Source organism: Cydia fagiglandana, chromosome 10 (assembly GCF_963556715.1).
Source record: "Cydia fagiglandana chromosome 10, ilCydFagi1.1, whole genome shotgun sequence".
NCBI classification, from domain to species: Eukaryota; Metazoa; Arthropoda; class Insecta; order Lepidoptera; family Tortricidae; genus Cydia; species Cydia fagiglandana.
In genome coordinates this window covers 19,645,575-19,700,509 of record NC_085941.1, presented here as the reverse complement: position 1 = coordinate 19,700,509, position 54,935 = coordinate 19,645,575, and the positions used below count along the sequence as shown (strand labels likewise).

Here is a 54,935-nt window from a genome sequence, read left to right as displayed (position 1 = left end):
AGCTTGTGGAGCGGGCTTTAGACTGGCCAGCAAATACCCGGCAGTAAAATTATGTGACAGCTTAAAACTGACACCTTACCTACTCGTATTTAATAGAGAAAATTGACAAATATGTATGGATACTAGATACTATTTTATAAGAAAAACTTAAAATCAAATAATCCATTGAATTGGAATAAATAAGTAAGAACATATTTTGTACCTACATAATATAAAATGTGCATAAGCGACGACTTTTTTGATATGATCATCCAGAGGCAAAACAAAAATAAATTATTAAGAACATGTATGAACATAAACAAACCGAACTGTGTATATTTATACGAACATCGACATCGATAACTTTTTTGATATGGTCCTCGCACTGTGGCCGAATAGCGCACCCGTACATGACTTTTACGCTAAGTAGATATCAACCTTATCTCATTTACATAAATCTGATTTTTGTACTAAACAATCCAAAAATCCTTGCGGAAACCGAAAATGTAAAAAATATTGAAATATTACATAAAATAATACTTACCGAAGATATGAAATGCCTCCATATCTAATATTTTTTGTCCCGCTAGTGTTTTTACACTCCAAAATGGAGCAGCACGGCATATTCGTAATTATTTCTAATTTTTCCTGGAATCGTTTTCACATCTGACATGTCAAAAGCGCCATGCTGAACTGTCACACGACTGACAATAGTCTGTGCTGAAAGTGTATGCAGCTAACCATAATCTTGCCACACGCTATAGACATACGTTTCACTTCTATTACTTCTTTGTTTTGTGGATATGTCAGTGTCAAATGTGACGTTTCTTCAAAGAAAAATGTCACTTTTGATACTGACACATCTAATCCATATCGTTTCAAGATCTATTAGCTGACGTACCTATCTTAAAGTTCGAATAGGGCAGGTAGTCTACCGGTCTGCGGCGTATATGGCCATACCATCGGAGGCGACTTTCCAGCAGGTTATCCGCTACGTCACGTATTCTGAGGCTGCCACGGATGTGTTCGTTACGTATGCGATCTAGTCGCGCAACGCCACACATCCATCGCAACATCTTCATCTCCGTGACGTGAAGCTGCTGGACATGCCTTCCGAGGACAGGCCAGGTCTCGCTACCATATAGTAGGACCGGTCGGATGATGCTCTTGTACACAAGGCCCTTTAGCTTCACCGGTATCCTGGGGTCGCAGAGGACACCCGATTCGTGCAGCACGGACCCAAGGTATTTGAATTTATTCGTTTTCACGACAAAACGATGGGACAAACGATGGGACTTAATGGCGTAAATTTTACGCCAAGTTTTTAATTTACGTACGACGTTTTGAGGACGGCGTTGTCCCCGTGGTCTCGGAGAAGACTGGCTAAAGTTGACATCTACATCAGGCGTTGCGAACTACCCGCACTTGGTCCTGTTAAATTTATTAAAAGCTTACAATTAAAACTTAATTTAACGCAATTACGAGTAAGTCCCGTCGTTGTGAATAATAATAAAGTGGGTAAGGGGCTGTCCATAAATTACGTCATCGATCTTTGACGATTTTTGACCTCCTCCCCCCCTATATAATCATCCAAAAATCATGCTTCAAATGACCCCATTTCCTCCTACTTCATGCTACCGTCATCCGACGTCCAGACCCCCCCCCCTAATTTGAAATGACGTAATTTATGAATAGCCCCTAACATTGAGGCGGGTCGTTAACTTTAGATGTTTAGTCCACTAAAGTGACCTTGACCTTAATTAAGCCCAATTAAATTGTACCTATAGTCTAATACAGTATAAGAATGACGTGTAAAAATGTCATATCGCCATCTACTTGGCTGCACCCTTATCGTTATTTGTGAAGATGGAGCCTTAATGGTCCGCCTCAGTGAGCTATTAAAAACCGTGCCAAGCATTCCCCTTGTTCACTTCATTTTGCCTAATCTACTGCTAAACATAGACATTTATAAAGTAAAGATAAAGATAAGATTAATGATAAAAAATAGTTTTAGGTTAGGTTTATATCTTTGACGTCAATGTCTGCTTGTGACATCGTAGCTCTCAAACGGATGGACCGATTTCGATGCGGTTTACTAACGTTAAAGCGACCTTCTTAGCTATGTTTCCTCAAATCATAGCGATTTGATTTGAATATACATTTGCCGCGTAACTTGGACAAAAGATTCCTTTGTGAGTTTAACCCTTATATTTAAATTTGTTATGAGCGCTTTGTTTGTGTAGATATTTATATGCAGTTGCAGCAAGACGCATTGCGGCCTCATTTGCATTTGTGCACTGATTGCAGCGTCAAGCTTTTTCCCGGTAATTACAGTGGCGCGTACGCACTCACTGATAAACGCAGCGATTTTTACAAGCTTTTATTTTAATGGTAATATGCACATGCAAGTAATAGAGTTTGACCAAGCTAACTGCCACTTGGCAATGTGTGGAAGCGCCATCAATTATTTCTCGACAGGGCAGTTGGATACTTAGCTTACGAGTATAGTAATGCATTATCAGCAGGCGTGACTCACTCCACGATTTCGTCGCTTAGCTACAGGTAGCTAAAAGTATATCCGTTCCACCCCAATTTTGGGGAAAGCCATAAGCCGCGCGTGGCGCTGTCGCCACCTAGCGGCCATATCTGTGCTGATTGTAACAGACGCGTTTTGTTAGAGAGTGTGTCTTCTGTACCTAGTACTATTATTTATTCTGTGCTATCAGTAATAACTTCCGCAGTAACTCTAATGTATCCATCCCATCCCAAGTAATATCCTAACTTTTCCTATACAGAAATTAAGCAAATTTCTTCTGGATTCTTTCTATAATATATATATTATATATGTCGACGCGCAGGTCGCTTATATGACATACTTACGATTTATCATAAAAGCTTGTAAGCGACGTGTATAATAACTAAAGATCGATTTAGTACTAATAGCTCAAGTGCCCTGTAAACGGGACATCTGCGAGTCCGAGCTTATATTATGTTTTGATGCAAAAACTAGACGGCGCCAGGGGCGTCCTGCCACGCGGGTCACCATTAAGATTTCTAACAAATAGAGTGTGAATTTGACACCACTTGAATTGGCGACAGTCGGTGCACTTAAAATGCCGTCTGGATGTGTTCCCACGGGTCGTGTTTGGTAATTAATTATGTTAGTGATTTTTTGTGGCGAAGATAAGATTCTAGGCGCCAGGCCAAGCAAGGGCCGGGGTGGAGCCGATGAGGTTAACACATTCTTCCTTGCGACTTACCGCATGAAACACGCACCCGTGGGACTACGTCTCGCCTAATAGTCCTAACTTACTATTAAACTCCTTTCGTATTCCGTATGTCAGTTGCATGTGCCTCGCGTACTAGTTATCGTGTTATACAGGGTGATTCATGAGACGTGAGCAGGACTAATCCTGCACACTCAGTAACTGATAATCGATCGATCACCTTCGTATTTAGGTAAAACAACCACACTTATTCCTATTTTTTAACTTTTTGGCGAGGGCACATTTAATTCTCTACAATCATGGTCACCCTACAAGACCTAATTAAAAAACATAAAACCTCTTTAACCGTAATGACAGCATTATGATTACGAAGAAAATAAACTGTCAAACTTGAGTGAGATACGAGTTTTCAAAAGTAACCAGACCGTGATGACATTCAATTTGACACAGAATATCGGTAGTTTAGTATTCTAATTGTAGGGTGACCATGCATGTCGTAAATAAATTAATAACTTTTTTTTTCAACACGACTAGAAAATTAACGTTAACCTCACTAATACTGATACGAAACAGTTGCTTATAATTTACGAAATGCGCAGTGCTAGTCCTGCTCACGTCTCCTGAATCAACCTGTATACCTACGCCTTACGGTCAGGTGCACAACTGTTGAGATCGAAACTGATCTAAAGATGGAAGCAAAAGGTTCTCATGGAAACTCTCTGATAAGACATACCTAGCTCAAATCAGATTTATCTGACGTTTATGACTAACGCCATAAAATAAACGCTCGTGTTGCGGCTAAGGTCGTACATGTGTAGCCTATTGTGCTACCTAGCAAGACCTAGGCAAGTAGGAAGCTAGCCGGACGCTGTAATTGCCCGTCTACACGCAGCACGAGCTAGTTAACAATAAATAATGAAGCTGATTTTTTTTTTAATTGACGTTTAAAACGTTTTATTAAGCTCAGTGGTGAAACCGGGGCCTAGCCAAGATTGTTAGCAGAAAACAAAACGATAGCTATCTGTCTCTTTATCGGAAGAGTGAACCTTCGCTTTTGCTGAGCCCAGGCCGCCAAGCCAAGGTCACGATCGCTTGCGCTTCGTCATCGAATCGCTGTGTGTCTCTTTATCACTCTTCCACATTAGTGTGACAGTGACAGTTGCGTTTCGTTCGCTACAGAGCGCTAGCGATCGGCATGTTGTCTATTGGACTGCGTCTAGTGCGTCTTGGCCGCCAATTTCACACGAAATGTTTTTGGTGGGTTGTGGATTTTCGCAAAGTAACGCCTGATTCCATTATATATTATTTATACTTTAAGCCGACCACTGACTAACAGGCCACCGGGCGATATTGGCCTGTCAGTTAGAACAAAAATTTGAGAGCTCCGAACAACTGACAGGCCAATATCGTCTGGCGGACTGGTAATCAGTGGACCCCTTTAGGTTGTTTACCTTAACACCTACCTACGGTAATTTAAATTGTATTTATTGTTATTTACTCGTAATGCATGTTAATTATAAGATATAATGTTTTGAAAAGATGTGCCCCACCGTGTTTGTTGCCAGTCACATATTGGGATACCCTCCTCAAGTTGAGGGGGGATTTAAATTTTCTCGAGGCAGAGGTGTAGGGTTGGAGCCGGTGTAGCTTTATTTGAAGTTCATTAACGCATTGTAATATGCCTACTTGTGGCAGAATACCGGGTACAACACTTCGGCTCACCGGGGTCTCTCCCAGAAGTCGTCGGTACCGTCAAGGGTCTGCTAGGCTTCTTGGTAGAGTTGGGTTGGCAATAGTGACGCCACCCCACCACGCAAAATACGTCCGGGGAAGAAATTTTGAGTTGTTCGACAACATCACATAAAATAGGCGCAATAATATGACGTCGAGTTGCGGAAACCAAGCCCGCGAGAACCTATAATTATTATGCCTAATAATAATTTAATTTTATGCCTAATAATAATTGAATAATAATTTATCTTATCTTAATCTTTACCTACTAAAAAGTATCAAGCTAAGTCCATTTGTAAATCAATGCCCTAGTCACTAAATAAAAAACAATTAGAAGTTCCAGAAGCTAACACCAGTCCATCTTTCGTCAACTATGCTAATGAGGTCCCATAATTACGGGCTCCATGCGGAGGCCCCGCGGTGCGGGGTGCGGGGCGCGGGCCCACGCGCCCTGAATATTGAATGCATTTTCACATCTAATTTCACCAGATAAGGACCTAGTTTTCAGTTAAAAGGGTGTACACGGTTTTTAGGGTTCCGCAACTAAAAAAAAAAAAAACGAAACTCACAGGCCATATTAATTATATTTAGGTATGTATACTCGTACATTTGTTATAAAATATGTAGTAAAGAAGGTATTTAAGAAAATAGTCGAGAATTAGGGAGAAGCCTACAATTCATAATTCTTTATTGCAACTATGGTACAGTATAGGTGTCTAATATAATATGTATATGTACAATGTCTCAAATGAACCCAGTAAGGGCACAGCATAGCTTACTTATAACATACCGATTTACAATACAATACAATACAATACAATACAAATACTCTTTATTGCACACCTCATTACAGAAAACAATACAAATAATACAGGAAGAAGAGGTTAAACAACAGGATGTCTTATCGCTAAAAAGCGATCTCTTCCAGACAACCTTAACAGACAAATTTAAAACAAAATACAGAAATTAGTTAATTATCTTGGATTAGATTATAGGAAAGCCTATTCCATCAAAAACATTAGAAAGATACATGCAAAAAATTTAAGTCTCACAACGCACTCCTAATACGATAAAAAATTTTGAGATATATTTTGAAAAATTGTGTTATGTACGGAACTCTCAGAGCGCGAGTCTGATTCGCACTTGGCCGGTTTTTAAGAATATTAAGCTTGTTAAACGAGTAGCCGCTAAATTGCTTTTTATCGCGCGCCATATTTGGACGCGTTTAATTTAGTGAATAAATTTGGTTTCGCGAAACTTGCGGGGAATATTTATTAGTCTGTGAAATTTACATAGTTTCGCCATGTATTATGGTAATTATTTCATTTAGTATCAATGCTTGCCTCTTAATTTATACATATACTGCTGTCCTTAAAGTTTATTTAGAGTAGGTAGGTACGTAGGTACCTTTTAAGTTTTAATCTATGTATAATATTTTAAACTTTCGCGTTTTAAATACATATTAACTCACATTATAGACGGGTCTAACGCGAATTATATTCAATTACCTTTATAGATGCACAAATCTCTGTTTTGACATTTTGCTGGGACAATCAGTCAGCCGCGACCACGACCAGTGAAACCTTAATCTATGTACCTTGGTTTGTATAAATAAGTAATTATGTTCAAATAAAAATCTAATTTTTACTTAATAAACAGTGTTTTTTAAGTAAGTATTTACTTATTTTAACGTGTCCGTAAAACGACTTTCTAAGACGACTTTAGAAGTTATGACTGAACAGATGAACAAACATAAAATTCTCCGTTTGATTTGCTTCGTTTGACCCGCTGCTTTATAGATGCTGACTGTACATAATATTACTTTATATTGAAACAATAATAAAGATACTAACAGCCGTATTCGAACAATGAGATACGTCAAATACTAGATATTGAAACGATATGGAATAGATATGTCCGTGTCAAACAAGTGTCAAAAGTGATGTTTTTGTTTGAAGAAATGTCAATTTTGACACTTGTTTGACACTGACATATCTAATCCATATCGTCTCAATATCTATTAAGTATTTGATGTATCTCATTGTTCGAATACGGCTGTAAAACGATTGAACATCGCGAAGGATGATCTAAAAATGTGCATTATTTTGATCGAACTCATCGATTACTTTTTGTTTGTACCTACTTACTTTAATACTTTTGTCTACCGATTTTCCCGGGGGAGGGTCAACCATACACGTCATACACGTCAGTCCATACAAAAGTATGTATGTACAATTGTGTATGGTTTTCAACAGAGGGGTAAGCTCTTAAAGGCGACTCTGGTTATTAAATGCTCGACTCCTAATGTCGTAGCACTTCGTAGAGTTCGTAGACCCCGCTACGACGTAGCGAGAATTAACACTCAGATGCTCTTTCCATTTTTCCTCTTCGATAAATCTTACGCAAGTTGTTTTATGAAATAAATTTAATTTAGCTTATAGTTGTTAACTTGTTAGTTTAGGTATAAGATTTTTGTGATTTTAAGTTAGTTATCAATTTAGTTGGGATTTATTATATATTGTATCATTGTTCTGCATTTATTAATAATATTGTAGTGTATCTAATTTAATTGAGTCAATAAATTCTTAGGATTTAGCTTTAGTTTAGTTTCTAGATAACTCCTTAGGGTTTCTAAAAAATGTTATGTACAATGAATAATACTAGGCTGGCCCAAAAGTACGCTGAGATTTTTTTTTACTACGGCGGATGCTAATAACTTTAACAAACATTTGTGTTAGTGTATCCAAGCTAAGGCTGGAATCACATCTGTCAGCATCGAGCCGCATTTTACATATGAGAAATTGCTCGTTAGTATGAAGATGCGTGCGCATGCTTTCAGCTTTCCGATGCGTACGCATCTTCATACTAAAGAGCGATTTCTCATATATAAAATGCGACTCGATGCTGACAGATGTGATTCCAGCCTAAAGTAGAACATATTTAAGATAATATGTTTTGTGGCAGTAATCATACGAGTATGATTGTAGTTTTAATTTTTAATGTTTTTTAGGGTTCCGTACCCAAAGGGTAAAACGGGACCCTATTACTAAGACTTCGCTGTCCGTCCGTCCGTCTGTCACCAGGCTGTATCTCACGAACCGTGATAGCTAGACAGTTGAAATTTTCACAGATGATGTATTTCTGTTGCCGCTATAACAACAAATACTAAAAACAGAATAAAATAAAGATTTAAATGGGGCTCCCATACAACAAACGTGATTTTTGACCAAAGTTAAGAAACGTCGGGAGTGGTCAGTACTTGGATGGGTGACCGTTTTTTTTTGCTTTTTTTTGTTTTTTTTTTTTGCATTATGGTACGGAACCCTTTGTGCGCGAGTCCGACTCGCACTTGCCCGGTTTTTTAAAGACGTGAAAGAAAAAATAGTACCTAAAATTTTTGGCAACTTATTTTTAGGCCATCTGTATAATTTTATACAATTTACTGAACGTAGTTTGTAGCGTTAGAATGCACGTAAAGATATTATCGAGCAGATTTATTTGATAGCGAATATTCTTGCTAAAGATGGGCCAATCGCTAAATCTTCAGTAAACCGGGCGTCCGTAAAAATCCGATATTTAACGTGGGCCGGAATAATCCGGCTCTGCTAGATGAGCTAAGCCTGCCTGCGGGGCTTAGCCAAGAATTTCCGGGTTACTATTCAACAAGCACTAAAGGCGTTACACTGATTTGAACCTTCTCGATCGAATATTATTATGTCAATAATAAAAAATAAACGTTTTTGTTAGGGTTCCGTACCCAAAGGGTAAAACGGGACCCTATTACTAAGACTTCGCTGTCCGTCCGTCCGTCCGTCTGTCACCAGGCTGTATCTCACGAACCGTGATAGCTAGACAGTTGAAATTTTCACAGATGATGTATTTCTGTTGCCGCTATAACAACAAATACTAAAAACCTTCGAGCAACACCGGCTTCCGACACGTCGGAAGGGAGGGGCCCAAGCGATATCTCACCGTACAAATCTTTCTGCCATTTTTCGCGGGGGGAAGGTGCACACAGTGGCACTTCTCACACACTTACATACAAAATCCAATCAGAGGCCCTACCGCGAACCACGTTCGACGTGTTGCCTCTCTATGGCACTTGTAAATTCATACGTAAGTGTGACAGGGAGGCAACACGTCGAACGTGGTTCGCGGTAGGCCCTCTGTAATGACGACACAAATACATACAAAATGACACACGTCAAAGACAAATCTTGCAAACCTCGATCTCTTTTTGTGTACGGACGAGTGACTAGTGTCACAACACGCACACTAACACATTTCCGTTGAAGTATGTCATTGTATTCTGAGAGATGAGAAGTCGGATTTGTCGCTCGACCGATCCGCAATTTGTACTGAGCGAGCAAAATCGATAAATCCAACAATTACTTGAGACTAAAATATAATAATTGTATTTAAATGTAATTAAACGTATGATATGTTAAAAAAAATATTACATGTGAAATGTAACACTTTCTTTTTGTAAATTTGACGTCCCCGACCTCTTTTTATAACAAAAAACCGAGCAAACAGGCATTTTTGTGCAGCAGTGCTCACGCGCGCGTCTTGACTCGGTCTAGTCAAAAATCCAAGTGCAATTAGTTTTATTACCCGCGCTAGATTAGATTGACGCGTTAATCTTGTACCTCGGCAGAGGGGAAATAGTGCGAATGCCGCCTCCCTTCCGTGTTGCTCGAAGCTAAAAACAGAATAAAATAAAGATTTAAATGGGGCTCCCATACAACAAACGTGATTTTTGACCAAAGTTAAGCAACGTCGGGAGTGGTCAGTACTTGGATGGGTGACCGTTTTTTTTTTTGCTTTTTTTTTTGTTTTTTTTTTTAATTATGGTACGGAACCCTTCGTGCGCGAGTCCGACTCGCACTTGCCCGGTTTTTTTGGAAGAAATGTGACTTTTGACACTGACACTGGTTTTTTTAATTTGAGTTATTTAAACTCAAAATCACGAATAGGTACTATTGGATGAGAGAAAGAAAAAAAGTGTCCCCAATTTTCATACAAATTTTGTCTGTCAGTTTTGTTACGGTCTGTACAAAATGTGTGTGAATAGTTACTAAACTGACTTTTTTTTTAAAATCGATATATAGTCCTCGTAATGCTGAGTTTCAATAACCGGAAAGTTGTGAATTTTGGGAAAAAAAGTAAATGGTACACTTTTAAGTGAAAATGCCCATAATGACGGCAGTGCCGATGTGTGATGACTGTATCCTCCATCCACAAGTTAAATTATCTGGGACAAAAACAAATGTTGTAATTTAAAAGCAATGTCGCCGGGCGGGGCAGCCTAGCCAGAACTAAATTAAATGCAGATTGGATGGATCACCGGCCGCGCCTGCACATACATGCTGTAACGAACCTATCTCAACCTCGGAATATGTATTGTCTGATGTTTCATTGTGGCTGTTCGAAATGTGGCTGTACAGGCGTATGCTGAGAGTATCATGGACCGCAAGAATAACGAATATAGAGATCTTAAAAAGAATGAAGAAGAAGAAGGAAGTACTAGCCACAGTTAAGCGGAGAAAGATTGCATATTTTGGACATCTAGATAGAAATGAAAAGTATAATCTGCTGAAAGTTATAATAGAAGGAAAAATAGAGGGAAAACGGGGAAGGGGAAGAAGGAGGATGAACTGGCTCGATAACATCAAAAAATGGACAAACATCAAAGACGCGGCCACGCTAACAAGACTGGCCAAGAATAGAGAAGACTTTGCAAAGGTGGCCGCCGACGCCCGCTAGGGCATGGCAGTAGAAGAAGAAGATGTTTCATTAGCCAAATTTTCCAATGACTACGCGTCTATCATGCGAAACGAGAAGTATGAACTTCAACTCCTCATCCAAAGAAAGATCTCCGGTAGATGGCACTAGAAGAAGAAACGCGTCTTAGTTCACTTGGTCAAATTAAATTAACAGTATTAACACCTAACAAAATATTTTTTGAAGTTGCGATTACATTATACCCACCATATACCCACACTGAGAGAAAAGTACAACAAAAATACACTTAGAATTACAAAAATAAACTTAATCCGGGGACAAGGAGAGTTAACTAATAGGAACAAATTGACTTTTGCAATTTCTATTAGTTCTTGCAATTTCTATTATCTGTTTGTTGAAATTATATTTGGGATTACTGAGCTGTTTGTAGAAATAAATAAACTTTACAGAAATAGTGAAACGTCCATAATTATTACTAAAACTTCATTTTTTCCCCCAGTACAGAACTGTTTTTTAATTCCTGGTGATGATTTTTCTCTCAGTGCACTAGTCTCCCAGGTCTTCCTGTCTGCGGAAAGATCAAACTCAATGTCAAAATTATTTATTTGTGCTCTTATGGCTACATTCCCGTGCTAAATGGCGTTGCCTATTCTTTGGTCTAGGAATGAACCAGTTTTAGGGCCACTCGTCGTCTCAAGGAGTCATTTTTAAGTCCCGGATTTAAAACATAATATTCATTGTATTCTTACTAAAAGAAATACGCCGTACATTGCAATTAGAAATTTATGAAATTTATAGAAATCTATTAATTCCATCAAAATAAATTGCTTTTTACAGAACCTTGGTAAATAGTAGACCAAATCTCAACAAAGTTATTGTTAAATCAATACCGTTGATGACCCCTGGCTGTAGGCCTACTGGTCGTGCCAATAATCAGAGGTTGCCAACAATTCGGCTGTTAACCTACATACCTTAACGTTTACTTACCTAACCCTTACGGCTCTTGCCTAGGCGTGGGTATATAGGGGCTTTTCAACCGTTTGCCAAATTTTGTAAGTTGAATATACACGGTGGCTAAAAAATAACTGCATTATTCCCGTTGCCAGGGAGGTTTTGGGATTATACTGAGCAACTTTTGCAATTGGACCTACCCCGAAATCGCGAAAAATTAACCTGCCAAAGAAAATGGACCAGCCAAAATGTCTGAAACAGCCAAATTTTTGCCAAGTTTTTACGCTGACTATACCTGTCACTGCCAACGTCGTGCCATAATAGTCTAACAGATGGCGTTAGGGAGCTAGAACGCAATTAGTATGAGACCTACATCGCGCTTACGGAGTTTTTAACTTCCGACCAACTCTCAGTGGACTTCGGTCTCCAGGCATAACACCCGCCTGGAGAGAGTACTCTATATTGCCTCTCTACCTTCTACACCCTTTTCGTTGGGCGTTTGTCGATGTACAGTCACCAACAGATATATTGCAACGGCTAAGGCGCTCACAAATATCTGAGCACGCCGTATTGTCAGGGCGTTAGACTGATGCGTGTTCAGATATTGTGAACACCTTAGCCGCTCCGATATATTTGTTGGTGGTTACGATTGTCAGCTTGGCTAGGTCCTTTGATGTGGAAAAATGTGTGAAAAAGATATTTTTTTCACAATTGTTCGGTTGGTCCCACGTTTTACAAATATAACGTAATATACAAATACGGCAACGCTTATTTCCCAGGAGAGAGCATTCAAATATAAATTTGTTGATTAAAATTAGATTTTTGAAAAGATCATAAATTACATTGCGATGTTAATAATTCCATTGGGATGGTAATGGAAAGTCATTGCTATCCATTCTGTAGTAATTTTCACAGGTGTAATCTCCATATAATTTATAACTCAAAAGGCTAAACCTAGCAAAATTGTATTGAGATGATCTGTCAGCGTACTAACGCATTGGGTGCAAAATAAATATGGGCCCCGTGCATGAACTATGGCATAGGGGCTGTCAGATTTTTGGCGCGAGGCGTAAATGTGTCGTGTATGCTTCAACTGTAGCCCACAAGATGGCAGTACCACAAGATGCACAAGGATACGTACCGACGGTGTAGCTTTGTTTGACGTTCATAAGCGCATTGTGATATGCCTACTTGGATAATCAATCTTTATTTTTAGGTATCTTTCAGCATCTTGGCCGCTCCGATGTATCTGATGGCGACTGTACTAGAGTTAAGTCACGAAAAGTCTGCAGCGATTTTGATGCCCTCGCAGTGCCAGTGTTATTTAAACGTCATAATTTCATAGAAGTTTGACGTTTAAAATTATACATCGACTGCGTGGGCTATCAAATACGCTGCAGACTTTTATTGGTCTGACTCTAGTTAATTTCGACTACATACTCATACTTACCACTCAGAGTACACATGTATGTCTGCGGAGCGCGCCTCGCCGTCGCCGCGCCGCCGTTGGCCGCGAGCCCGCTTTGTGCTGGAGGCCGATTCTGATCTGACATTCTGTTAAAGTTTTCATCTGGTTTTGAGACGATCTTTAGTCACGCATGACATACATTTGGTCGAGCGCAACGTATGAAGATTATATTAGACATAGAAAAAGACACAGTATTTTACACAAAAGGATAAAACAAAGGCTTTCATTAAAAGATCGTCAACTTTACATTAACATTAAAAACAGAAAATTAAAAGATAAAAGAATAAAAGAATGGGGGTCGCTTTGTTTTACATAAAGTTTTAAGTCATAAATTCATAATGTATTGTTTGTCATATTATCATTAGTCCTAATTAACGTTAACTTTTCAGAATTTTCGTAAGGTACCTATAGATAATATAGGTATAGATAGGTTAGGTTTATTTTATGGCAATCCTGAAAAGTTACGCGTTTCGGAAAAAAACAAATTATCACTAAACGAAAATGCGGACAAACAATACATTATGACTTAAAACTTTAAGGTAAATAATAGCCTTCAGGAACAGAAAGTTGAATTCCTAAAATGTTGAAAAAGACCCCGTATGAATTGTCTTGATTTGGCGCTTGCGTCCATTGCAGTCTGCGGCCTCATACGTATCAATAAGTGGTAGCAAGATATCTATAGTTCGTTTTTTTAGCATTAGAAAGAACTCCGCAGAAGCAAGCGTGCAGTTTTTATCAGGCTCGTTAACTGTTAATAATTATTGAATTATCTAATGTAGCATGGTCAATACATATAATTTACTTCAAATTATTACCGCTAATAGTGCCAAATTTAGAATCACAAGCGAACTTCTGCGAAGTTCTTTCTAATGCTATAAAAACGGACTATAGTGAGACGACTCTTTGCATTTCGAGAGCTTCAATAGGCGTGAACTAGAGTAGAGTCACACCAAGAAAAGTCTGCTGCAGATTTGATAGCCCACGCAGTGTAAGTGTTATTATACGTCATAATTGCATAGAAGTTTGACGTTTAAAATGACACTTGCACTGCGTGGGCTATCAAATCTGCTGCAGACTTTTCACGGTCTGACTCTACCACTCGCATATCAGGTACTCAAGGTTGTATGTATAAAAAAAACCGGACAAGTGCGAATCGGACTCGCCCACCGAGGGTTCCGTACAGCTTAGTATTTGTTGTTATAGCGCAGCAGAAATACATCATCTGTGAAAATTTAAACTTTCTAGCTATTACGGTTCATGAGATACAACCTGGTGATAGACAGACGGAAGGAAAGATGGACAGACGCACAGCGGAGTCTTAATAAGCCGACCACTGACTAACAGGCCACCGGGCGATATCGGCCTGTCAGTTAGAACAAACATTTGAGAGCTCCGAACAACTGACAGGCCAATATCGTCTGGCGGACTGGTAATCAGTGGACCCCTTTAGTAATAGGGTCCCGTTTTTATCCATTGGGTATGTACGAAACCCTAAAAAAATGGAAACTATTGTAACAAAATGTTGAACCAGAATCGAGCTGGCACTTTGGCACGTTGGCACCACGCGACTGCGGGGGGCTGGCGACGAGTTTATAATTATACTAGTAAGAGCCTATATGGTTGGTTTTTGAGGCAGATTCTAAAACAATGACATCGTGGGTTTAAAATAACACTTCCACTGCGTTGGCTATCAAAATCGCTGCAGTCTATTCTTGGTCTAACTCTATTACCAACTATCACAAGGTTCATACATAGTGAAACCTCGATAACTCCATTCTTAATTAAAAAATCTGAATATAAAGTAAGGGCTATAAGCAAGAAGAATTTCGTACATTAAATCTCATTTCCCCCTTTCATATAAGGTAGGTAAACGTACTGGTACTCAACGCGGTCCCAGTACATGTCATCTTGAAACTTAAGTCATTGTCAATAGAGGTAACCGCAAGGCGTCGTGTATTGCGCCTTAGCATGTTGAGCACTAGTACGTTTACTTACCGTCTTTCTGAGATTATAATCTGCAAATATAACATGATTGCCGCAACTTGTACTTTCTGTAAAACGGAACGCCCTTCGCCGTCCGTAATAAATAACAATCAAACCGCAGACCGGCGCCTAATAGAGATATATGGCGGACACCTTATTCTGAACAAAAACCTAGCATTTACACTTGGGCGCGTAGCCAACGTGCCAATCGTTAACGCTCGATAGCGTATCGTAGTTATCTCTCTCAATAATTCTTCCACACGACTGTGACTGCGTTTCGTTTGCTACGGAACGTTAACGAGGCACATTATTGGCTATCGGTCGTTCTTGTCTACGTGACAGCGTGATAAAACGGCGTCCGTCACTATCAATCACCCGGTGTTAAAAAGTGATGGTTATTTTATCACGTGGATAAATCCATATATAAGCCATACGCCTGCTGGTGTAAATGCTAGGTTTGGATAAAAGTCAGTAAAAATTTAAACGACTTCTACGCAGACCAACTCGCGAGCGTATAATTGAATATAGTTCCATCGCGTATAATTACTCGTGTCGTACCCGAGCCTCGCCTACGCCGCGCCCAACGCAGTCATACTTATTACCAAAAAGAATAGATAGTATAGAGGGGTCCTGTCAAAGTAAATTTTGTAGTCACGGTACATTTACTGCCATCTATCGACACACGATTAAAACTTAAAATAAAATTGAAAATGTATAAATGAATTAAAATATGTTTACGGATATATGATTATTAATTTTTATTGTTCCACAATGACCCATGTTCTTTCACTGATACGTGTTAAAATTGTTAAATATCAAACGATGTCGCCAACGCCATCTAAACGACAATAGACCAAAGGTATATGGCGCCATCTATTCGACAGTGACTTTTGCTTGACATCCGAGGCACGTTTTTTTCTTAGACTTTATTTATCTTATACGGAGTTATATATATCTCTGTTATTACTGACACTCCACTTACCGGCAGTGGACCTTATGTCCTTGTAATATGGTTGACGAATAGTCTATTATGTTGATGATACACTCGGCTATGTCATTTGCATGTATTGTATCTACATTTCTGGGTATTCAATTGTATACTTTGTTATTATATCTCTCCATGGACATAAAGTTATAATATTGTATGTGTAATTTGGACGCCGACTGTACTGAAAAAATTTTACTACTCGTTATGTAAGAAGTTCTGTTAAAGAAGGCGCAAAAGGAACGAATGATGAATAAACAGAATTACACACATAGAGTCCTTCTAAGCATATTATTTGCATCGACTTTGAATGAATTTGAAGCGGCAAAGTGTAGGAGTACCATTGCAAAAGCCATATTTCCATAGGGATTTATCTATAGATATTTTCTCACTCTGTCACTGCAAAGTCTATGTATTTGCAGAGTTTGCTTGTCCCGACTCTTGGTAAAAAAGTATGAAATATCTTAAGTTTTATTCTTTTGTACAGAAATCTGGTCATACATTCAGGGACAATTTTAAAAAAATACTTGCGGTCTAATTGCCGCGACCCGTACAAAATGTACGAGTGAAAAGAGTTGTCGCTATTATACGCAACCGCAGACATTCTTAGAGAATGACGCTGAGAAGCATAACACGGATGATGATTAAATTATTAAATATACAGATTGATTATTCAATTTATTAGGAAAATTAATTTATTTCAAGAATTGAAAACAGGCTGAATTGGGAACTGCAATACAGGACGTAACAATTTACAGTCGCAGTGCACTCAATGAACAAAAATCCTGGTCACGCCACCTATTGCAGACATCGTCTCCCCCTCTCACCGTACGTGAAAGACAGAGATAGGACGATGTATTATATACACAGCACTGCACTGCAGTAGCGGATTCGCTTTCGCCACTTTCGATACTACTGCGTAGTGCCGCATTCACTATTCGCCGTATATTAAGGGATTTTATGACGATAAACTAAACTAGGTAAACTTAAAGTTTATTAATGTTTTTATTACATAGCTTTTACATACAGTTTATATACCTTATTTTGTCTCGCGTAGTGTAACCATAAAGTATAAAACAAGACAAAAATTTCCTTTTTCCCTTCAAGTTTTCCTTGTAAAGGTCAGCGTTGTACCAAACCTTGTACCTATTAAGGGTAAAATGTTCCCATTTACCGACAGTTTACTTCCAGAAATTGTAATAAAGACAGAAATTTGGCTGGAACAACAAATTTCTTGGCCATTATGCTATCTCAAGAGACTCATTTAACCCCTAAAAGGGTAGCTTTGCCTTGACTATGAACACGCCTTGCGTACGCATTACTCTGTAAATGTCTTAATTGTCTCTGTTTATAGAGTTTTTCCATCAGCGTAATTGTCCAGAAAAAGTGACATAGAACACTCGTTCATTAAGCAAACTTGATTAATTTGATTGAAATGAAAGATGGCGGCGATACGCAGCAGGGGTAATTCGGCGGTCGTCGATAAGGACATCATTCCGCAGTCCGCATTGTTATTCATCCGGCGACCTCCTTTGTGACGTTTTAGGAGCATGCGATGCCGCATCTCCCTGCCTTTTCCCGCTTACAGGAAAACTTACACGAGTGGTGGAATAAGCGGTAGTGTTGCGTGAGTTTTGCGCAATGAGCTTGTAGCGATGTCCTTCGCTCTCTCTCATGTTTTGACTAGTTCTTCTGTGTGTGCGAGTGGGTGAGGTGATGCGAAGCAACAGTTGTTGTATGTAGCTATCGATCGTGCCTCCCAGCCACGTGCGGTGCCCTCTAGATATCACTGGTAATAACGCGTCACTTTATCATGTTTCATGCCTAACGCTGGTTTCTATAGACTATTACTGTTATATTGCATACAGATGCGTCGATGGACGGTGTAGGAGCGGTCCTATCGTAGCAGGGGCTTCGTGCCGTATAGTAGCAATTTATTTTCTTTTCCTTTAGTCGTAAAATAAAACGGAATGGAGTGGTAATTCAAGGCTCGGCGCGGCGCAGTACGCATGCCGTAAACTCTAAACACAATATGGTACACAATGCCCTATTTTCCGTCTAGTCACCGACTGTATAAATTTACTTTAGTTATTAAATTAATGCGACATAGTACCGTTTTAGGGCGTGTTTTAGGTACGTTTGCAGGGACTAAATAAATGAGACTGCGAGATAAACATGAAGATAATATGGATGTTTGTGTAAATAAGCGAGAGATGGGTTCTTCGAAGTTTACGATGTATGGTACGTGAGATGAATAATTAATCGCAGTATGAAAGTCTGAGGAAATACTCGTCCTTATTTAGTCTCTTTTACTTAACCGCGGAAGGATTATCCTAATATAAGCTTCAATCAGTTGAAGTCCGTGATCTATTAATTATGTTGTTAAGTAAATAATTTCTCGCATATATAATGTATTTTATAATGTACAGGTACTATTGCTTCTAACCCCCTTATTCATAAACGTTTACTAAAGTTGACAAGCCGATAATAATCATTTGTCCCTTTCCATGACATACCAATACGTCGGAAAGGGACAAACGATTATTATCGGCCTGTCAACTTTAGTAAACGTTTATGAATAAGGGGGTAAGTCACTGATAAGATAAGGTGTGCTTCAGCTCTTCATTTTGTGTAATGATATCCAATAATTTGTATGGAGGTCGCGGGTTCAAATCCTGGCTCGTACTAACAGTGGGGAGACACTCCTGACTTCGGTCGAACTCGGCTCCATTCGGCTCAGCATTGCTCCGAGCAATTATTAGGGTTGGCACCACTTGACTTCCGTGCACGACCACAGATAAGATAATCACTTGAATTTCGATAACCCTATATAGCCGAAAGGGATAGTGCTATATATTAGAAACGGACAGCATGATTCGACCCTGAATCGCTGTCAAACTTCGGGTTTGTAGGAAGTGTCCTTTCTGTACGGTAGTACTATTATTTCTTCTGTGGCACTAATGAGTTTTTCTGGAACTTATATACGAAATATCATTTGATATTTACCACTATAACTTTTCGGTGAAAGAAATCATCGTGAGGAAACCTGCATACATCTGCGAAGAAATTCAAATTCAAATTCTAAGTTCAATGAACAAGGAGGAATGAAAATGGATTATGATTAAAACTTGGCACCGTTAATAAATTATGTTCGTTACTCGTTAAAAAAAAAGGTGTATGTGAAGACCCCAATCCGCATTGGGCCAGCGTGGAAACTATAGCCCAAACCGCGCATGAGAGGAGGCTTGTGCCTAGCAGTGGGACGTATACCGGGTGTGGTCTGTAATATGAGCAAAAATTTAAACTGTAGGCTGTACTCCTCATACTGACCAACATTTGTTCAGCGACTTTTAAAAATAACTTGTGGTTTGATTTTAAATACACTTTAAAGTTTATTCTAAGACGCAATGTATTGCGAATTTTGTTATGTTTAAGGTGTGACAAGCAACGTCAATCACAATGAAATGGCGTGGCGATGTCGTCCATTGAAGATAATATTTATTTTGTATGAAAAATAGGGAGTCTAAATACTTTATAATTTTTTAAAGTTGTTGAACCAAAGTGTCACCGTTTGAGGAGTGCAATCTATGTTTTAATTATTTGCTCATGTTACAGGCCACACCCGGTATAAATAGGCTGAATTATTTTTATAATATCATTAATGTGGCGCCATTCACTTTGTTCTTAAGTCGCGGGCAATGGTCGCGGGTGACATACCATGATACCATGAATACCGTAAGGTATATATACCATCGCCCACACTGTTAACTGACAGTGACAGTTCGTAAAACTTATTACAAAAGGCATAAGGTCCACCGATGGACAGTTAAGAGTGCTGCTGTTTTTATGGTTATTTTAGGCATGGAAAGTAACTTGGCAATCAGGAATATTTCGGTGCATTTAGATGGCATTTTGTCAAGTTTTTGATACGACCTTTCTATATGTGGTACTACTCATTAAGTGTTATTCATTAATCTTTAAGCCAGGTACGATGCAGAGGGGCGGAGGGGGGGGGGGGTATTTTAGGTTAAGTGTAGAATTAATATTTTTTTAAGGTTTGTTTTTGTAATTACCTTAAATTAATTAATTTGATTATATTTTATTTTGTAACTTTAATGTAATGAAATAAACAACTTTATTTTTATTAATCTCATCTCAGTTTTCAAAATAACTTGTCCAATTTTTCAGGAGGTTTTTACAAAAAATAGACGAATATAGTTTTGCAAATGTTTTGCTAGTTCTATTTGACCCCGGTAAACATATCCTTAATTACAATACAATACATACAAAATAGTATTTTATACAATCGTGATATAATAGAGAGCTTTTCAGTCGAGTACCGTGTTTAGGCAATGAAGCTTGCTGAGTTGCCTAAGTAAGGTACGAGATTGAAAAGCTTGATTATATCACTATTGTATACAATACTTTTTCTACGAGTCAACAAAAATAATACTTTAAACTAGTAGAATCATACAAACAAACCAAACCAAAAGTATACTCGTACAGCTAAGATACGCGAGCAGCCGCGATACCTTCACACTGGTACGGTACGCGTCCCCGTCGCCGCGCTCGGCGCGTTGGTCAACGACACTTTCTCGTAACTCATGAGGCCCTGCGTCTTTCGAGCGTCGGCGTCTACAACTGTATGGCCGCGCTCGACGCAACTGCGCAGCGACGTCATTTTCGATAGCGCTGACCCAATTGAAGTTTGGTATAAGAAATATTAATTCATGAATTATAGTCGACGAGTAGAAAAACTCTTTATTCCACACCTCAATAGAAGAAAAATACAGAAAGAAAATAGCAAAACAGGTAGAGGTAAACAAAAGAAATACGAGTACTCAATGTACTATTATTAGACTATTACATTTATTACGCACAAAGTAAAAGTTGTCCGAACCAGGTATGATCGATTAGCCCTACCGACTGCGCCATTAGGAAAATTAGAGCCGTTATCGAATTAACACGGGGAAGGGCGCGCCCTTTTCATAAATAATAAAATAAGCACTTTACATGTTAATATAATATCATGTATGTACTTATATCCTATCAGGAAGGCACAGCGTGGGTAGACCCCCCTGTTCGCAAGAAAGCTGAATCCGCAGAGACTGGCAGCTTAGACATTTACTATAAAAAAGTTAGCGTATCGTCTTTTGTTTTTTTTCCTGGTAAAATTGTATTATTCATTTTGCCACAATAGAAGATTAAACATCATATTTTATAAACTGGAGTTTTAACTAATATTAAACCCGTTAGACCCTTGAACATGGTCCACACGAACCGGATAAAGGAACCAGAATTTATCAAAGGACCGAAGGGATCTATAAATTGCCAATTTGTCACTGAGGATGTTATAACTGCCGAGGCTGTGATGAACATTTTCACCAGGACGTCGGAATCCGCCAGTGTTGAGTGTGTTAGGATTTATTATTAGGACCAGCACTCGTTATTACGGTAGTATAAGGTTTTAAGGTACTCGTTATTAACTCCAGGTTAGTGAATATTTTATTGTAAAGTGTACCTATTTGGTAGTTAAATGAGTCAGATTCATTTGTAATTTAGATCGTTGTAATTATTTAAAATGTGATATTGTCAACGCAACTTCTGACCGTTAATTTGCCGTTATTCGTGTACTCTTATTCTATTCACTCGATACTATTGTCATTTATATTTAATTTCATGTGTATTTGCGGACTAATTTTATCTGTATTATTTTTAAACAGGTATTATTTTATTAGGGATTATTTTTTAATAATTGCATTGTAAATTGTTTACATTCAAGGTCTACGTACACCAGCTTCCCAAAAATGGTTGACGAAAAAGATTTAGTTCGCAAAAGAGGCAGTTATAAAGGTCAACTCACCTTATTTACTACATACCTAGACAAAGTGAAGGAGTCGTCATTAACTCAAGCTGAAGCTAGTCAATTGCAGTTGCGTATAGGTAAGATTGAGGCATTGTATGCACTTTATGATGATGTACAGACACAGTTAGAATGCAACACTGAAAGTTTAGATGCACACATGACAGAGCGAGACGAGTTCCAAAATAACTACTTTTCTGTACTCTCGCGGGCCCAGGATATACTCAACAATTTCAATAAAAAACGTGACGAATTTGAGTCATGTAGTAATCGTGGGTCGCGAAGTGGTTCAAATCGTAAACTGGTTAAGCTGCCAACTATTCAGTTACCGAAATTTCAGGGCTCATACGAGAATTGGCTAGGTTTCAGAGATACTTTCACAAGTCTGATTCATTCTAACGATGATATAGATAACATCAATAAATTCCATTATTTAAGAGCATCGTTGGAAGGATCTGCGGCCTTGGTTATTAACTCTATTGAGTTTTCTGACACCAACTACGAGGTAGCATGGACACTCCTCTGTGAGCGGTACGATAACAAAAGATTACTACTGCAAAATCATGTATCAGCGCTGTTTAACGTTGAGCCGATCACAAAGGAGTCGTCCGTGCAGTTAAAACGACTTATGGATCAAGTAAACAAAAACCTACGATGCTTAGAATCTTTAGGCGAGCCTGTCAAGCATTGGGACACGCTTCTTATTTACATCGTTAGCAAAAAATTAGACGCTACAACATTTCGTGAATGGGAGGAACACAAAGGAAGCTTAGATAAAACTGTGCCTATTTCCTTTGATAATTTCATCACTTTTATGCGTAATCGTGCAGACTTAATTGAAACTTTGGAGTTATCGAGCGCCTCAGGCGCCGGTCAATCGAGTCAGCCGGCTAAAATTGCGTCGAAACATAGGACTTTGCTTTCTACACAACCTGCCAACCACTGTGTCACCTCGTCGCCGTCATCTAAACCGTGTCCAAAGTGTAATGCTGAACACAATTTAAATAATTGCGCTCAGTTTCTTGCCTTAAGTAATGCCGAGCGGCTTAACTTATTGCCGACTTATAAAATATGTTACAACTGTTTCCGGGGCGGTCACTATGCAAACCAGTGCAAGAAGGCAGGGTGTAAGCTATGTAAGCGCAAACATAACTCGCTTGTTCATACCGATACCGCAGAGCATCATAACATTCATAACCTCAAAACAGGATCAAATTCGTGCGAGCGACCCGGAACGCAGGCAAGTACTAGTACTGCACCGGCACAGGTGGCGCCACCGGCGCCAGTGGCGGGGAGCGTAACCGTTCCTTCGCTATCAGCTAGCATGAGCACGGCAACATCTCAATCGTGCGCATCTGAGCAAAAGGTTGTGCTACTAGCAACTGCACTAATTAAAGTCTATGGGCATGATAATCGCGAATTTATAGTAAAAGCAGTGTTAGATAATTGCAGCGCAACATCTATTATGACTGAAAAGATGTGTCGTCAATTAAATTTACACACTGATCAAGTAGATAGATCGATTGTAGGGGTAAATAAGTTGAAGACGCCCGTAGGTAAAATATGTCGAGTGCCAATTAAGTCGTTGGATGATACCTATTCCACTCGTCTGGTATGCTCTGTGCTACCATCTATAACTGACCCCACACCTTATCATCAGATCGACTCTCATGATATATCGCGGTTAAATATCCCGTCTGATTTGTGCTTGGCTGATCCTAACTTTCACACCCCATCTGAAATTGATATTTTGATTGGTGGTGATCTATTTTGGGAGTTGTTGGGGTCACACAAAATTGAGTTAGGGGATGAGCGAACGGTGCTATGCGAGACTAAATTGGGATACATAGTTGCAGGGCCGATAATCAGCGGTCACGCATTGATTTCGTCGCATGCCATTCAATGTAATTTTACGAATGTCATTTCTAACACGAGTGCTGAATTAATTAATGATGAGGTTCAAACTCAACTTACACGGTTTTGGAAGCTTGAAGAGGTCTGTCCTAAAGACTCCCATTATTCTCCTGAGGAGAAGTTGTGTGAGAAACACTTCACCGAAACTGTCAGTAGGCTGGCAAATGGGCAATTCTGCGTAAGGTTGCCGTTGAAGGAGGATCCTAGTATTCTAGGGAATTCGTTTAATCGCGCTAAGCAGTGTTTATTATCATTAGAGCGTAAAATCGATTTACGTCCAAATTTCAGAGACATGTATAAGGAGTTTATGGCAGAATACGAGTCACTGAATCACATGACTGAGCGCAAAGAGTCTAGATTAGAGCAGAAGGCATACCACATACCTCATCATGGTATTTTAAGGGAGAGTAGTACGACTACACGGTTGAGAGTAGTTTTCAATGCTAGCGCTCCCACTAGCTCTGGGGTATCTCTGAATAATATTCAGATGGTAGGGCCCACTGTACAGGACGATCTTTTGTCTATACTGCTTCGATTCAGACAACACAAGTACATTATCTCAGGGGATGTAGAGAAAATGTATAGGCAAATAGTAATTCATCCTGATGACAGGTATTTGCAGCGGATTCTGTGGCGGGATGATCCATCTAAACCTTTGAAGATCTTTGAGTTGAACACGGTTACATACGGGACTGCCAGTGCACCTTTTTTGGCAACACGGTGTATAAAACAGCTCGGTCTTGAGTGTGAGGATGAGGTCGTTCGCGAGGTCATTATTCACGACTTTTACGTCGATGATCTGCTCACTGGCGGGGATGATTTGCAACAGGTGCTTTCCATTAAAAGTAAGGTTACTTCTACCCTAGCTGACGCTGGTATGAATTTGAGAAAGTGGAAATCAAATGAACCCCAACTTATGCTTGACTCCGATTCGTCTCAATTAGATTTAAATATTGGCACTGAACCCAGTAAAACCTTGGGACTCAGCTGGCAGCCAGGGTCTGACGAATTGTGTTTCCCGGTTGGTCAATGCTCGCTTATCGGCGACACTAAACGGGATTTGCTATCAATAGTGGCGCAAATATTCGACCCCACTGGTGTGCTAGCTCCTTGTGTCATTCTCATGAAGATGTTGTTACAAACTTTATGGCGACAGAAACTTTCATGGGATCAGAAGTTAACTCCTGAGATCAGCAAGCTTTGGGAGGATATTGCCCACGACTTACCGTGTCTCAATGATATTCGCATTCCACGGTTAGTGTTATGTGAGTCATACGAGGAAGTCGAATGTCATATTTTCACTGATGCATCCGAGCGGGCGTATGGTGCTTGCTTATATTTGCGGAGCATCAATGGAAAAGGAGACGTGTTGGTTAGGCTACTATTAGCCAAGAGCCGCGTGGCTCCCATTAAACCTACGACGATTCCGAGGCTTGAACTTTCCGGTGCATTAGCTGGAGTTAGATTGTATGAAAAGGTAGTAGACTCGCTAAGACTTAGTTTCAAGAGTATTACATTTTGGACAGATTCCACAATAGTGCTAGGATGGTTGCGGATGTTACCTAGCAAGTTACAACCTTTTGTTCGCAACCGTGTAGCGGAGATATTAGAAAAGACGGGAAACTGTACATGGCGACATGTCCCGACACATGAAAACCCTGCTGACCACATTTCTCGTGGGGTACCTGCCAGTCTTCTTAGATCTCTAGATATTTGGTGGTCTGGTCCTACCTTTTTGAAACAGGATAAGGCGCAATGGCCGGTAAGTCCGGTTACTACCGTGGAGGTACTACCTGAAACTCGGTCTGAAGTTGTACTTCACGTGAACGTTACGAACAATCGTGGAGAAGAAAACGGTGACGATTTCATTGATTTTTCCCGATTCTCTAATCTATCACGGCTTATTCGAACAGTCGCTTATATTGTGCGCTTTGCGAGTCTGTGTAGAAAGCAAATTGTTTCAACAATGTATCTAACTGACAACGAGCTGAGAACCGCATTAAACATAGTCATTAGGGTCTCTCAAGTGGAATCATTCTCAGAATATAATCTGTTGTTGAGCAATCACTCTATTCCAAAAAAAAGCCCTTTGCTTAAACTTAACGTATTCTTGGATGAGAATAAAATAATGCGCGTGGGAGGTCGAATTGATAACTCTAATTTTTCATTTGAGAAAAAGCATCCGATTGTGATTCATGCTAAACACCGATTCACGAAATTATTGTTTGAATCTGAGCACAAGAGGTTAATGCACGCAGGTCCGCAATTATTATTATCCTCCGTTAAAGACGAATACTGGCCCATCGGTGGGACTAACTTAGCGAAAGCATGTTTCCAAAAATGCCTTAAATGTGTTCGTATGAAAGGCCAGATTGTAGCGCCATTAATGGGAAACTTACCAGCGTCACGTCTTATCCCAAATATGCCATTTGAGAGTGTTGGTGTCGATTATGCGGGCCCTCTGACTTCTGCCAGTCGTCAGGGTCGTGGGTGTAGACTTGTGAAAGTGTATATAGCCATTTTTGTATGTTTCACCACCAAAGCAGTGCATCTAGAGTTAGTTGGTGACTTAACCAGTGACAGTTACTTGTCAGCGTTGCGACGTTTTGTGTCTCGTAGGGGTTTGCCAACCGACATTTATTCTGATAATGGTACATCATTTGTAGGTGCATACAATGAGCTATCAAAATTCTTAAAAAGTAACTGCAATTCACTGGCTGAGGCTGCAGCTCACGAAAAAATTAACTTTCATTTCATTCCGGCATATTCTCCACATTCAGGGGGGCTTTGGGAAGCTGGACTGACGACCGTAAAGGTCGCGGGAGTCCGCTGGATGCGGGTGGCGCAAGAACAGTCATTGTGGCACTCTTTGGGGGAGGCCTAATATGTCCAGCAGTAGACGTGCTCTGGCTGATATGATGATGATGATGATGATGATGACCTATATCCTCCCTACTAATATTACTATAACTCTGTAACTATTTATAGGTAGGGAAATACTGCGGTCTCGGTGCCGAATACAGGTGTTCCTTTCGGCGTTGAGACCCTGGGTCCGTGGGGTCCCGGCGCTCTGAATCCTTTGGAGACCTTTCAAAGAGACTAAGGGACGTAACTGGTGACCCGAGAGCCGGCAGTTACCTCGCTCAACGCATCAGTCTGGCAGTTCAGCGGGGTAACGCAGCCAGCATCTTTGGGACCTTGCCGCAGGGGCCTTTTTTAGATTTAGTTTAGTTTAGTGTCGTTTTATTTTATAATTGTTTGTATTTAGATAACTTATATATATATGAATAAATTTTCTCTGTCTATCTGTATGTCTATTACCTCTTCGCGCTTAAACCGCTGAACCGTTTTAAATGAAATTTGGTATGGAGATAATTTAAGGCGCGGTTAAGGATATAGAATTATCATCATCATCCCACGCAGAAGAAGTCACGGGCGGAAGCTAGTCCTTTATATATTTGTAGTTTAATCTTAAGCCTCAAGTTTAATCTTGACGACCAGTATGGCCTAGTGCGTAGTGACCCTGCCTATGAAGCCGATGGTCCCGGGTTCGAATCCCGGTAAGGGCATTTATTTATGTGATGAACATATATATTTGTTCCTGAGTTATGACTGTTTTCTATCTATATGTATAGGTATGTATTTATCTATATACGTATGTATATCGTCCTCTAGTAGCCATAGCTTTAATTGCAAAAATGTTGTTAGATCTGTGGAATGTGTACGTAAGTTGTGCTACACGGCTGGAATAATTGGTCTGCAGGAAACATGGTTGATATAATAATAATAATAATAATAAGCCCGCAGGGCAGCTTGTGGCGAGCTGTTGGGGAGTAACGACCCCACGGACCCGAGTACTCCCGAGAGTCGGTCAGGGTCTCCGTCTCCGGCGTGTCTTCGTCGGTCGGAGTGGATCCCAAGGATTGGCCTTAATTGGCCGTCCAGAGAGGAGTCGTTAGAGCTATATGCTCCAGGGGTGGAAGTGAAAGATGCATAAGACGCGAGTTGGCACAGTGGCTGTTAACAGCCACTGGGTAGAAAGCGGCGCACACCTCTCGACACCCCTGAGCCGCTCACACCGATGTTGCTCCTGGTCGTCTTCGCGACGGCAGTTTCAGGGGCCCATCTAGTCAGCGGCAAGTCACCACCTGCCTCGATAACGTGTTTTAGCATTGTTATGGCAGGTGTCCGGACTTCTCTACAATAGCCCAGTCTCATTGTCCATCCAAACATCAATCCATAGACCGGTATACTATTCACTTTTTCTGCAATAGTCCCAATGCCTGCTGCGACCGGTTCATGGGTGTTTATTGTTGCGCCTGTGAACGGGTTCCAGCAGGCGTTCTACATGACATTAAAGCTCTCCAAGGGGCCTCTACGTGTTGGATCTATATCCCCACGCAAGCCTATCAAAAGACCGGGATTTGTAGGCCCGTGAATTCCAAAATGGAGAAACAAATAATAATAATAATAATAACCCCGCGGGGGCAGCTTGTGGCGAGCTGACGGTGAGTGGCGACACCGCGGACCCCTATTCCAGAGGGCCCTGTCATCTGGCCCTCACCTCTGTGCTTGCCTTCACCGGCCGGCCAGAGTGGAGTCGCAAGAGCGGGACCTATGCTCCAGGTTGGAAGTGTAAAATGTCATAACGCCGGCGGCCCTTGAACGGATTACCGGGATCTGGCTACCGCAGACTCACCTCTCGACAACCTCACAGCCGCTCCAAAGTGTTGCCCTGTTGTCGCACTGTGCGTGCGGCCATTGCGGGGCCCACTCAATGAGTTGGCGAGTCACCACCTGTCTTATACAATTTTGAGACTGATTGTCACGGCAGGTGTCCGCTAGTCTCTCCCATAGCCCATTATCCAGTCCATCCAACTTTCAAATCTATAGCCCATGACCTTAGTTCCCATCGCAGCACAAAAGTGCTGCACTGCAATAGTCTTTGCACCTGGCGGGGACCATCTCTTGATGTATCACATTGTGCGTTCGGGGATGGTATCCGCCGCGTGTATCCCTTGCTTTTAGATTAAAGTGTCTTAAAGGGCCTCTGCGCTGTTGGCTTCGGCCCCACGTACGCCTCCCAAAGGTCCGGGACCCCATGGTCCCGAGATATGGAAAAGACATACAAATAATAATAAAATTGTTTATTCATTATAAGTGTTAGGTTACATTGTACAGGGTTGGTACCTCTTTTTAAGTAAACAGATACTTGTATTAAGAGGCACCGCTCTTCCTTAGTTGCTAAGTGAACAACAATAAATTATTACATGAATAAAATTAAAAGAAATAATATTAACATTTCAGTGAATAACAAAAGTAGTTAGAGATAATTTAAATTTTGCCTAAAATTAATGAGAGAATGAGTGATGTGTGTGTGTGTGTGTGTGTGTGTGTGTGTGTGTCTGTGTGCGTGTGTGTGCGAATGTGTGTCTGTGTATTTAGATATCAAAATCATTATGGATTAAGTTTTCTATATCATGATAGCTTTTAAATTTTAGCCAATTTGTTATGATGTTTTTGCATTCGTAATATGATAATGGATAAGGACTGTTCAGTTTACTAAGCGGACACTCTTACACCTCTTTTAATCGGCGAATTTAAAATCAATTGACGTACAGCTCATAACAATATAATTAACAATCCCTTATTTATCAATTGCTACATATTTGTTCCCATAATAGTCAAATATTTTTCCCGAAGGACCGAACAAATTTGGAACATAGCAAGTTAGTTCTGCAATTAGGATGCACAGGCTAGTATTCACTGCGAAAAATCGTAAATATGTACAAATTTTCCAAGTTAAACGTGCATAAAATAATTAAAACATTTGGAGAGCATCATATGCTTGAAGATTTTACAAAATCCCGGCACAGAAGCGGCCCGGCCAATCCAGAAACAAAAGTATTGTCATGCGGCTGTTAAAATCAATAAATTACTTATCGGTTCGCGAAATTCCTAAGACAGCAGGCGTTAGAGTAGGCACAGATTAAAATATAAGAAGTATGTGCAATAAATGGACCCATAAAAAGAAAAAAATGGACAAAAGAATTACAGAGCAGCGAAAGCAATCGAAAAAAAGAAGCGTCAAACTGTACAACATTTTACATTAAGATAAATTTCGTAGCATTTTAATGGACAACGGAAAATGCGTAAAATGTTGCTGTAGTACGTTACCAATGGCCCTGATGCTAGCATGCCGTTGTAGAAGATCATATATTTGACGAGGAGAGTAACATCAAAATTGACCAATTCATGAACAAAGTCCTTGTCTGGCAGGCAATTGGTTCCTGTGGCCTTAAAAAGTTTGTTCTATTTTGCGACATGAACTTTGGTTGCGACATTTACAGAAAATAATGCATCTAATAACGAGTAGTTTCCGTCTATCAGACGCATAATGTCACCTCTTCATTTCGGCCTGATTTGGCAAGTGCCCACTATGCTGGTCAGAAAGTGAAGCTACTGAATTTGAAAAACATTGATTTCGTTCAAAAACAAGTCAACTCATCTAATTGCCCGGAGCTCCACTCCAACGAGTGGCACTAGACCAATGTGAAGATGCACTTAAAAAAGGGTAGATGAGAAGCTAAAACATTGAAAGAATTCAAACGAATGTTGTTTACAACTTGTCAAAAAGTGTGAAAAATTGATGTGCAGGCACTTGAACGGCGCAACCGTGTAAAAGTACGAAAATCTTACCGATGTTATTATATTATACTATATTTACATTAAAATGTTTTGCGTTGGTTTCCGTTTTTATTATATTTATCTAAATAAAGCGATTCCAGGATTAGAAAAATGTAATTTATACTTTTTTGTGTGTCCGCTTAATAAAATGAACAGTCCTTATATATTTAAATCTTTATTAATATAATTATATAATCTAACGGATTTACAAACGAATTGTCTACTAGCATACGTTGTGTTTATTTGAACTGTTGGAATTAAATTGTTTCTTCTCCTTCTATTATGTGTGTTTGGTGTATATGGTACGGACTTGTGTAATTTTAAGGTCGTAAATAATATGTACAGTTTTCTGACAGATAATACATTAGAAAGATTATATAACTCTATGGTAGGAAATCTAAACGGCTTGAAATACATAACTTTAAGCAGTGATCTCTGGGCTCTTTCGAGTTCTAAAAATTTAGTTTTTGTAGCACCCCCCCAGACCGGTATACAGTAACTTATGACTGATTGGACAAGGGTTACATATATTTGTTTGAGAAGTTGTGAGGTACAAATGTGTCTTAGGTTTTTAAAGACCCATACAAGTTTCCTGATACGGCTCATGAGCAGCTCTATGTGCAAATGCCATGTTAGGCGTTGGTCCACTAGTATCCCTGGTTGATGGAGCATGATATCCCTTTCCTTGGCACCATTGATAAGGAGTTTGCTTTTACGGGAAAATCAGCAATTGATTCTTCAGCGCAAGTGCTTCGAGGGCGACCACACGGTGGCGTTGCGCTACTGTGGCGGAAGTCGTTGTTTCCGTGTGTTTCGGTTATTCAGTGTAATAGTGTGCGGCTAGTGGCTATCAAGATAGCACTCAATGATCGGTCGGTGATTGTTATGTCGGTATATATGCCGACTGACTGCGCGGATAACGTAAGTGAATTTACGGAATGTTTGGGTGAAATTCAGTCGATTGTGGAAAGTAACGATGTGGAATCCGTCTTCGTGCTTGGGGACTTCAACGCGCACCCGGGTGAGTTATTCTCACGTGAACTTTTAAGCTTTTGCTCCGAACAGTACCTGTCATGTGTAGATATGGATATGTTACCGAGTGATACCTACACTTTTGTCAGTGATGCCCACGGATCTAGACGATGGCTTGACCACTGTGTGGTGACAAGCGCCGCGCGAACCACGGTTGTTAGTGCGGCAGTGCTATACAATGTTTATTGGTCCGACCACTACCCTTTGTTATTGGAATGTGATTTTAAGCTGATTAAGGCAAAAGTTCAAATTAATCTTTCGTGTCCCTTTGATAAGGTGCAATGGGGTGAACGGGACTCGGAACAAGTGGAAAAATATACGAATTGTTGTACGAATAAACTTAAGGATATTAACTTTCCTACCGAATTCTCGGTCTGCGCAGATAGGATGTGTTCAAATACCGATCATAAAAATAAGTTAAGAGATTTGTATAATAATATAATATCTATACTAAAATTATCCGCGAAACAGTCCTATAAGTGTGTTAAGCGTGGAAAGAATAGGTACATAACGGGCTGGAATTTACACGTTGGTGAAGCTCACCGGGAGGCTCGGTTTTGGTTTCAGTGGTGGGTAACGTATGGTAAACCGGCTGCTGGCTATGTCTACAATAAGATGCGCGAAACTAAAAGAGTTTTTAAAAACAAGTTAAAGTACTGTCAGAAACATGAGCATGATATAAAGATGGATATTATTGCTAAAAATTATTCTAATCGGAACTTTGGAAAATTCTGGAAAAACACTGCTAAATTAAATTCTAGGGCTAGCCTTCCTGTAAGTGTCGCCAACTATTCAGAACCCTCTGCTATCGCTAATGCTTTCCAGCAACACTTCACAGCCGGACTCACCCGCCAAGCGCTTGGGGTGCTCGATGCTGAGGCTGAAGTCGGTACCCAGCCCGTTAGATTTTCTGCCAAGCAGGTTGCTGGTAAAATTAGTAAGATGCATAGGGGAAAATCGCCAGGACATGACGGCCTCAGTATTGAGCATCTCAAGCATGCGGGTGTGCACTTACCAGTAGTCTTGTCAATGTTCTATAACTTATGTATTAGTCATAGTTACTTACCCGAGGAACTTGTGAAAACAATTGTTGTGCCTGTCATAAAAAATAAAACAGGGGACGCTTCTGACATATCCAATTACTGGCCGATATCGCTTGCCACGGTTGTGGCCAAGGTGCTGGACGGTTTGCTTGATGACATTTTAGGACAAAATATTAAACTACATGATGCTCAATTCAGATTTAGGCCGGGTTTATCGACTGAAAGCGCAATCCTATGTCTTAAGCAGACCGTCCATTACTATACGTCACGTGAGACGCCGGTATTTGCCTGTTTTTTGGATTTGTCAAAAGCATTTGACATGGTGTCTTACGACCTATTATGGAGGAAACTACTCAAGGACACGACGGTCCCCCGTAACGTCATCTCACTGCTTCAGCATTGGTATGGTAACCAAAAAAACAGTGTTAAGTGGGCGGGCGCCTTGTCCAAGGAGTACGTGATGCAATGCGGGGTCAGACAGGGTGGATTGAGCTCTCCTACATTGTTCAATTTGTATATGAATGGCCTCATCGAGGAGCTCAGCAGCGCTTGTGTTGGATGTCACATAGAACACGTATGTGTCAATAACCTAAGCTATGCTGATGACATGGTGCTGCTGAGCCCCTCGATGGGTGGTCTCATAAAAATGTTAGGTATTTGCGAAAGGTATGCTGAGGCCCATGGGCTCAGGTACAATGCGTCTAAAAGCGAGCTCTTGCAATTTAAATCAGGCAATAAAAGTTACCGAATGCAGGAGGTTAAGCTTTGCGGAACTCCGTTAAAGAGAGTGGACAAATTTAAGTACCTGGGCCACTGGGTCACGGACACACTGTCTGACAACGAGGACATCGAGCGGGAGCGCCGAGCGCTGTGTGTCCGCTGTAACATGTTATCCCGCAGGTTCGCACGTGGCAGTAAAGAAGTAAAGCTAATTTTGTTCAAAGCTTTTGTCAAACTTTCTACACGTGCGGTCTGTGGGCTAATTTTACGCAGCGGGCGTATAGCGCTCTGAGAGTCCAGTACAATGATGCATTTAGGATGCTGTTTAGGTTGCCGCGGTACTGTAGCGCCTCAGCAATGTTTGCTGAGGCTAGAACAGACTGTTTTTTCGCCATCATGAGGAAGCGATGCGCGTCACTCCTCAATCGCAGCCGAAGCAGCACGAACAGCATCCTAAGTACGCTGGCGCAGCGTTGGGACTCGCCCCTGGTCAAGCGGTGTGTACAGCTACACTCACCTGTTGCTGCTCCGCCGCGAAAGCTATGAATGTTTTGTTTTGTTTGTTTGTTTGTTTCGTCTTAATTATAATACTAACTATAGATATAAGTTACTGTAATGACTAACCCTATATATGGACCATATGTTCGAAATAAAAATATTTCATTTCATTTCATTTCATTTCATAGTACCAGCTTTGCTTAGTTTGGGGCTAGGTCGATTTGTGTAAATATAAAAAAAAAAACACATTTGTAATTAGACCTTATATTTAAAAAAAATTGCAATGTGTCTGTTTATCTTGCTTGTGCTCAATTACTATACATTTTATGTGAGCCTGTTTTTGTACAATAAACTGAATAAGGTGATTACTATATGATTTTTTACCTTACCTAGTATTTTCAATAAACCTTACCTTACCTTAATAAAATATCCGTGAACACAATAACCTTCCATTCTCATAAAATAAGGGCCTAACAAAAGGCAATATTGAACACAATAGAAAAACATGAATGCCCGAATGGTAAAGGAAGTATCGTAACTAAGATAGCGTTATCGCGTATAATGAAATGTAACAAGTTATCGGTTATTATCGTCCATTATAGTTAATAATTAAATCCTTTGTTATTGTAAATGGCATATGTAACTGTACGAAGAGAAATGGACGAGATAATGTTTTTGCATTGGCTCGTTAATTCAAACAAAGATTTATTTAAGATTTGTAAAGTTTTAAAAACCTGCCTTGACAGTTGAATAATAATGGTGCTTTAACCCTTCAGCTGTCGAGATAAAAAACGATGAATTTTTTTTGCATAAGAATCAAATATAAAAAGATGATGTAAGGCAATCATTTTTGCCACATTACGAGTATATCTGAAGGTGCCCTATACAAGGCAGGCTATATATAGGGTTAAAGCGATATTGGCTATCAAATCCAAATCACGACTCTACACATCTTATACTTAGTGGATAAAGCACCAAACTCTCTATCTCAGGGTCGTAAGTTCGGGTCCCACGTTGGGCGCCAATGTTTATAAATGATTGGTTTTAATTTAAATCATAATTCATAATTCTAAATATGATTTAATGAAATGAAAGCTTGGTAAGACTCAAATTTCAGTTATCATTGTAGAAACTTTAGTCGCATTAATAAAATGTAAATGAGTTGCGATGACGCGGCGATAAGGTCTGTCTGCGAATAATACCATCGCACGCTATGTCTGCCGCGTATAACTAACATTTTGTATGAACATAGAACTTACTAGAATCCGTCTAAGCTAACTCTGCAGCGACAAAGTGTGGCAGCGCTACTATAAACTTAATTGACTCTGTCGCTTGCCAAGTTGGTGCAGCTTAAACCAAACCCCGTTATCAATGTTGCAACTTGTAAATTATTGAAAATAATTAAGGGTTCTAAAAAATACCTTAAATTCGCCTTTAGTACATAACTTCGCCTACATTAGCATTAAAGATAAAGATAAAAGATAAAAAATAGTTTATTCAAGTAGGCATATTACAATGCACTTATGAACGTCAAATAAACCTTTACCGGCTCCAACCGTACACCTCTGCCCCGAGAAGATTTAAATCCCCCCTCAATTGGAGGAGGGTATCCCAATATGGGACCGGCAACAAACTCGGCGGGACACATCTTTTCAAAACATTATTACATCTTATAATTAACATGCATTACGAGTAATTAAGAAAAATACAATTTAAATTACTATAGAATTCATGCAATTATACTCAGTGAGTACATAACTTAAAAAATAAACATATATGTACATGAAATCACAAATACGTAGCTCTTTCAGAAAACATATCAAATCTTACAAAAGGAAAAGAAAATAAAATCAATAAAAGAAATGAGAATACATATTATATGAATCTGACTGATTGTTATGAGATGCTTTCATACAATTTGATGTGCTTTCTTACCTGAGCTGAGTCACCTTTAACTCTACACATAATACAATGTTTTTAATTGCTACTTGTCGTTATTACAGTTTCTGGTTTGGACCATGCATGTTTGTCTGTCAAGTAGTCCTCGACTCTGTAATAAGCCTTCAACATCAATGACGTTTTTAAGTAATTCTTAAGAGCTGGAAAGCGTAATCTTAAAGCATCCTCAGGTAACTTGTTATAAAAATGAATGCATTGCCCAACGAATGACTTCTGTACTTTACGAACACGAAACTTTCTGACAGCAAGCTTATTTTTATTTCTAGTATTATAGTTATGGACATCAGAATTCTTAGTGAAGGAGTCTAGATTCTTAACGACATAAATAATACTATCATATATGTATTGGGAAGCTACAGTTAAAATATTAATTTCTTTAAAAAGTTTAAGGGTGCGTGAATCATTAAGAATTCACGCACCCTTAAATTATATATAGAACGAATGGCTCTCTTTTGTAAGACAAATATAGTCTGTATGTCAGCTGCTTTGCCCCAAACCAGAATACCATATGACATTACACTATGAAAATAACTATAATAAACATTAAATCATAATTCCGTTATGAACTGTATCATGGGATTCATTGGCGTATTCAACAAATTTGGAATAAGTTTTGGTAATAATAGGTATTCGTAAAAAAAAAATGTATGCGGTTGGTTAATATCATGCCAATGACTTCAAAAAGCCTCAAGACTTCGAACTTCAGAGCGCAATACACAGACAGTCGGAATTTAAAACTACCAAATAGTTCTAGAATAAAACGGATATTTTCAATCTAGCTATTTCAACTTTAAACTCGCAAAGTTTAAATGTTCTATTCTTGAACAAGAACTTTTACAAGCACTAACTCAGGACTTGTCACACAAGCACGAATGTTGAATACCTACTATATAAATATAAATGTGCAGTGAAATTAAATTAGACCGTACGATAAAGAAATAGAGTTTGAATTTGAATAATAAAGTCTAGGTCTGAGTTCACGTAAGCATTATGGAAATTAAAAAGCTACTAAATGAATACTAATTTAAGTGCGCTTTTCTTCGTCGCGTGAGAAAGATTAATAGTTAAGTTATAGGTATTTATAGTTAGTTAGGGGTCATCCATTAATTACATCACACGTTTAGGTGGAGGGAGGGGGTCAAGAAAATGTGACATATTGTGACATGGGGGAGGGGGGAGACACAAACTTTGTGACGTCACTTTAACTTCATCAATAACCGAAAATTTATTTATTTAAATTATTTTATTCGCTGTACATTTAAATAACAAGTTTTTAAAACGATAATCGTTTTTATTCATTTAATTTTCTTTCCTAAGCAGTTTTGGGTTATAAAATTACTTATATTTATATCGTGAAAAATATTTTGATAATATATTAATAATACTTAGGTACTTACTTAATTCGATTTGGCGATTTCGTAGAAAAAATGCGACGTCACACTAGGGGGGGAGGGGTTTGCCAAATGTGACCAAGTGTGACAAGGAGGGGGGGAGGGGTCAAAAAACCTAGAAATTCGTGTGACGTAATTAATGGATGACCCCTTAGTTAGGGGACTTTGTTGTTAGTTATGAAACGGCGTGTTGACACGAAAAGGTTTTGTAAGGATTTGGAATCGTGTTCGCGGTTTAGGGAATATTGTTTTTGTTTATTTATGTTAAAAAGGGAAAGTCGATTCAGATGGCTTATCGCTTTGGGGGTTGAAACGGATGGTTATTGTGGTGACAACTTGACAGACAAGTGAGGTAAGTTAGACTACAAACGACACACGTATTCCGACAAGAAATTGTAGAAAATTATTGAGGGCGCCACTTCTTACGTAACTATCAAATTTTTGAAGTAAAATGCTTAAACATGGCAACCATTTAGTATGGAAAATTTTTGTTCCATTTTATTAAATTTCTACTATTTTATGTTGCAGCATATACGTATCATAAACATCATCTCAGCCATAAGACGTCCACTGCTGAACATAGGCCTCCCCCTTGATGGGGGGTGCATATATGTACATATATATTATATGATCTCTGACGTCAGAAATTTGCCGAAAAAAATTTGTCAACAAAGTACGCCCGAGACTAAACATCAGATTTCACAATTATGAACTAAAGAATAGAACTTGAAATTCAAAAGAGTGTGTTTTTAATTGTTTTAATTATATATTGCTCTTCATTTCAACTACCTAATCTTTATATTCAAGATTATATTTCTTTTTAAGAAGACGCTTGGGCCGTGGGGACAAGGCGCGCACAGCGTATATAAGGAGCTGGCCAAGCGCCTTATAGACGCAACGGGTGACCGGAAGGCTGGAGCTTACCTCGCCCAACGCATCGGCGTTGCCGTACAGCGTGGTAACGCCGCCAGCCTTCTGGGCACCCTACCGGAGGGCACGGACCTGGGGCCAGTATTTTATTTGTAGGTTTTTTACTTTTTAGGTACTTTTAGTTAATTAGTTTAATTCTTTTTTCTTTGTCTATATTATTTTGCTTATATTTATATTTAAGTTTACTTTTTAATTAGTCTTATGTTTAGATTAATGTAGTGTATTTTTAAATGTATTATTGTTTATGAATAAATCAATTACCTTTTAAGAAATTCAGAGAGATATTTTAACCAACGTTACAAAAACCTCCTCGGATCCAACATACACAATAAAAGCAAATCGCGTGCCCCGAGTGCTCTTATTTATCACGGGCCCTTCAACTTGTTTTAGGGCACGACGGACTGATTGCGGCCTGAGATACAAAGTATGTCGGGAAAGTGCGAGATATTTCGCCTTGGCGTGTTGTTTATACTTTTCTGCTTATTTACAACTGATTTAAGAAACCGGGCAAGTGCGAGTCGGACTCGCGCACGAAGGGTTCCGTACCATAATGCAAAAAAAAAACAAAAAAAAAAAACGGTCACCCATCCATGTACTGACCACTCCCGACGTTGCTTAACTTCGGTCAAAAATCACGTTTGTTGTATGGGAGCCCCATTTAAATCTTTATTTTATTCTGTTTTTAGTATTTGTTGTTATAGCGGCAACAGAAATACATCATCTGTGAAAATTTCAAGTGTCTATCACGGTTCGTGAGATACAGCCTGGTGACAGACGGACGGACGGACGGACGGACGGACGGACGGACGGACGGACAGCGAAGTCTTAGTAATAGGGTCCCGTTTTACCCTTTGGGTACGGAACCCTAAAAAAAAGGAAGACATGTTAAATTTTAAAATTTTCAACCCCCAACGCAAAAAAGATGTTATTACGTTTGACAACTATGTATGTGTCTGTCTGTGGCACTGTAGATCATTAACGGACGAAACGAATATACTTTATGCGATTTTTTTTAGAGACACTGGATCACTAGATCAATAAATATAATGTATTCATCGCACAAATAAATGCCCTTCCCGGTAATCGAATCCAGAACCATCGGCTTCACAGGCAGGGTCACTACCGTAAAACGGGGTGAGTAGGTTTCGCGGGGAGAGTTGGGTTATGAATGGGGAGAGAAGGTTTGAAAGGGGGGTGAGAAGGGATTTTAAGGCTACTGCTACAAAAATAATGTATTCCAATTTAAAATGGGGCTATAGTAATACGCATAAGAAAAAAAAAATCGATTCAACAATCTTCCAAAATCACCTTTGTATGAAAAACCCTCTCACCCCAAATACGAGGCACTACGGGGTGAGGTGGGTTTTCCTCTTTATCGTCAAAGTTATGAAATGGAACTACCCAAAATAAAATGCAAACTAAAATACAAACGTCCGAAACACTTATTATATACACCATTCAGTTTTCACATGTAAAAATAAAATTTTGTCGAGGTTTGAAAGTCAAATTTCATCCAACTCACCCCATTTTACGGTACCCACTGGGCCAGACCGGTCGTTAATCGTAAATTTATTTATTTTATTTATTTAAACAAGTTATGATGGTCGAGATCATAATTATGTTTTGTGAATAGACACCGATTTCGTCGTCGCATTGTTTACACCCCCCGGGGGCAATGACCTGGGCTTTGTTTTGCTGAATCTCACTCCTGTTACTCTGAAGATCGTGCCCCTTCTGAAAACTATCGCGTATACCTATAGTACCTACAATCTTCCCCAATAAATATACTGCTCTACCAACAATCAGCCACTTTTTCATATTAAAAATTATCATATCATATCATATTTATTTATTGCAACCATGGTATTTTTATAGATATTACAATGTCTGGGTAGTCCCACATGGACCTTGTGAGGGCATAGCAATATTACATGCTTAGGATGAGATCGAATCTTAAATCTATGTGTATAATATGAAAGTAAGTCAAGTTTTTAGATTTAAGTCGAATTGAATCAGTTAATTGTCAGTATGTGTATTCAATACAAATAGGCAACGAATTAATTACTAAGTGATGTAATTATTTTTTTTCGCGATTTCGAAGGTGGTCCCATAGTAAAAGTTGCTCAGTATAATCCCAAGACCTCCTTGGTAACAGGAATGCAGTTATTTTTTAGCCAGCCTGCGTATTATGGATGGCTTTATCCATCTTTATCCACGTGATAAAATAACTGTCACTTTTTAACACCGTAGGATAGAAAGTGACGCACACCGTTGTACGCTGTAACGTACATAGACAAGAACACCCATCATATCGGTACTGTATTGTATAAATGTTCTCTGTCCGACTGTACAGTTGGCATCTGCGAGCCCGTTTCGCAAATATGATCCCCAAACTTTATTGACTAAAGTTAGGAAGGCTGGCGCATACTTCGCTCCTTCTAAGCAAAAAGGTCACATCCGCAGAAAAGTTTAGTTACTATCGGAGACAAAATAAACCTTACCACAACGAGATAAGGTCTTTTTATGGGCTCTTAAGTGTATCTTCGCTTGTTTATACGTCTGTTTAAATTAAAACCAAGCCTAGAATTTCGTTCCGTTGCCAAGAGATTTACTTACTTTGAGGAGTAAATGCTGATACGCCCTTTTTCACTAAATTATTACTTCTGGAAAGTTCTGTTAGGGAATGTTCTAGAGCTTTCGGCTTTTGGGTTCTTTAATATTGTTTTCGTTGTCTAATGTAAATCTTTGGGATCTTTGCTATATCTATCTTGTATTTATTAATTTGGGGCTGAAAGTTCTTCAATATAACCCTACGTATATAATACATAATCACTTCTTAAGTACTACTAGGTACTACAAGTATAATAGGTAATTCCACATTGACTCTAGCCTACACCGAAGTGGTCCAAAACCTTTATGCCCTGATAACTCGCGTAGCATCAGAACGTCGTATCTGCATTTGAAACTGTTCGCACATACGACCTTCTGGTGTGAAAGTGCTAGAAGGTCAAGATGGGGGCCGTTTTACTTCGCTTTCAGACTGAAGGTGAAGAGGCACTAGGCAGGTTATTGGAGGTATATTGTTTCGGGACAAAGGAGAATGTTGTTTGGAATTAATCCCGAATATTAGGTGTATGATAAAACTTTGAGAGCTTATGGCTTCTTAATCGCGTAAAATTACCTAAGTTTTAAATTGACCTCCGACATTTCTAGGACGGCTGAAATGACTGTTTTATTATTATTAGAAAAACGAAGATATGGAATATGTGTAGGTACCGTAAAATGGGGTGAGTTGGGTGAAATTTGACTTTCAAACCTCGATAAAATTTTATTTTTACATGTGAAAACTGAATGGTGTATATAATAAGTGGTTCGGACGTTTGTATTTTAGTTTGTATTTTATTTAGGTAGTTCCATTTCATAACTTTGACGATAAAGAGGAAAACCCACCTCACCCCGTAGTGCCCCCGTAGTATTTGGGGTGAGAGGGTTTTTCATACCAATCAATCAATCAAGCATTTTATACAAAGGTGATTTTGGAAGATTGTTGGATCGATTTTTTTTTATTATGCTTATTACTATAGCCCTATTTTAAACTGGAATACATTATTTTTGTAGCAGTAGCCTTAAAATCCCATCTCACCCTCCTCTCAAACCTTCTCTCCCCATACTTAACCCAACTCTCCCCGCGAAACCTACTCACCCCGGTTTACGGTACCTATACGGAACAGTCACTTTGAAAAATATCTTACAAAACGAAGCGCGCAAAATATCTTGTTGTAGCAACAACATTATTACAAAAGGCATAAGGTCCACCGATGGACAGTTAAGAGTGTGGGTGATGGTACAATGTACGTACATTGATTTACGATATACAATTCACAGTTTACAATATTATTTTATAAGCGCTAGTGTTTTCCAAGTTGAATGAAACACGCATACACTCCATTAGGTAATTTAGTTTATGTCCCCATTTTGTTGTCCTAACTAGTGGACAAAAGCCTTAACAGCTAACCCGACCATAAAGGCACTTCCCTAAATCAAAGCAAACTTAAACCGTTCTAATTTTAAAATGCCGTATCTGAAACTACCCTCGTAAATGAGACCTTGTAGCACGGTTATAAGGCTCAAAGTCGTAAGTGTGTATGTAGATACGACCTTTTGACTTAGAATTGTATTTTCTCTAATCAGTAATCGTAGACCTCTTCTAAAAGCGACATCTATTATAAATGTTGAAGTTTGGGCAGTGGGGTACAGACGGCGCAAATTATGTAGGTAATATATAGTTAGTGCAAGAGTACAGTCTAGCGCAACATTTGTGGGACATTGTTATGGAATTTCAGGAATGTATGAAAGCTGGAAAAGAAGGAGAACCGTTACAAAAATAACTATTAAATTAAAAATAATGATATACCTCCGACGCTAATCATAAGATTTTGAACCATTTCATGCCGAAAATGCTTAATCGGAAATCGAGAAGTGGGTCAAATTTAGCTTCCACGATTTGACCCACACTAATAACATATGTTACTAACAGGGCAAGTTAAATAAAAGCTTCTAATATAGGGTAAAAACGGGACTCTATTACTAAGACTCCACTGTTCGTCTGTCTGTCTGGATGTATCTCATGAACCGTGATAATTAGACAGTTATGTTGTAGTTAGGTCTAACTTTATGTAGTTTTAAATTTTTTGTTATCCTATATTTAAATAAACTATTTACATCATTAATATACGTTAAGGGGCCCACTGATTAACGTCCGCCGGACGGTATCGGCCTGTCAGTTGTTCCGAACTGTCAAAATATTGTTCTAACTGACAGGCCCATACCGTCCGGCGGACTGTTAATCAGTGGTCTGTAGACAGTTGAAAACAACAAATACTAAAAACAGAATAAAATAAATATTTAAGTGGGGCTCCCATACAACAAACGTGATTTTTGGCCGTTTCTTGCGTACGGAACTTATTACTTTTACACTTGTTTTTACGTGCCTTATTCGTATAGAACACGAATAATACCAAACGACGCGTAAAGAGAGTGAACTGAGGGCCTACCGCGAATCACGTTCGACGTGTTGGCTCTCTATCGCACTTGTAAATTCGAACGTAAGTGTGACAGGGAGGCAACACATCGAACGTGGTTCGCAGTAGGCCCCCTGGAGAACGTGGGAGGATAATGAAGACGTATTTGCATTTCCGAGGCCTTTTTGAAGAACTAACTGTGCGTACAGTCTGCATCAAAAACAACGAGGCAAAAGTATCGCCACTCTCTTATTGTTTTACAAGATATAATAATAAATAATATAATAATTCAGCCTATATACGTCCCACTGCTGGGCACAGGCCTCCTCTCATGCCCGAGAGGGCTTGGGCAGTCCCCACGCTAGCCCAATGCGGATTGGGGACTTCACATACACCGTTGAATTTCTTCGCAGATGTACCTATGCAGCTTTCCTCACGATGTTTACCTTCACCGAAAAGTTAGTGGTAAATATCAAATGATATTTCGTACATAAGTTCCGAGAAACTCATTGGTACGAGCCAGGATTTGAACCCGCGACCTCCGGATTGCAAGTCGGGCGTCATTCCACTCGGCCACCACCGCTTCCTTACAAGATATACCCGTATAAACGGTAGTATCTCTACAGTTTGCGTTTCAAATGTAGCATTCCTGTAATTGTTTACATAATATAGAGATATTATAAAGCAGTTTGTTAAATTATTAAAATAATGATACATTACTTTGACGTCTCATTCTTAGACTTATTCTTCGGCTTAGTCTCATTCGCCAGTGGTGGATCGAGGACTTGGTTTGTTAGGGGCTTGGTTTCAACCCAAAGCGGGTAAGTTTAGGTAGGGACCAAAAAAAAGGACTCAGATGCTTTTGATGGGTCTCGAAACCCTTAGTTAGGTACTTTCCTAAATCCGCTACTGTCATCCGCTACTATTGATGCAGACTGATACCTTCCTTACTTGTCCTCTCCTTACTTGTCCGTTAACTGGAAGAGATCCCTTAAAGGGATAAGTTCTCCTTTGTACTGCCTATCCTGTGCACTGAATTTGTATTTTGTACAATAAAGAGTTTATACATATAATACATTTATGAAGTCGACTGTACGTGTAACCGCGTCACGCAGGGCACGTCCTACGAGCGAATTTACGCGAGTATAAAACGTGGTGTGGCCGAGAGCGGCATTCGGAGTTTCGAAATCTGAGCGTGCTTTGATATGAGCGAGGGGTATACTATACATCATCATCATCATCATCATCTCAGCCATAAGACGTCCACTGCTGAACATAGGCCTCCCCCTTACACTATACATAGAAAACACATATCTGCCTATCATGTCTAGGTATCATCATCATCATCATCTCAGCCAATATACGTCCCACTGCTGGGCACAGGCCTCCTCTCGAGCGCGAGAGCGCTTGATGTCTAGGTATATGTATTTATTTGCATTGGTATATTATTTGTTTTGTGATAGATTTCTTTTATTACATATGCTACACCTACTGACGTGATTATATGTATTAATTTCAGCTAACAATTGCTTCTGGAACTCATGAGACTATCATATACAGATACACCTCATCTCTCCCGCTGACCCCTATTTGGCAGCATACCGGGTGTGGCCTGTAATATGAGCAAAAAATTTAACTGTAGGCTGTACTCCTCATACTGAACAACATTTATTCAGCGACTTTTAAAAATAACTTGTGGTTTGATTTTTAATACACTTTAAAGTTTATTCTAAGACACAATTTATCGCGAATTTTGTTATCAACGTCAATCACAATGATATGGCGTGGCGATGGCGTCCATTGAAGATAATATTTATTTTGTATGAAAAATAGGGAGTCTAAATAATTCATTATTTTTAAAAGTTATTGAACAAAAGTGTCACCGTTTGAGGAGTACAATCTACGTTTTAATTATTTGCTCGTGTTACAGGCCACACCCGGTATACCTAACTGTACACATGTATACGTAACTAGCTCCTACAACTTAATAATGGTCGGGTTTTGTGTAAATTGCCTTCAGTTCTACCTGAACTGGGTCAAAGGTCGGCCCGCGGTCGCACCTCATTTATATACTGCCTCTGGACTTTGTTGTACAGTTAGCAGCAATAGCAGCGGACGAAACAACGCTTCACCTGTCACCTGTCACCATGCCGGTCACGTTCTAACAATGAATGTAAGGTCGGACTCGCGTTTCTAGGGTTCCTAGTTCCTACATAATTACATAATTCCGACTCACGCTTGACTGCACATTTCTAATAGGGTTTCTTGTCATCTATAGGTAAAGAAATATTTTGTGTATTTTATTCAAAATTTTAGACCCAGTAGTTTCGGAGATAAAGGGGGGGCATGGTAATTTTTTGGCTATTTTCTTAAATAACTTCGAACCTATGTATTTTAAAACTATAAAAAAAACATGTCCATCTTTGGGTTACTAATATACATATGTGTACCAAATTTCAACTTAATGGTCCAGTAGTTTCCGAGAAAATAGGCTGTGACAGACGGACAGACAGACAGACGCACGAGTGATCCTATAAGGGTTCCGTTTTTTCCTTTTGAGGTACGGAACCCTAAAAATAAGAATAGGCTGACCCCCTCCCCCCTATATTACGCAAGAATCTAACTACTAAAGGAAACATGAATACACGTTTGGTTTCTACTTACTAGTGTTTATTTTTCAAAAAAAAAATTTGGAACAATAAAGCAGTATGAATGGTATGGCGCCTATGCAAATATAACGCATGACACGACAGGCTTGGATTTTTAGGGTTCCGTACCTGAAAAGTGTTATATATGTAATATGGGGTAGATCTAAGTTTACATGCGCCGACTAGAGGGTAGGAAAATATTACTGTATGACAGTTTGTCAGTCCTGAATTACACACGATTGAGATAACTCGGTGTTTCATTGCGGCTCCTGGATATACCTAAAGGCCCCTTCTAGTTACATACATAATAAAAAGGAAAAAACGGAACATTTATAGGATCTGCACTCGTGCGTCGGCCTGTCTGTCCGACGATTCCCCTCCCGTTATCTCCGAAACTACTGGATCAAAAATTTTGATAAAAATACACAAAGTACCTATAGATGACAGGAAAACCTATTAGAAATATGCAATCAAGCGTCAGTCGGGCTTAATTACTTCTAGTTTTTAATCCAACTCCTACGGGTTTTAAGACATTTCATTCAAGTTCCACATAAAAAAATACATTATAAACATTAATGTAAAATGTATGTAAATGTAATGTCCGGAACCCTTTGAACGCGATTCCGACTCGCACTTGACCGCTTTTTTATGCAAGAGATACATATAGCTTTACAGTTTGCTTTATAAAGTAGGTACCTATGTATCTGTCACAGTCTAATTTTATTGTTCTACAACTACATTATTTACAGAGATATATTATCGTTTGTTACGTTATTAGAGACTGGTAGATACTTTTGACGCGTAGTCGGATCTCTTACTGTTGAAGCTGACTGTATGAGTACATGCTAAGATTGGCATACAATACATGTATACTCGTAGTTCGACTAAAATGGGGTCTTACACAGGTTGAGTAACAAAAGTTGTATTTCTTGTAGACAATAGTTTACCTGACTATTAAGTGTGGGTATGTTTGAGTCGTGTGTTCCACTGCAGCGTTGAAACTAATGAGTTTATTTTGTTAAATGCTCAGCCGGCCTAGCCAAGGTGACAATCGCTATCGCTTCGACAACGAAACGCTTTATGTCTCTCTATCACTCTTCCGTATTAGTGCAACAGTGACAGTTGCGTTTCGATCGCTACGGAGCGTAAGCGATTGGCATGTTGGCTACGTGGCCAGATGATTCGTTTCTACAACGCAAGCCGTGTCACTTTATATTATATAAGGATGTTGCCTATGTAGACTTGTACAGCAACTGTGGAGCAACATTGTGCAACATTAAGTTGCCTAGTGCTGCACAGTGTTGCTCCAAAACTTTTCAAAGATTTTTCCTGTTGAAAATCTTGTTTTTCTAGGCCCGGTTTAAATGAAGGATCGCCCGATCGCATAAACCGTCAGTTTGGAGCGTTCCGGGCACTAAAAAATCTCATTTCATCCCGACGAGCCGATTACGCTCCCAGCGGGGTGTTTGGAAGAATAACTGTGTTGTTGGCTGTGTAAGGTTGGAAAGAGGTCGGGGAAAACTGAGGACGTTTACCTATTTACCCTGTTTTAGAGTAATGTCAACAAGAAAGGACGAAATTCTTATTGGATTGGTCTTAGCGGTCTCACAAACCCGTCGCCAAAAAGTCACTCCCATTGGATCGAAGTTACTTTAATTAATTTTCTTTATCTAATACCTTTAAACGAGCAATTCTTGTATATTTATTTATTTATATATGTATTTCGGGGATCTCGGAAACGGCTCTAACGATTTCGAAGAAATTTGGTATATGAAGGTTTTCGGGGCCAAAAAATCGATTTAGACGCATTTTTGAGTTTTAATAATATGTTTTCCGAGGAAAGCTCGGTTTCCCAGATATTATTATTTAATTAAAGTATACTTTTTACTTCTATTTTGAACACTGGCTCATTTTATTCATTTATCTACACTAGGCGAGTAATAAAACTCATAAAATTCAACATGTCACCAATCCTTTACCAAAGGCACAACTTTGTGTCGGGTCACTCCACACATCTCATTAAATATTTGTCAAGACGTGACTCACTTTTATTACATGTTACATCCAAAGCGATAAATGATAAACGCTGTCATGTGAGTCATGTCGTGCGAACGAGCAAATAACATTAATTTTAGTCAAATAACCTGTCAGCGCCGACGGAATTCATGGAGTATTTTAATCAAATCATTCTTTTCACGAAAATTGTAGACATTTTTGATTTTTGCCCTGAGGCAGAGGGAAATGGAAATCGCAAAAGTTGATTTCGTAGACAGCTGCCGTAAAAGCGAATTTATTAAAGGGAGCTTGTAAAATTGTAAAATGTTTTATGTAAAACACCTTTATTTAATAAGGATTATAATTCATACTTAGATGAGTTTTTCAGGACTTATGTACGAAATATAATTTGATATTTACCAGTCGCTTTTCGGTGAAGAAAAACATCGTGAGGAAACTTGCATACATCTGCGAAGAAATTCGAAGGTGTATGTGAAGTCCCCAATCCGCATTGGGCTAGCGTGGGGACTATAGCCCAAGCCCTCTCGCGCTCGAGAGGAGGCCTGTGCCCAGGAGTGGGACGTATATAGGCTGAATTATTTTATTCTCTTTATTTATCTTTCGTCTTAAGTTAGGTTTGTTATAATATGAATATAAAAGTAAAATATAAAAACACTTACAAAACAATAAAAAATACATATAAACACATTATAAAAAACCTAACCTAGGGTGCCGCCAGCAGCGGGGCAAGGCCCAAGCTACCGGTGGTCAGGGCTGCAGAGAGAGGAACCGACGTACTATCCGCGCCGTGTCCAAGATCACCGCCTTCTGCATCTGTCCCTTGATCCAACCACCTAGCGAGAGTCTCTCGAGATGTTGGTCGAGACTCTTCGCTATTAAACCGTTCACTGAAACGACTATCGGGACAATGATCGTCGTATCAACATCCCACATGGCGGTTATCTCGTGAGCCAAGTCTAGGTACTTACTGGACTTGTACTTCTCGGCCTTCACGAGATTCTCATCATGGGGGATGGTGATGTCAACGAGCGCGGCCCGACGTTGCGAACGATCTACTATCACAATATCAGGCTTATTGGCTACAATAGTCCTGTCAGTGATGATAGATCGATCCCAATAGAGCGTGGCACGACCATTCTCGAGAACAGGCGCAGGTGAGTACTTGTAGTACGGGACTTCGCGGTCCACAAGGCCATATAGAAGAGCAAGTTGGAATTATTTTATTATTATTATGATTGATCGCGAATTATTCTATAGCTCAAGGAAAGGAAAAATGTCGCTGAAAATCGTTCCAATATTAAGCACAACATAAATTATTAACATTTTAGAGTTAAGGATGACTGTAGATGACGTTAAAGGTTTACTCACGCTAGACCGGGCCGGGCCCGGGCCGAGGCGCCCGACATGTCATTTACTATGGGCCCGATTCGGATTTTGAAATAGATATCTATTAGATATCTTTTAGACATCACCAAGATACGATAACGATATGTTTAAGATCTAACCTGGCAAATTTGTCATTTGCGCGATTCTGGAGATACTCTTGAACGATTTAGAGATCCAATTCACATCTAATAGATATCTTACTCTTCTATCTAACGTAAAAGTGACATTGGTTGCCCGAATTGCGCTGTAAAAGAGAACTAGATATCTGAACTATAACGTATCTAGAATGGATTTAATACGTGTCGTCTCTTGTGAATATCTTGAAGTACGAATACAGCAGTATGACGGCTGATCGGTGACCACGTGGTGCTTTCCATAGAAAACGAAGCTCCGGAAGCTCCGTTTATTAATCTATAACGTGATAGAGTTAGACCAAGATAAATCTGCAACGATTTTAATAGCAAACGTAGCGAAAATGTTATTTTAAACTTCTAAGAAATTATGACGTATAAAACTGCGTATGCTATCAAAATCGTTGCAGACGTTTCTTGGTCTAAGTCTATTCGGTAAATAAAAGTTCCATTCCGTTCAATATTTATTGTATGAAACTGCCAACTATTTCCTACCCCGGGTTGACAGCGAGTGGGGTCTATTGTGACGCGTTAATAGAAATATGACACCGCAAATATGACGCCACAAATATTTTCCTTGCCGAGCGTCTTGGGAGAGCAGTACCTACAGATATCTTTAAAATATGTGTACAGGGTATTTTTTAGGGTTCCGTACCCAAAGGGTAAAACGGGACCCTATTACTAAGACTTCGCTGTCCGTCCGTCTGTCTGTCACCAGGCTGTATCTCACGAACCGTGATAGCTAGACAGTTGAAATTTTCACAGATGATGTATTTCTGTTGCCGCTATAACAACAAACACTAAAAACAGAAGACCTAAAATAAAGATTTAAGTGGGGCTCCCATATAGCAAACGTGATTTTTGACTTGGATGGGTGACCGTTTTCTATTTGCATTTTTTCCGTTTTTTTTTGCTTTATGGTACGGCACCCTTCGTGCGCGAGTCCGACTCGCACTTGCCCGGTTTTTTAAATTTTATGACATACCTACTATCGTTGAAATACGCAGTCACTGCTTAGACATACGGCGATACGGGAAATGAATTAGAGATTAACTAGATACAATATTATCTTTACCATTTCATATCTAGTCCATAAAGTATTATCTTCACTATTTCATATCTAAAAAACCTATTAGAAATGTGCAGTCGGGCATGAATCGGACTTAATCTTTTGATCTGACCCTATGAGTTTTTTAAAAACATTTCATTCGCGTTTCACATAAAAATTACATTGTTACTAATTGGGTAATGTACGGAATGGAACGCGAGTCCGACTCGCACTTGGCCGGCTTTTTTTAAACAAGGCTTAATCACATAGGGTTGTCCATACTGTATTAATACAAGCACTGTGGCACAACCCGAGCCTTTTCAATTCTCAATATTGCCTTTAGAGGTATACACCTGGGGCCAAATTCGACATGTACAACTGTCAGATTTCGCATCGACGTCAAATCAACAGTTGATTTTATCGCATACTGAGTGTTGATTCCATCAACGGTGGATAATATCATTTGGTACAACCAAAACTCCACTCTAAACTAAGGGTGGTTCGGTTTGGTTTGCTTGTCATCCTAACTGTGGATTGTTAATGTCAAATGTTGACATTGTACGTATTCGAGAACTTATGATTTTTCCCACATCAACGGGAGATCAACACGATACGTCAAACGTCGCTTGTCGAATAGGGGTCCAGCACTCCTTTTACCTTACACCATATCACATACACCTATCTTTCTGTATTCAACCATATTACTATTATTTGAAGGTTGAACTTTGATTGAAGATTTTTTTAATGTGCCTTTTCAACGAGGTTAGTTTCTTGGTCCCTGGCTCCCTGACAATTCTCGTATTTACGAAATATCGTATCACATCGCCTTTTGTATTGGGGAGCTTTCCTGAATGTGCTGGGTGATATTGTCCATATATTTTTGGCAATACCAGTATAATACCAGTACAGGTATATAATCTAAGATACCTATTAAAACTGTTATAACAAAATAAGTTGTATGACTTTCTGAATGAATAACTATAGACGGTCAAGCAAATCTTGTCAGTAGAAAAAGGCGCGAAATTCAAATTTTCTATGAGACGATATCCCTTCGCGCCTACATTTTTCAAATACGCCGCTTTTTTCTACTGACAAGATTTGCTTGACCAAGTTTATTTACTGTACAGCTTGGCAAAAAAGAGTGGAAATTAAAAAGTACCAACACTGTAGTTTCGTCCCTTTCAAACCAATACATATAAGAAAACGGGACGACACTACAGTGTTGCCACTTTTTAATTTCTACTCTTTTTTGCCAAGCGGTAGTGCGTAAACAGAAGATATCGTAGATAGGGAATGCAAATCGGTTATTTTCGGTTTTATTTTGTATGGAAATAATCGGTTATTAACCGAAACCGCGGTTATTTCCATACAAAAAATAACCGATTTGCATTCCCTAATCGTAGACGTACATACCTCATCGAAATCTACCTAATCACCTTTTTACAGTTATGATAAGAGCACTGTGTAACACCTTGTATAAACTTTTGCGACAAATGTTTATTCAGTCCACGATAGGCTTGCTAAGGGCCACTTGCACCATCCCACTAACCCGTGATTAAGCGGTTAAACCCTTAACCTAGTGTCAAATTGTACTGATAACCATGGTAACTCCAGGTTTAACCAGTTAACCCTGGGTTGGTGGAATGGTGCAAGTGGGCCTAAGCCGTGTAAAAAAGCTAGAAAAACTCCCGCCTCTCGAGATAAATGGGTCGATGTAAACATATTTTGCCGGGTCTCATGAATATTGATCCGATCCTCATTTGAATATGTTACTTGACTGCACCCACGTTTTTAGGGTTCCGTACCCAAAGGGTAAAACGGGACCCTATTACTAAGACTTCGCTGTCCGTCCGTCCGTCCGTCCGTCCGTCTGTCCGTCCGTCCGTCCGTCCGTCCGTCCGTCCGTCTGTCACCAGGCTGTATCTCACGAACCGTGATAGCTAGACAGTTGAAATTTTCACAGATGATGTATTTCTGTTGCCGCTATAACAACAAATACTAAAAACAGAATAAAATAAAGATTTAAATGGGGCTCCCATACAACAAACGTTATTTTTGACCAAAGTTAAGCAACGTCGGGAGTGGTCAGTACTTGGATGGGTGACCGTTTTTTTTTTGCTTTTTTTTGTTTTTTTTTTTGCATTATGGTACGGAACCCTTCGTGCGCGAGTCCGACTCGCACTTGCCCGGTTTTTTACGTTCTTTATGGTAAAAAGGACAAAAGATGATGTATATATGATTCTGACACACCCTTTTCTGGTTTATTGTTCCGTTTATTAAAATTAGGTTACTTAGAGATTATTAGAATTTACACAGTAAAGAAAGATGAAACTTTGATAGCTGCTGTAAGTAAAAATAGACAAAAAAAAAATATATAAAATCAATAAAATAGTGGAAATTAAATAAATACCGCAAGCAGATGTTTAAATGTGCTATTTTGTTGTGCTAACTTTTATTGAAAAAGTGACAAGTTAAGTGAAATCATGTTACGTCTTTATAACGTAGTGAAATAGCAGCGTTCGAGACTATCCAGCGTTCGTGATTATCCGGCCTTCCCCTAATGGTAACTTATACTAGTTATACCGAAGGCTAAATATTAGTAAATAATGTAAATATTCGTATCTAGGCGTTACAGCGCTTATTTTAAGTCCAAAATAGCGATAATTGGGTAGAGTTAGACCAAGAAAAGTCTGCAGCGATTTTAAAGCCCACGCAGTGCAAGTGTTATTTTTTACACGTCATAATTTCACAAAAGTTTGACGTTTGAAGTAACACTTGCACTGCGTGGGCTATCAAAATCGCTGCAGACTTTTCTTGGCCCAACTTCTAGTTATGCTCCACTCTTGATTCATTCATTCTATACTACCATGATGATCATGTTACAGATCGGGAGCTCTCTACAGTCTGCTGACTGTAGAGAGCTCCCGATCTGTCTGCTGCTGCAGAAATTGCTAAGCGGGCGAGGTGTTCAAAATTACCTTGACACGCTCTTATTGCCTAACTATAAAGTCGCGCCAAGATCATTTTGAACACCTGGCCCGCTTAGCAACTTCTGCTGCTGACTGTACGTTATCTAGTGACGGCGCGCTATCGACCGCGCATCGTCCTGCGTCCTTGAGTGCAACAGAACTGCAGCTGCATAGTATACTGCACTCGCGAGTGACGGACAGTTGGACAGACAGTGGGCGCGATTCGGATTTTGAAATAGACATCTATTAGACATCTTTTAGACATCACCAAGATAAGATAACGATATGTTTAAGTTCTAACCTAGCTGTCAAATTTGACATTTGCGCGATTCTGGAGATACTCTTGAACAATTTCCACAGAATATGACTTAGATATCCAATTCCCATCTAATAGATATCTTACTCTATCTAACGTAAAAGTGACATTGGTTGTCCGAATTGCGCTGCAAAAGAGAACTAGTTGCTATCGAAACTATAACGTATCTAGAATGGATCTAGTACGTGTCGTATCTTGTGAATATCTTGAAGTTCGAATACGGCAGAGTCTGTATGTGTAAGGTTGTTTAGACGAACTATGCGTCTTATTGACCGAGCGTTAGCGGTCTCCGTTTCGGCTTGGACAAAAATGTTTTCGTATGTCCAGATTTTCTCCTCTTCGCAATTATCTATGGATTCTCGTGAAATTTTGTAAGCAGGTTCGAAGATAAAATAGTGTTTTGTTGTTGTTTGTTAGTACTTGGAAACTTTTAAGGGTCAAACGGAAAACTGTGTTACGTCTTTCCTGTAGACATACACAAGAGTTAAGGGCTATAAAGGTTAACTTTCTTATTTAACCCTTATCCACGTGAAAAGGTCCTCCTTTTATTTAGAGAACTATGATAAAATCATTACTTACATGCCCACAAACTGTTAACTATTGCCCACAGGAAAGAAAACTAGTGTGTTCGCGCGAACTGTACATTTTTCTCTCCTGTGGCACACCCCGGACACTGGCGATCAAATGTATGAAACAAACGCGTTCCTACGCACACAGTCTATGCTCGTGTAGGTGAACGCGTACCATGCTTGTGTGAGTGAGATAAGACGTGCAAGGGTTCTCGCCAGTTTGTTGTCAAGTTCGATGACCTCAATTACTCAAAACTCTTTGCGCGAAACAGGAAGAAATAAGAATCGTATTATGTTGTAAGGTGGGTATCTAAGCTCAATTTATACAATAGTTTCCTATTTTGAATCAGTATAAACAAAGTAACGAAAATTTTGTAAGGAAATTCAGGCCACCAACATATTACGTAAGTTGTAAACATGATTTTTTATTCATATAGATATTGTATTGGTTTCAGTGTGATCTGATAGGTTTTGTAAATATTTGTTTAATATTTGAATATTTTACGTGGTCTCCGCTCTGCGCACCGCGTCGTCGCGTTCCAGCTAGCCGGTAACTGTGAGGTAACCGAGAGCGGGTGGGCGGCACTTTCAACGGCAGGCAGGGAGTGTCCGTACTGTACGTTAAGCACTGTTTATTATACTGTGCCTGTGGGCAATAATTAACCTTTATAGCCCTTAACTCTTGTGTATGTCTACAGGAAAGACGTAGCACAGTTTTCTGTTTG

General features: G+C 39.4%; 1 protein-coding gene across 1 annotated transcript; it reads left to right on the top strand.

The window, feature by feature from the left end:
- The first annotated feature begins 24,138 nt into the window (after window positions 1-24,138).
- LOC134668358 (uncharacterized) lies at window positions 24,139-38,202 on the top strand. Its single transcript, XM_063525839.1, has 2 exons — window positions 24,139-25,323; window positions 38,002-38,202. The coding sequence occupies exons 1-2, from the start codon at window positions 24,139-24,141 to the stop codon at window positions 38,200-38,202; spliced, it is 1,386 nt and encodes a 461-aa protein (XP_063381909.1).
- The last annotated feature ends 16,733 nt before the right edge of the window (window positions 38,203-54,935 follow it).

Bases quoted from the DNA above. Each gene is read 5' to 3' on its own strand.
- LOC134668358 (XM_063525839.1), top strand. From the start codon at position 24,139: ATGTATAAGGAGTTTATGGCAGAATACGAGTCACTGAATCACATGACT. The intron at 25,324-38,001 runs GTAGTAGACTCG...TTTCTTTTTAAG, and splicing joins GAGTTAGATTGTATGAAAAG to AAGACGCTTGGGCCGTGGGG.